This window comes from Mesoplodon bidens, assembly GCF_964165515.1.
Source record: "Mesoplodon bidens genome assembly, chromosome: X".
Taxonomy (NCBI): domain Eukaryota; kingdom Metazoa; phylum Chordata; class Mammalia; order Artiodactyla; family Ziphiidae; genus Mesoplodon; species Mesoplodon bidens.
This window is the reverse complement of record NC_138163.1, coordinates 98,517,265-98,572,300: the sequence shown is the minus strand read 5'-3', so window position 1 is coordinate 98,572,300 and position 55,036 is coordinate 98,517,265. Positions and strand designations below refer to the sequence as shown.

The window sequence follows — 55,036 nt, the reverse complement described above, 5'->3', positions numbered from 1 at the left end:
AAAATTCCTGGCTTATAATCTTCAAAAGTGTCAATGTCATGAAGGTCAAGGGAGCACTGAAGAACCATTCCAGATTGTAGGAGACATCCCATTTGAATGTTCAAATGTTACCTCCTGGCTACCCCATTTAAAGTTCCAAACTCTGCCCTGCCATACTCCCTATGCCCCTTTCCTTGCATTCTTTTTCTCCATGACATTTCTCAATTTCTAACATACTATAAGTTTTCTTACTTTTCTATAGTCTCCTTCACTAGAGTGAAAACATCACGAGGGAAGGGACTGTTGTCTGCCTTGCTCACCACTGTGTCCCCCATGCCTCGAACAGGGTTTGGCACATACCAGACCATGGAAGCATGAATAAATACACACACCACAACTGTTCAAATCATTCTCATCCTCAAGACTCCATTTTTTAAAACAAAATGGCTAATACGTAAAGAGTCCCTAGGGACCTCCCTGGTGGCACAGTGGTTAAGAACCCACCTGACAATGCAGGGGACATGGGTTCGAGGGAAGATCCCACATGCGGGAGAGCAACTAAGCCCGTGCGCCCCAACTACTGAAGCCTGCGGCGCCTAGAGCCCGTGCTCTGCAACAAGAGAAGCCACTGCAATTAGAAGCCCGCACACTGCAACGAAGAGTAGCCCCCAGAGAAAGCCCGCGCACAGCAACGAAGACCCAATGCAGCCAAAAATAAATAAATAAATACATTTATAAAAAAATAAAAATAACGAGTCCCTAAAAATCCATAAGAGGTACAACAACCCAATAGAAAATGGATAAAGGAAACAGAAAATTCCCAGAAAACAAGAACTGCAAATACCTTTAAATCTATGAAAAGATGCCCAAGTTCACGCCTAATAAGAGAAATACACATTATAATTACACCCGATTGGCAAACATCCAAAGGCTTGACAATCTGCTCAGTGAGGCTGTGAACCAGCTGCACTCTCATACGTGGCTGGGGGCAATGCGAATGGTACAAATCTCACCCCCACTTCCCCTTTCTCCCTGCTTTCTGACCTCCACAGGCCTTTGTTCAAGCTGTTCCCTCCGACTGGGATGCCCTTCCCTCTCACTTGGGAAAGTCCAAAGTCCAAATCCTGCCTCAATTACTCCTACTGATCCGTTTGAAGGCAGTCAATTCTTCAGAGAAGTCGGCCACACCCACGGCTTCAGTTGCCACCTCTGATGGCCCCCAAATCCATCCACAGAAACTCAGATCTAGTCCCCAAACTGTTCACTCAACCAACACATACCAGACCGTGGATATCTAACAGGCATCAAAAATGTAACACATCTGGGGACTTCCCTGGTGGCGCAGTGGTTAAGAATCCGCCTGCCAGGGCTCCCCTGTGGCGCAGTGGTCGAGAGTCCGCCTGCCGATGCAGGGGACACGGGTTCGTGCCTCGGTCCGGGAAGATCCCACGTGCCGCGGAGCGGCTGGGCCCGTGGGCCATGGCCGCTGAGCCTGCGCGTCCGGAGCCTGTGCTCCGCAGCGGGAGGGGCCCCAACAACGAGAGACCCGCGTACCGCAAAAAAAAAGAATCCGCCTGCCAGTGCAGGGCACACGGGTTCGATCCCTGGTCCGGGAAGATCCCACATGCCGCGGAGCAACTAAGCCCGTGCGCCACAACTACTGAGCCTGCGCTCTAGGGCCCGCGAGCCACAACTACTGAGCCCGCACACCTAGAGCCCCTGCTCCGCAACAAGAGAAGCCAGTGCAATGAGAAGCCCGTGCACCATAACAAAGAGTGGCCCCCGCTTGCACAAACTAGAGAAAGCCCACGCGCAGCAACGAAGACCCAACACAGCCATAAATAAATAAATAAATAAATAAATAAAGTAACGTCTGAAAACCAACCCCCGATTTTGCCCCATGCCTGCTCCTAATGGAGTATTTCCCCTGTCAGTGACAACTCCATCCTTCCAGCAGCTCAGGCTAGAAACCCAGGGGTGAGCCAGGACTCCTCTCTATTTTTCATGTGCTGTATCCAATTTCTCAGCAAATCCTGGTGTCTTTACCTTCAAAATCAATTCAGAATAGAACTCCACCCACTTCCTCTTTTACCACCTTGGTCTGACCCTATCTCATCACTACCTGGACCCTTGCTACTGCCTTTTCTGCTTCCTCTCCCCCACCCCCACCCCCCCCACACACACACAGTTTGTTCTCTCTCCACAGAGAGCAGCCGGATTCTAAAATATAATTTAAATAATGCGACTGCCCTACTTAAAATCCTTTTATGGCTCCCCATGGATCTTAGAATAAAAAGCAAACATCTCAGCCTGGCTTACAATGCCCTGCTTGATATGGCCTCGGATCTCATTCCCAGCGCTCTCCCTTCCTCACTCCTCTCCAACTACACAGACATCTGCGCTCTTCCCAAATGTTTCAAGAACTTCCAGCCTCAAGGCTTTGCCCCTGATGTTCCCTCTGTCTGATGCTTTCCCCCCCATGTTCCACATGGTTTGCTTTCTCACTTTTCACAGGCCACCTCCTCAGGGAGTCATTTCCTGACTACTTCACGCGGGGTATCAGGGGAGGTCTCTCTGAGGTGAGGCAAACAATAAATCAGAAGGAAAAGACCTGATGGAACAGTGTGCTTAACTACTGCAAGGGCAGTAGTCTCCTTGCTATGTTCTTTGCTATATTCCCCGTGCCCTGCACTTAGTAGGCATTCAATAAATCGTTTTCAAATGAGCAAATGTGGAGGATTTGAGGACAGGATATGTGATACAGAATTTGGGATAAAGGTGATAAAGGCATTTTGTGTTAAATACCTTTGCTGTCACATGACCTTCTCAGGGAGGCCTTCCTTGACCACACTATCGAAAAATGCAACCTGTCCCCCACAGATTTCCCTTTACCTTGTTCTATTTTTCTCCACAGCATTTAGCAGTTATCACATATATATGACAGATTTACATATATATTTAATTGTATATTCACATATGAATATAGACTATACACTATGTATTTAATATGACATTTATTATATACAGATGTAACTTTTTTTGTGTTTTTTTTTTGGCCACAGCCCATGGCTCGTGGGATCTTATTTCCCCGACCAGGGATTGAACCCCGGCCCTTGGCAGCGAAAGCGTGGAGTCCTAACCACTGGACCGCCAGGGAATTCCCTACAGATGTAAATTATTTACATATGGACACTGGCTATCATGTTATGTAAACTATGTAGTATTAACGTGTACATTTTATTAGACACAATTTATATTATATTCACATGTATCTAATATAATTTTTATTTATTTGGTACGTTTATGGTCTTGTCTCTCTCTAGTCTGTCAGCTCCGTGAGGGCAAGGAAGAATCCCTAGCACCTGGCCCACAGCTCGAGCTCCAAAATGTCAAATGAATGAACTCCTTTGGCCACCTGAGCCTCAGCTTTCCCCTCTGTAGGATGGGTGTACCTTTCCATCTGGAGGTACCCCCATGTTCTGATCCCTTTTCCTACACCTCCCCCACCCAGAGGGCTGCTCCCGGAACTCCACAGCCCAGGTTTACATTTTCCCATACCCTGGGCGTTCATGCCCACCACGTGCACTAGGCGCCGGCCCGACCGGACTACCACCCCCAGCATGCCTCGCGCGTTCGTGAAGTACCACAACCCATAGGGGTATCTGGGTCTGACAAGGGCCCTGACGGCGCAGGAGCAAGGGGGCGCGCCCCTCTAGCTAAGCATCTGTGGTACGTCCCAAACAGGGGGCCCTCCAAGGCCCCGCGCTTCCGAGCTCCGCGGAAACTCTGGCTCTTCTTGTACAACGGAGGTGGTTCGCTCTTCCGTTGCCCCGTGGTTTCGGCTCATCTCCAGCAGGAAGGCGAGGCTTCCGCCCGGCGCAGGGGGTGAGCTGGAGCACGGTACCCCCAATCCCCTGGACAGCATTTGAGGGAGGGGGCTCAATTTCGGGGATCCCCGAATGGGCATATTTAGAGGCTCTGAGCCCGGTGTGGCATTTAGAGGTGGCTGTTTTTGAGGCGACCCTTAGCAAGTGGCGTTTAGGGACTCCGGGGTGGGACTTGGGAGTCTGTTTTAAGGAGCGTCCCTCGGAGGCAGGGTTTATACCCCTTGGAGACAGGGTTTAGGGGGGATGTTTGGGGAGACCCTTAGGGTTCATGTATGAATAGTCTGTCCACGAGGCAGGATTTGGTGTGCTTCCCCACGGTAGAGGCAAAGTTTGAGGCTCCTGAACTCAAGGCGGAATTCTGGGGGGCTTGTTTCCAAGGAAAGGTCCTGGTGACGGTGGGAACGTTTGGGACCGACGTGGCATGTGGACGTATTGAATGGCCTTTGTGAACTCTGGTTTTATTATGATATCTCACCGCGCTTGGGTAAAAAAGGCGGAGAGACTAGACACATCTGGGCCCACAAGTTTTTTTTAGGAACAGGAACACCCAGCCCAGGCTGTGGAAGTAACACTGGAACCTAGTGTGCTAGGTTCTTCCCGAGGGGACAGTGTGCCATGGGGCCTTCATGGACCGTGGCTTTATTCGTCATTCATAAGGAGGTGGGCTGTTGTGGAAGACCTTTTTTTTTTTTTTTTTTTTTTTTTTTCTGTACGCGGGCCTCTCACCGCTGTGGCCTCTCCCGGACCGGGGCACGAACCCCCGTCCCCTGCACCGGCAGGCGGACTCCCAGCCACCGCGCCACCAGGGAAGCCCTGTGGAAGACCATTTTTGCCTTTTTCGCACCTGGTCGGTTGGAAGTGTCAGCATATGAATTATTCACGAGGGGGTGGATCAGCGTGCTGAAGGGGTGTGCTGAAAGGGGCGTTCTGCAGTCTGCTGGGCAAATTAGATCTCATTTATTAAGCGTAAAGGTGAGTAGCACCCCGAGCTTTCTGTGGCTTTTCTAGGGGCGTTGTGCATAATTCATGAGGGGCGTAGCTTTTACGGCTTCATCTGCATGATCCGCTGTTAGCTTTCCCTTAGAGGTTTCAGGATTTAAATTTTGCGTCTCAGAGAAGGGACGAGGCCTCGCTCATTGTTCATTCCCTATGGCCCAGTAATCCCAGATTATCAGCAAAGGCTCTAGATTCAAGTCCCATCGATCCTTGCCAGCTGTGTGATCTTTGGCAAATTTTTCTGTGAGCCTGAAAAAATGAGTAAGAGCATAATGATGATCAGATTAGTTTACACTCATTTAGCACTTTATTAGCCCGTTTAATCTCCACAACAATTCTAGGTGGTAGGTTATTATCGTCCCATCTTATAGATGAGGAAACTGGGACACCGGGAGACTTAAGTAATTTGCCTAAGGTTACTCAGTCATTGAGTCTGAGTCTACAGTCCAGAGTCTGTAGTCTTAATCAAATGTCATAATGTCTCTCTCCCATCCACCCAATTCAGTGGTACTACTACTACTGTTAGTCATGCAGCACCGCGTGCCAGGCACCGTTCTGAGACCTTTCTACATATTTATTCATTTAAACTTCATCACAAGGTAGGTTACTATTGTTCTCATTTTATGGGTGGGGAAACAGTGGCCCAGAGAAGTGAAGTGCCTGGTCCCAAGTAACACAGCTAGTCATCGGTGGATGGAAATGATTTTTGTGAGGGTTTAAGAACTCTCTAAGGAGGTCACCTTTGAGCTGAGACCTGAAGGACAAGAAGGAACCGATTTCCTGCTCTGCATTCCTGAGACCAGTGGCGCAGTGCATGGAAAGGACACACCACGGGAACCACCACATAGTGGGCGATCAGTTAATGTGATCTGTGATTATTATTTGACAGAATCGTACTGGGTGCTTATCGTGTGCCTGGGGCTTTGGTATCCAGTCGTATCTCTGGTGACCTGGTAGTCTGTCCTACCTACTTAATGGACATTGGTGGCCTTAGCACTCTGTTTTCCAGTGTAATTCTGGAAGGGTGTTTCAAGGCACTATTTTTTAGATAATGTCCCAAGTTGAGGGTTTCTCTAGTGGCTGGGTACACCCTCACCCATAAGTAATTTTACATTAATATAAAATATATTTACATATCACCTTTAAATTAACATATAATACTTAAAAAATTTAACATTGCCCTGTGCCAGCACTGCTCTGAGCTCATTCCGTAGTTCATATTCTCTGGTTTTCACAGTGACACATTTTGCCTTTACGATGTAGATGGGTTCTACTACTATCCCCATTTTACAGTTGTAGAAACTGAGGCACCTGCCAACGGTATGTGGTAAACCTGGATTTGGTTGGACCAAGGCAGCCCTGGTTCACGTGCAGTTAGTCAAGGGTGGGGAGGAGGCAGTTGCACTTCCCTTGGGTTTCCCCTGTGGTTCTGCAGCACCTTTCATTATTCATGAACGGGAAGGGGTGACCAAGTTGCCTCTCCTGGAGTACCATAATCCCTATTTGCTGGAGAGGGCTGTCTTGAGTGTATCTGTCCATGCAGTCTCATGCATAATTCATGAGTAACTGGGTGGGACCTTTTTTGGCCTCTGAGTTTCCAGGTTGGGCTGCTGCAGCATCAGTATTCATTATTCATGAGCTGGGGGAGTGTGTTTTCCCCGTGTTAGCCCTATTTCCCTGCTTAATGGGTATTAGATGCAGTAATGGGCGGAACTGTCTCTTTTGTTCTTGCCCACCGGGCCTCATGCATTACTCATGATAAGATGTGGCCTCGGTCTCCTTGGCTTCCAGGCTGCAGCAAGGTCATTCATTATTCATGAGCACTGGGGTGTGGCTTCCATGTTTTAACATTGGCTTTCTGGTTGCAGGGTGTTAGTCAGCCAGACACCCGGCCTCGTGCATAATTCACGATCAGGAAGTGTGGACTTGATTCCTTTTTTGGTTTCCAATGTAGCCTGGCTGTAACAATATTCATTATTCACCTTCCGTGGGAGTGCCCTCTAGGTCGTTTTACCTGTTTTCCTAGTTACTGCCACAGTAGCCACCAGGTGGAGCTATTCGCCTTCGAAGGAGTCACAGACAGGCAGGGACCATCATGCATGATTCATGAACGGGCGCGGCCTGCCTGCATCCGGGTTTCTGGGGGTGGGGCCCCCGGTTTTGTTCCGGCCTCGGGCTCAGCGGCCGCCATCTTGTGTCGGCGGCGGCTAAAGGGAAGGAGGTGCCAGGGACGAGCACAACCACTACGGCCTGAGGAGGAGAAGGCGGCGACGGCGATTCTAGGCGGCCCAGGCGGCAGGGAGGAGGAGGAGGAGGAGGAGAAGGAGGAGGGTGGCGGCCGGGCTTGGCTTCGGCTCCTAGAGGAGTTGGCGGCGTCGCGACCCGGGGAACCGGCATTGGTAACAAATGGCCTTTCTCAGCTCCTGGGCCGGGGCTAGGGGCTTCGGGAAGCATTGGAGGGTCTTGGGCCGGCGCAGGGCCAAGCTGACGTTGGGGCGGGCGGTGATGACTCGGACGCAGGGATCGTTGGAGAGAAGGGGGGGTAGATCTTGGGGCGGGGCCGACATTTCCCATCCGGGACCAGCCCAGTCCCTCGGGCTCCAAAATCTGACCTTAGGGTCAGACCCCCAGAATCTGCTTTTAGAGACTCAGGCCAACATTCCTAGTCAGTGACCTGACCCCATCCTGAGCCTTGCATCGCAGATCGGAACTTCCCCCAATCAGCAGTAGAGACTTACGGGATCAGCATTCCTGGTCAAAGCCTCCTACCAGTGTATGTCATTAAAGACCTTCCCCAGAATCTCTCTTCATTCACTCCTAGTTCCTCAGTATTTGCCCTCGCAGCTTTCAAGAGGGGCCAGACCTCAGGGAGGGTCCATTTGGCTTCATTTCTAAAAGAGTCTTTTCTAGCATCTTCCTTCAGAACCTACCCCCCCAACACACACACACACACACACACACACACACACACACACACACACACACACACACACACACACACACACACACACACACACACACACACTCCGCCCCCCCGCCCCCTGCCCTCAGAGCTTTGAAGGAGTCTAGACCCTGTGAAAGGTCATTTGCACTTGGCCTCCATGTCAGAGAGCACTCCCCCACATCTCAGAGGTCTCCCAACCCACCTTGGCCCAGCATCTTCCCTCCAAAACCTCTCCAGGCCAGCATTTCTATTCAGAGGTTTCCACATAGCACTCACCTTTAAAGACTCCTTTAATTCCTAGAATCTGCCCTTAGAGACTTCCTTTACTTTAAGAGAACGCACCCTTTTTTATGGTCCCAGTATTCTCTTCAGAGAGTACCTCTTGCAGGCCTCAGCATCTCCCCCATCAGACACTCATAACCCCCAGTATCTTCCCTCAGAGCCTCCCAGGGGACCAGACACCAGGGAGGAACTGTTTGGACATATAATCCTCCATCAGAGATCTCTCTGCCAGCATCTGTCCTTGCAGACCCTGTTGGCTCCTGGCCCCTTCCATCAGAGTCTTGCCTCTCACATCCCACGCTTCACTCAGCCTCTGCCTTCAAAAGCCAACCAGGGTTCCAGCTTCTCTCACAGATCCCTTAACCTCACATCAGGCCTAAGAATCTGCCCTCAGTGCCTTTCAGGATTCCAGCATCTTCAGTTAGGCTTTCAGCTTCGTAGGACCCCAACATCATTGTCAGTTGTCCCTTCCCACAACAGGTCCAATTCTCCATCAGAGTAGGAAACCCCTTTCTCTGCATCTACTCTCCGAGCCTCTATGGGGTCCCACATAATTGGTCAGAGAAACCCAACCCCACCTGAGGACCTAGCCAGTATCTGCTTACTGAAGTTTTTAGGGCCAGAACTGTCTGGGCTCAGCCTCCCCTTTGCACTCCTCAGAGCAGCTGCAGTACCTAGCACGTACCAATCAGAGATCAACACAAGACCTTTGTACTCCATTAGAAGTCCCTCCACGAGCCTACCCCGGGCGTCAGCATCCACCCTCATAGCCTCTTGGGACTCTGACATTAATGTCAGAGACACCTTTTCCCTGCAAGTCCCAGTTATTTTTGGTCAGAGATTTCCCTCTGCCACCAGTGAAGACCCCCCCAGGGCCCCAGCATCCTCCTGATGGAGAACACCCCCACCCCCAGACCCCAGCGTCTTCCCACAGCCTCCTTGGGCTGCAGCGTTCCCCACCCATTCCCTGTGCAGCCGCTGGGGCCTCCGGTGCAACTTCCTGGCCCTTTCGTAAAAGCTCCTTCTCCAAGGACCCAGATATGAGTCTTAACAGCCTTGCCCAGCACCACCCCTCCTGCTCCCCAGGGCTTCTAACATCCCCTTTCCCATCTCCCTCTGAGCCTCCAAGGGCTCAGACAACCGTCTCCTGACTCTTTTATATTCCCAGGGACTTCTCAGTTAATCCTTCCTAGGAGGCTTGACAGGCCCCAGCATCCTGTGCCCTAGCTTCTCTCCATCCTGATAACTTGACCCTGTGTCTACCCTCTCTCAAACCTGCTCCAGGACTCCTACCTCAAACCTTCTTCTCTGGTTTGGGTGGTAGACAACGCTCAGGCTTCAAAATCAGCAGATTGGAGACCTCAGGCAAGTTCTGAAACTCTCTAAGCCTCAGTTCAGCTTTGCTGAACAATTGATAGTATACGTGTTCTAATTGGGGCCTGAGCATGTGTTGAGAGAGAAAGGTTTCGAATTTATGCTGGGGGTGGAGGATCTTAGCTCCTCTCTGGGGTTTCTGCCCCAGACCCCTTCTGCTTGCCTTGAGACTGGCCTGATCCAAATCTCTGCGATTGAAATCCACTCTCAGACCATCAACCAAAACCTGCTTAGACCCTTGTTGCCAGCATTAGGGGTCCGGATGTCAAAGGTCCAGATAGCAGAGATATCTCTGGCCCTGGATCATCTCTGATTTCGGAAGTGGGAAGATGGTGTGTCCCAAACAACCAAACCAGTGACAAGGCAAGGCGATAACTAAGTAGTGGGGGCCTCTGCAGGTGCCCAGGGAGGAGCTTATGTCCTTAAGCCTCTGAGTTCTGACCACAGACCTTGACTTTTTTAACCTCCCTAGCAGCCCCTTGAGGATATTTCCGTTTGCCTCTGCTTTGGGGGAAAAAAAGGGGGGCTCAGAGGAAATGAGATACCTATCACGTGTCAGGAAGTCAGTAAATGGAAAAATATGATTTGCCTTGGTCTCCCTACTAACTCACCAAGCCTCTTCTACCCAAGTTGGTTCTTAGCGTTCCCAGCAGTTCAGCTAGATGACTTGGACCTAGCCAGCCCCCTGCCTGCTGGGTCCCCCTCCCTCACCCCTCATCTCTTAGCCCTGTGGGCTGGGCCCTGAGCTGGGTCCTGACTCTGTTCCCCCAGGAGGCATTGGCAAACAGTCCAGCACCAGCTGCGTGACTCTGGGCAAGTGACTGGAGTTCTCTTAGCCTTTGTTTTCTTATTTGTGACATGGACGTAAGGTTATCTGGTTCATGGGCATTGTTAGGATTATACAGAGCCCTTTACTCTGAGATTGACAGGCAGTAAGCTCTTGGTAGATGGTAGGGAGCTCCTGTCATCTTGCTTAGTGCTAGCATGTGACAAGGGCCAAGATGGAATCTTGGGTACAGTGGGGGTACTTGGTGTGATTGGGTGTCAGAAAAGGCTCAGTGTAGGAGAACAGAGGCTCAGAGGAGCATTGGGGGTGGGGGGGACTGATTGGGGGTCCTGTTGTCTCCAGCGTCTGGATCCAGTCACCCTCCCCCCACACACACACACGCCAGTTTCACTTCCACAGCAGCCTGCATTGTTCTGTCTCTGGGACCTAGTCCTCATGAGCTCAGGTTTTTCCATTTGTCTGGCAGGGACACTCGGCCCTGCCTTGCAGGGTCAGGACTGTTGAGGGGATGAAACGCCGTAACATCAGGAAGCAGCCTGGGCCTCAGGGTCAGCAGATCCCCGGGTGGTTCCAGCTTGGCCACTCTCTTTGTGAAACCTCGGTCAAGTCACCAAACTTCCCTGAGTGAATTTCTTTTCCTCCAGTGTGAGTTGGGAGTGTTACTGATACCAAACCCCACAGGGGTGCCCTGAGGACAGAGTGAGGCACAGACCATAAAGTGATCTGTGTTTGACATTTGGCCCAGGGAGGACTCCTAATAAATACTCGTTTATCATTATTGTTGATCTGTTTAAGGGACTCCACACGCAGACGAGGCTTGGGAAGTGTGTGTTTTCTCTCTCCCTGCGACCTCTGTTATTGGCCCTGGGTGTTTTCCCCTCCCAGAGCTGGGGGTGGTGGGAAGCGGATTGGACTTTGTGAAACTCTCCTCAGTGAGCCCCTCTGGGAACTGAGTTCTCAGCACGGTTTCTCCTGCCATCATGCCACCCTGATGGATGTCCAAGCTGCGTTTCCCTCTCGATTCCCTGTCACTGGGGATAAGGGAGAGGAGAAGGGCTGCATGCTATTGCCTACCTGCTCTGTACCAGGCTCTCTGGCCTGTGTTATATCTCATCACCTCAACAACTCCGTGGGGTAGGTAAGTGCTATTCTCACCCCTGTTTTACAGGCAAGGGAACCGAGCCCATAGGGGTTAAATGATGACTGTCAAGGAGTGCCAGGGTCTGACCTGAAGCTACATCCTTTCCCTGACTTCTCCACAAGTACATTCTTGTCAGTCCTTTCCCCCCACAGTATTGGAGTCTCTCCCTCATTATGCTGGGCTGGGGAGAAAGGCGAATGGCCTAGTGGTTAGCAGCATGGATTGCAAGCCACACCACCTGGGTTCAGATCTTAGCTCTGACAGCTTTGTGACCCTGGGCAAGTCACCACATCTCTCTGTACCTGTCTCCTCTTCTGTAAAATGGGGGTATTAGCCCTTACGTCTTCCCTTTCCCCACAATCACCACTAACCAACAGGAATACCCACGTGCCCTAGGCTCACCTCTGATCTCTTTTTTCCTTCCAGATGTCCGGCTCGCCGCTGTCCAAGAAACGTCGCGTGTCCGGGCCTGATCCAAAGCCGGGTTCTAACTGTTCCCCCACCCATTCCGTGTCGTCCGAAGTGCCCTCGGTGCCAACCAACGTGAGTGTCTTCTTCCTGGAGACTGGCAGGCGGGGTGGTGGGTGGGAAAGTCTTCTGTATCGCTGTCCCATCTGTCCCTCCCCTCCTCCTGCATGTCTCCCTGAACCCGTTCTTCCCCTCCATCTCTAGGGAATGGCGAACAACGGCAGTGAAGCAGACATAGATGAGGGACTTTACTCCCGGCAGCTGTAAGTGGGGCCGAGGTTGGACTGTGAGGTGGGAGGGGGCGCTGAGTGGATAGGGTCAGAAGGGCCTGGTCCTGACCTGAGACGCCCCCTAACCTGGCAGGTATGTGTTGGGCCATGAGGCAATGAAGCGGCTCCAGACGTCCAGCGTACTGGTATCAGGCCTGCGGGGCCTGGGCGTGGAGATTGCCAAGAACATCATCCTTGGTGGGGTCAAGGCTGTCACTCTGCATGACCAGGGCACTGCCCAGTGGGCCGACCTCTCCTCCCAGGTACCTCTTCCCATCGCCCTCCTCTGCCGAGACCCCATCCCCCAGGCTACACAGCCAGTTCATTTCTTTCCTCATTCCCCTTTGCAGTTCTACCTGCGGGAGGAGGACATTGGGAAAAACCGGGCTGAGGTTTCCCAGCCCCACCTGGCTGAGCTCAACAGCTACGTGCCTGTCAGCGCCTATACTGGACCCCTCGTAGAGGACTTCCTCAGTGGCTTCCAGGTACCTCGGGCCACCGCCCGACCTCCTGCCCGGTTCTCTCAGAGCCCATCTCTGGTTTATTCATTTGATCAATGTTTAATGGATTAGCCCGGGTGCCAGGTTTCATGCTGAGGCTGCAGCTAGGGGATGCGGGCAGGCTTTAGACGCTGGACCTGCCTCTTCAGGGGGAAGATGTGAGCCAGCAGACAGGACAGCATAGTGCACAGACTGGAGCCAAACCGCCTTGGCACAAGTCTCTCATTGTACTAGTGTGACCTTGGGCAGGTCACTGAGTCTCCTGTGCCTGCCTTTTGTCTGTTCGTAGACATGGGAATGGTAGTAATGCCGACTTCATAAAGATTTTGTGAGGGCTAAGCACTTAGAATAGCAGCTGGTTTTTGGTTAAATAAAAACCCTGGTCTGGAAAGAGGAGCTGTGGGAGCTGAGATTGTTTCCTGGGGTGTCCCAGCAAGCCAGGACACTGCTGCCGAACCCTGATGTAGCTATGGGAGCTCACCCTGATGGAATGGGTGGGCATTCAGGCAGAGAGCAAAGTCCCAAGGATCATGGCTGAGCAGGTGTTGTCCTGAGAATTGGGAGCAAGTGGGTGTGGTAGGAGTGAGCTCAGACTTTGGCTGAGGATGAAGTTTTACTTCTGTGTCTCGCAGGGCATGGCAGGGTTGTAGGCAGGCAGCAGTGGGCGTTGGCAAACGAAGGAGTCAGCTGTCGTCCAAACTCTGTCCTCCCAGCTGCCTCTTTACCTTGCCTGCCATAGTTTAGGGATTCACATTTCCCTTCACTGAGTTTCGCCTGGGCTGAATCTGATACGTGGTAGGTACTTTGTATTTGTGATAGAGAGCTGAACCAGCAAAGCCTTAAGGACTCCCTGAGGCCTCGCACCAGCCTTCCTCCACCATCTCCCCCTTTCCCCTTTCCCCTTTCCCCTTTCCCCTTTCCCGTTTCCCCTGGTGCTGGGCCCTCGCCTGAGCTGCCACCTCTCCACAGGTGGTGGTCCTCACCAACACCCCCCTGGAGGACCAGCTGCGGGTGGGTGAGTTCTGTCACAGCTGTGGCATCAAGCTGGTGGTGGCAGACACACGGGGCCTGTTTGGGTGAGTGCCCCCACCCTTTTCCCCTGACCCCTGCCATGCCCAGGAAAAGACCCCCAACCTCTGACTGCCCTCAGCCCCTTGGGTTTTGGATGTTGTGTCTTTACCTCACCCCATGTAGCATGAGTGCCATCTGATTCCCAGCAGTGATGGGCTGAATTTGCTCAGCAAGTATTTGCTGCATCTTGAGGGACACGTGGGGTCCCTGAGCGCATGGGACTCGAGCATCAGCCCTATTGCCTCCCTCTACAGGCAGCTCTTCTGTGACTTTGGAGAGAAAATGATCCTCACAGATTCCAATGGGGAGCAGCCGCTCAGTGCTATGGTTTCTATGGTCACCAAGGTGAGGAGGGCAGCCTCAGGGGTCCTGGCATGCAGATGGGCGGCAGGCCTTCCTGTCTGCTCCTGGTACCCTGGGCCTGCCTCTGAGGTACTCCTCCTTTAACCAGGACAACCCCGGTGTGGTTACCTGTCTGGATGAGGCCCGGCATGGCTTTGAGAGTGGCGACTTTGTCTCCTTTTCGGAAGTACAGGGGATGATTGAACTCAATGGAAGTCAGCCCATGGAAATCAAAGTCCTGGGTGAGCTAGGGCCCTGGGGAATCAGGGGAGATAGGAGGTGTTTCCCTGGACTCTGCGTGAGGGGAGACACATCCTGGGTGTCTGAGATGAACCAGAGACAGAGTCCCCTGGGGTCCACCCAGAGCTGGGGACGTGGGGGAGAAGTGCTGTCTCGTGTTTGAGCTGTTCCTAGAAGAGGCTCCTGGTATCTGCACTGAGGGGGAAAAGGTCTCTGGTGTTTGAACAAAGCAGATCGGAGGATCCACTCGTGTCTGACTGGATTCGGACAGGGAGCAGAGAATGTCTTCTAGCGTAGACTTGGGGTCAGGGACACGGGGTCCCATGGGCTCTTAAGCTGGGCTAGAGGGTAGATGGTTTCTGAAGTTCGAGTGGAATCGATTACTCCTGTTGTCTGGGTTGGGTCAGGGTTGGATTTTTCCTCATCTTGTGGGTGTTGTGGGTTTTAGGGAGGGTGGGTAGCCTGACAGTTTCCCTGTCTACCCTAGGTCCTTACACCTTTAGCATCTGTGACACCTCCAACTTTTCTGATTATATCCGTGGAGGCATCGTCAGCCAGGTCAAAGTACCCAAGAAGATCAGCTTTGTGAGTGTGGGGAGTAGTGGGCTCTGGGGGTGGTGCCAGGCAGTTCCAGGTTCTCCATTCTTCTCTTCTGGTTCTGATGCTCTGCCCCCCACAGAAATCCTTGTCGGCCTCCCTGGCAGAGCCTGACTTCGTGATGACGGACTTCGCCAAGTTTTCCCACCCCACCCAGCTGCACATTGGCTTCCAGGCCCTGCACCAGTTCTGTGCTCAGCATGGCCGGCCCCCTCGGCCCCGCAATGAGGTGGGTAGGTGGGTGAGCCAGCCAGGGCAGATGACCTTGGCATCGAAGGCCCACAGTGCCTCTCTACCTAGCCCCCCCACCCCCGACAGTGGCCTCACAGGCACGCTCTTGGTTCCTTCTGCCCCACCAGGAGGATGCCACAGAGCTGGTGACCTTGGCCCAGGCTGTAAATGCTCAAGCCCTGCCAGCAGTGCAGCAGCACAGCCTGGATGAGGACCTCATCCGAAAGCTAGCATATGTGGCTGCTGGGGATCTGGCACCGATAAATGCCTTCATCGGGGGTCTAGCTGCCCAGGAGGTCATGAAGGTCAGCAAAGATGGAGAAGGACAGGGTTGGGGTGGTCCAGACACCTCCCTGATTCCATCGCTTGTCCATCTGTGTCAGGCCCCAGCTAACCACTGACCACTTCCCCTGTCCTGCCCAATCCCCAGGCTTGCTCTGGGAAGTTTATGCCCATCATGCAGTGGCTGTACTTTGATGCACTGGAGTGCCTCCCCGAGGACCAGGAGGCCCTCACAGAGGACAAGTGCCTCCCGGTATGTGAGCGGGGCCCTGGGGGAGACGTCATTGGGGGCATTTCTGGTGAGGCCTCTCTCTGACACTTCTCCCTTTGCATTCCTCAGCGCCAGAACCGTTACGATGGGCAGGTAGCTGTATTTGGCTCATGCCTGCAAGAGAAGTTGGGCAAGCAGAAGTACTTCCTGGTGAGTGATCCACTGGGACAGCCACTTTCTTCATCTTCTGTGGCCTCTGGCTACCTCTTACGGGGTCTCCTTCTGCCTCCTGAGGGCGGGTCTTTTGGTTCTTATATCTCTACCGCATGACTTTTGCCATTTTCTTTTATCTTGAGGGAAAGCCTGACGTGTCCTTCTGTTTCCACCATCTTGCGCCTCCTCCCTCAGATGCCTGGGTTATTTCTCATAGCCCTGGCACTTGAGGATGTGGCACTAGACACACCTCTCCCCTCTCTTGCTGTCTTCAAGGGGAGTGAGAGTGAGGAGTGATGAGTGACTTCACACTGACCTGCATCACCCTGACTAGCCTCTTTCTCTCTTCTTGGCTGTCTTTTAGGTGGGCGCAGGGGCCATTGGCTGTGAACTGCTCAAGAACTTTGCCATGATTGGGCTGGGCTGTGGGGAGGGCGGAGAAATTGTCGTCACAGACATGGACACCATTGAGAAGTCAAATCTGAACAGACAGTTTCTGTTCCGGCCCTGGGACGTCACGGTGAGAGCGGTGGGGGTAGGAGGTGGGACTTAGTCATCTTGTTGTCCTCTTTTGTTCTCATTCTTCTTGGAAAAGGGGCTTTACCACCTTTTTCTTTCCTTCACCTTCTCTCTGTCACTCGTTCAACAAACATTGAGTACCCTTCCATCGAATCGACCGTTTTTTATTCTCTTTTTTTTTTTTTTCTTTTTCCTTGACTTCTTACGAGTGCTGGTTGGGACAGTGTGTTGGGGGTCCCAAGTTCAATGATTCACTAGCCCCCTGGGACTCAGCAGTACTCAGCATGTAGTTGTGCTCACAGTTAACGATTTCTTCTGGCAAAAGGATGCATAACAAAATCAGCAAAGGGAAGTGGCTCATGGGGCGGAGTCTTGGGGGAGACCAGGCACAAGTTTCCAAGACTCCTCTCCCAGTGGAGTCGCACAGGACATGCGTAATTCCGCTAGTAGCGAGTTGCAACAGCACGTGAAATGTTGCCAACCAGGGAAGCTCGTTAGAGACACAGTACCCAGGGTTTTTACTGTGGGCTGGTCACATAGGCACCCTCTGCTGGGAATGTCCTCAAATTCCAGACTCCCAGAAAGAGAGCAGGAGTTCAGCATAAACCACAGGGTTTGCATAAGCAGTCTAGGCACAGTGAGCAGCCCTTACCAGGTACTGGATGGCAAGAACCCTCCAGAAATCCAGGTTCCCAGACTCCAGCCAAGGGCCAACCTGGCCAGCAGGCCTCTTTCCTAGGAGAGCACTTGTGCTAGGTTCACTCTTCTCTGCACAGAGAGAAGCTGGGTTATATGGTGATCTAGTTAGGAAGCCTTCTGTAGGGGACAGTGTCATTGTTGCCTGGCCAGGATCGATTCCCCTTTTGTTCATTCATTTATTCACCAAGTAGTTATTGAGTAAGTTCTGTTCTAGGTACTTGCAGTACACCAAGGAAACAAAGATTTTAGTGGGCGGGGACAGACAGTAAACAGTAAGCACAGTACAATAGCGAAGTTTATAGTTAACATCCATAAGTGCTGTGCAGAGGAAACAACAAACACAAGATGAGGGAAGTGGGCAGGCCAGGGAGATAGGTTTGCAGTTTTGCTTACAGTGGTTAAGGAAGGGCTCGTTTCTGCCGACTTGGAGGGAGTGAGGGAGCAGAGTGGCTTCTGGGGAAGAGTGCTGAGGTGGGAGGGTAAGGGGAGATGAGCTAGAGGAGATGGGGGCCAGCGCGTTTGGCCTTCAGTGGACGTGGGAGCCAAGGGAGGGTTTTCAGCAGAGGAGGGACGAGACCTGATTTGGACTTTGAAAGGATCCTTCTTGTCTATGTGCTAAGGTTCTGTTTCGTTTGGGGGGAATGTTCCCCAGCCCTGGGTGCCGTTAACTGAAAGAACAATAGAAGTTGGGTAGGCAGAAGAACAAACGGCTGGCCTATTGTCTCCAGCCTGTGTCTGTGCACTGCTTCCCTTTTCACTGAGCCCCTGCCATATCCGTCAGAGCCCTAGCCATGTGGTACTGTCACGGACTGTCTCCTGCCAAACCAGGGAGCCTCCTGAACTCAGGGCTTGGTTCTTCCCAGCATTAAATAAGCCAGCCTTCAGGAGGACAGCTCTGTGGAGGTTCGCTGGTGCATGCATGAATAACTGAGTTCTGTTCCCCCATTCCTACCCTTGCCCCCCACCAGAAGTTAAAGTCTGACACAGCTGCTGCAGCTGTGCGCCAGATGAATCCGCACATCCAAGTGACAAGCCACCAGAACCGTGTAGGCCCTGACACCGAGCGCATCTATGATGACGATTTCTTCCAAAACCTGGATGGTGTGGCCAACGCCCTGGATAATGTGGATGCCCGTGAGTTTGGAGGCGGGTGAGGAGGTCAGGGGCCAAGTTGCGTGCGTGCGTGCGTGTGTGTGTGTGTGTGTGTGTGTGTATCTTGGAGGTGCCTGTCTTCCAGTCTCCTGATGTTCATTTCCTGGCACTCACATTTTGTTGTGACCCCCCGCCCCCCCAGGCATGTACATGGACCGCCGCTGCGTGTACTACCGTAAGCCACTGCTGGAGTCAGGCACACTGGGCACCAAGGGCAATGTGCAGGTGGTGATCCCCTTCCTGACAGAATCATATAGCTCCAGCCAGGACCCGCCTGAAAAGTCCATCCCCATCTGCACACTGAAGAACTTCCCCAATGCCATCGAGCACACCCTGCAGGTGATCAGCGTAGGGGGAGAGGGCGGGGGCAGGCACCCGGCCTCACGGCCACTGGCTCCTGTGCTTTTTCTTTAAACCTTCCTCTCTTACTTTCTATCTTGCAACCTTGGTTTCTAGAATGATTCATTCTTTTTTTTTTTTTAACTTTTCTTTTGAAAAGTTTTCAACGTTTAGACAGATACAGAGAATAGTGTGGGGAACACTCAAATACTCTTAGATTTAACATTTGTTAACGTTTTGCCACATTCCCTTCATAGATTCATGTGGCTTTTTCTTCTTTTGGTGAAGTATATCGTGGCCATCACAATGCTTCACTCCCTCTGCTTCTTCAAAGGGAGGATATATTCGCACATAACAGGGTCTCAAGCCCAGCACTGGTGACAGTTGGGGCCCGATATCTCTTTGTCATGGGGGCATCCTGAGCACTGTAAGATGTTTAGCAGAATCCCTGGCTTCTACCCACTAGATGCCAGTAGCACCCCCTTCTATTTGTAGCAACTAAAAATGTCTTCAGACATTGCTGGATGTCCCCTGGGGGCAAAATCCTCTCCCAGGTGAGAACTGCCCCAAGGTAAGAACTGCCGAGTCTAACCAAAACCCCACCTTCCTGCTGAACAAAGTTAACGGTAATTCTTACTGTCTTATTTGTCTTATTATTATCTTACTCCTTATTTGTCTCTAATACTCAGTCCATATTCAGGTTTCCCCTGCTGTTGCTCAAAATGGGTTTAACAGCTGGTTTCCCAGGTTGATTTTGTTTGCGTGACGCATATACATACAGAATACAGGGCAGCGCACATCTTATCTGGCTGAGTTTTTTACAAAGCGAACATATCTAGGTTGTCCAGCACCTAGGCCTACAGACCAGAACCTAAGGATAACCATTGTGTTATCAGATGATTCTTAGTACAGTCTTTGAGAGCAAACCGTTCAGAATGTTTAATAAAAGTATGGGGGGGGTGGGAACAAAATAGGGAGGGGGGGGGAAACAGTTCCCTCTATCACTTTCCCTTCTGCCCCTGCAGTTCCAGACTAGGTGTCTTTGTATTTGTGCACCCACCACAGACTCACTAGGCCGTGAGTGACCTTGGACTTAGCCTGTCCGGGCCTCTAACGAAATGAAGGTGACAGTAATACATACTTCCTGGGGTTGTAAAGCACTTAGCATTCACTGTGTATCTGGTGCTGTTTTAACTGAACCTTAAATACACACACTTGGCAACCCGTGAGGTGCATATTACTGTTACAGTATCTGTTTCGGAAAGGAGGGCACAGAGTTAAGTGTCACCGTGTGTCCCTGAAGTCGCAAAGCTAGATACTGTGTAGCAGAGCTGGTTTTGATCTCTGACATCTATATCCTCCAAACCCCCTCACCAGCGACAGCACTTACCGTTCCAGGAATTCTCAGAGGGCAGAGCCTCTGTCCAGTTTGCTGCTGAGTCCTCAGGGCCCGTATAGGACCATAATTTTAAGTACGTAATGTAATTTTAATATACACATAACTGAATTGTTTCTTTTTTATTGAGGCATGACGTACCTCACGTAAGGTACGCAGAACTAAAGATTTTTCACGCATCCACTAGTGTGACCGCTGTCCAGATCAAGTTCATTGGTTTTTCAAATTGAGGTGCTGGGGATGGTGGAGTGGGGAAGGTTGGGAACAGTGGTTGCGGGGCTTACCTTCCCCCAGAGCACCTTTGTTCATCCTGTTTGATTTGTTCACTGATGGTCTTTCTCATGCCTCCAGAAGCCCATTTTGTCAGCTATCGCCCCCTGTAACCTGTTTGCTCTGTCTGCAGTGGGCTAGAGACGAGTTCGAAGGCCTCTTCAAGCAGCCGGCAGAAAACGTCAACCAGTACCTCACGTAAGTAACCAAATGCCCCCTCACCCCACCCCCTGCCCCCCAGCCAGGGCATCCTGTCTGCTTTCCTCACCAGTGTGACACCCAGCCAGGCACACTTCTCCAATGAGTCAGTGAATGCTGGCCTCATTCCACTGGGGATCAGGAGTAGCTTTCCGTGGAGAAAGTCGGGTTTCCCTGGAGCCCACGCTTGGGGCCGCTGTGTAATCCTGCCCTTTTGACCCCTCCAATTCCTGATAGAGACCCCAAGTTTGTGGAGCGGACCCTGCGGCTGGCGGGCACCCAACCCATGGAGGTGCTGGAGGCTGTGCAGCGCAGCCTGGTGGTGCAGCGGCCACAGACCTGGGCCGACTGTGTGGCCTGGGCCTGCCACCATTGGCACATCCAGTACTCTAACAACATCCGGCAGCTGCTGCACAACTTCCCTCCCGACCAGGTAACGCCCACTTGCCAGGTCCATTTGGTGGGATGCGTATCCTAGAAACAGGAGCCTGCTGTGAGCTCTCCGTGTGGCTCCTCTCGGTCATTAGTCCAGCTGTGGCAGATGCCCCAAGGCATGGGGGTCTCACACGAATGATTAAACTTGACCTGTTTTTGCTGTCCCCTTTGCTTTGAGCAAGAGACTTCATTTCTGTTTCCCTTACCTGTGGTGTAGGCTGACTCACCCACCTCCCAGGACTGTAAGGATCATAGTGGAGAAATTTTGGAGTTAAGAGCTCAGGAATCAGTGGGGGTTCAAATCCCAGCTCCATTTTCATTTGGGCAAGTCACATACCTTCTCTCTGTACTTCAGTTTCCTCATCAGTAGAGATAACAGTAATCTATCTCATGAGGGTTTTTGTGAGGATTTATTGGTATTTATTAATATTAACTTAGTACAGTGCCTAGCAATTCATAAGAGTTTGTTAAATGGCTGTGTGGCTTGCACAGAGTGAGTGCCAGGAGTTTTTTTCAGTGAGGCGCCCCTGTTTCATTCAGCCTGGCATCAGCACTTCCATCTATAGGACCCTACAGTCTGGGTTGTTCATGATCGATTCTAGCCCCCTGCGCGTGCCCAGCCAGGAATAGTGAGTCAGGGCACATCCAGGACCAAGGTGAGAAGTTAGGATTGTTAGAGAGGACTCCAATCTCAGGTCCTGCTCCTCTCTCTACTTCCTTAGCTCACAAGCTCGGGAGCTCCATTCTGGTCTGGGCCCAAACGCTGTCCACACCCGCTCAGCTTTGATGTCAAGAATGTAAGTCTCCTCCTTGGGGTCTCCTAGGGTCAGGTGGAGGGTGCGTGGGTGGGAAGGAGGCCGAGACTCCCCAGGCGAGGGTGGACGTGCTCACCCTTCTGGGCCCTGCCTTCTCCCAGCCTCTGCATCTGGACTACGTGATGGCTGCTGCCAACCTGTTTGCCCAGACCTACGGGCTGACAGGCTCTCGGGACCGAGCTGCCGTGGCAACGCTCATACAGTATGTGCAGGTCCCCGAGTTTACCCCCAAGTCCGGCGTCAAGATCCATGTCTCTGACCAGGAGCTACAGAGCGCCAATGCCTCTGTTGGTGAGGATGTTTGGCCAGTCGGCCAGGAGTCACCAGCCCCACTTGTCCCCTGCCCAGTCCGGCCTTTTCTGCCCCTGGCACTGCTCTGCAACCCCTGGCCTAAGGCTTCCCCACACCTTCCTTTGGAGCCTCCCTTGCTCTGAAATGAGGGTCGGTTGGGTTAAATTCTATCCCTCCTGCCTCCTCCTCCCCACTCTCTGGCCCTCGGGAGAACTAGCTGTTTGTTTCTCTTGCTCTGTGTGTGTTTCCCTTGGAAAGAACAACTTTTCTCTGTTCCTTCTTGATCTGTTTATCTGGAGGGTGTGATTTCCACCAATGGTCTCGCTCCCTTGGTATCTGCCCCATCTTCCCACCGCCATGTTCCTCTGTGTGCATCTTTGCCATGGTATTGCTCTCCACAGTTTTCCTCATCTCCCTCTCCATATCTCTGCCCCAGTTCCCCATCTCTCTCCATCTCTTTCCCCCAGCTCATGCTGTATATCAGGGGTAAGGGCCAAACAGTGACTCTTCTAGGCTTTGCAGGCCATATAGTGTCTGCAGTTAATCACCTCTGCAGTTGAAGCACAAAAGCAGCCATACACAACGTACAAGTGAATGAATGTGGCTGTTTTTATTTTCTCCCATGTCCCCATCTTCCTCCCCAAATATATATCCGTCATGTTCCTCTCTGTGTATTTCCTCCATCTTGTTCCTCATATACATGCACATGTATGTATCTGTGTGTAATACATATAAAACATATGCAAGGTGTATGTAAAATGTATATAAACATTGTGTGTGTGTATACACACACACACACACACACACACATACATACACAGCATATATAGGGTATGTATAAGATGTATCTATCACGTGTATAAAATTTTTTCTCACCTATCTCATCCTCTGTATATGCCCCTATTTTCCACTCTTCATATATTCTGTCCCCCAGTATCTTAACCTCAATATCCACATCTGCATATTTCTCCCAACTTCCCCTCTATATATCTTCCCCTGCCTTTTTCCCCTGTATCCTCTTACGTCTCCCCACCTCTCTGCATTATTCTTCCTGAGATCTACAGCTCTCCCATCCTGATCTGTCCATCCCCACTTCCTCCTAATGTCTTCATTTTTAGTTCCTTAGAGTCTCTAGAGATACCTCTCTCTTGATATACCGGCCCCCCGCCCCCCGTCTTATTCAGGTTTGTACTCTGTTGTCCTGCTCTCTCCCCATTGCTCCTCCTCTCTCCCAGCATGTCTTTCCTTTTCAAATCCTTTATCTACCTAACGACCTTTTGCCCGACCTGGGCTCCTGTTTCTACCTCAGACCCTGGCCTGGGGTCTAAAGGGTTGACGGTGTCCCTCTCTCCCTGCAGATGACAGTCGTCTGGAGGAGCTCAAGGCCACACTGCCCAGTCCAGAAGAGCTCTCTGGGTTCAAGATGTACCCCATTGACTTCGAGAAGGTGCTGGGTGGGGGCCCTGGGCAGGCAGTGGGGATGGGCTAAGCACAGATGGGCTGGACAGAACAGGTTCTGGGGATCTAGAGGCAGCCCCAGGCCTTTGTGGGATTGGATCACAGGCTTGCTATGGGGCCCTGAACGAATAGATGTTCCCAGCCATGCCTCTGTGATCTGAGAGCCCAGCAGGTAATTTCAGTGGAGGATACTTGTGTCTCCGGAGGCCAGGAATCCTCCTCCTCCTCTGATCCTCTCCTTATTGTCTCCCCACCCTCCTCCCTTAACCTCTCACTCATAAAAGGATGATGACAGCAACTTCCACATGGATTTCATTGTGGCCGCATCCAACCTCCGGGCAGAGAACTATGACATTCCCCCTGCAGACCGGCACAAGGTGAGGCAAATCTAGACCTGACGTTTCACCCCCTCCCAGGCTGCAGCTGCCCACATTCTATCCCTTCTGTAGAATATGAGATTCTTCTACCCTTAACTTCCTTCCTTGATCCTTTCCTTCCTCACAGAGCAAGCTGATTGCAGGAAAGATCATCCCGGCCATTGCCACGACCACAGCAGCCGTGGTTGGCCTTGTGTGTCTAGAGCTGTACAAGGTGGTGCAGGGGCACCGACAGCGTGACTCCTATAAGAATGGTTTCCTCAATTTGGCCCTGCCTTTCTTTGGCTTCTCCGAACCCCTTGCAGCACCCCGTCATCAGGTGAGGGCCTGCATCAGGGGAGGTGGATTTGTGGGTGGGTGTTTCTCTGTAGAGCTGGGTCTAGTTTACTTCATAGCCTGTCACCAGGAGAGGGTTTCTGTCAGTGTGTACCTGTTCCTTTTGTGTACCCCCTTGTTCATTTATTCACTCATCATATATTTTTTTTTTTTTTTAGTATTTTCTATGTGCTAAGTACTGGTCTGATTCTGCTTGTGGAAGCCCTCAGAAAAGATATTTGAATATTAGATTATGATTAATAACTGCACAATAGTAGCACCCAAAATTTATTGGGTGCTTAGTATGTTAAGTGCTTTTGCTTGCTTCTTCATTCACTCAGATATTTACTGAGCACCTACTGCGTGCTAGGTACTCTTATAGGTGCTAAGGTTATATTCCTGAAATAGAGTAACACAATAAATGATTTTGGAACCCCAAAAAAAGAACAGGATAAGGAGAACTTGAGAGTACCAGGTGGTGAGGGGATGGGTTTGGGATTTTAGATGTGGGATAATCAGGAGTGGCCTTACAGAGAAGATGACATGTGAGTTCAGACTTGGAGGAGGTGAGGAGACAGGCCACAAAGGATTTGCGGGGAAGGCATTCCAGACGGAGGGGCCAGTCTCTGTGAGGGTATTGAGGTGGGAGTGTGCCTGGCATGTTTGAGGAAGAAGTCGTTAGAGCAGAGTGAGTGAGAGGATGAGGGGATAGGAAATGAGGAGAAGAGAATAGGATTCCAGTGACTTAAGGCCCTATCTCCATTATCATAAGGGTTTCAGTCTTTACTCAAGGCAAGATAAAAGCCACGAGAAAGTTTTGGACAGAAGAGGCTTGTGATCTGACTTAGCATGTCTGCATGAGTGGAGGGGGAGACTGATGGGGCTGCGCCCTCTGGTGGCCCCCATCCCATTGGCCTGCTCCTTGTCCCACAGTACTATAACCAAGAGTGGACATTGTGGGATCGCTTTGAGGTACAGGGGCTGCAGTCTAATGGTGAGGAGATGACCCTCAAACAGTTCCTTGACTACTTCAAGGTGAGACCCCTTTCCCTCTCTCACCCCACTGGGGTCGGAGTGTGCAGGTGACTGGCTGGCCTGTCCACCCCCGTGACACTGCTGTCCTCCCCCTTCTCCTCCAGACAGAGCATAAGCTGGAGATCACCATGCTGTCCCAGGGTGTGTCCATGCTCTACTCTTTCTTCATGCCGGCCGCCAAGCTCAAGGAGCGGTTGGATCAGCCGTGAGTTGGGTAGTGGGGGGCCTCAACTTGGAGCTGTCCCACTCCTGCTCCCTGCCCTTCACCTCCTCTGCCCTCAGCTACCTGCCCCTCTTCACTTACTTTTTGCCTCCCTGACCCTCTGCTCCCCCGCCCCCAGGATGACAGAGATCGTAAGCCGTGTGTCGAAGCGAAAGCTGGGCCGCCACGTGCGGGCCCTGGTGCTTGAGCTGTGCTGCAACGACGAGAGCGGTGAGGACGTTGAGGTTCCCTATGTACGATACACCATCCGCTGACCCCTGTCCTCTCCTGCAGACTGACCGCAGGCCCCCTCTCCAGACCCCTTCCAGCCCAGGGCTCCCATTTGGCCTGTGTCATCGGCCCAGCTATCCAAGCCTGGTGTTCCCTCCTTGTCCCTCTACCTGAACCCCTCTTGCCGCTGCTTCCTACCTTGTTTGGGACCTGAATCCTAATAAAGCGTTGTAAACCCAGATGTGACATAGCTGCTGGTTCCAGGGAAAGGGGGGACTTTCTGGAGCTGTCTGGTTCAGATAGGAACCAAAAGGGCTCAGCCTCACCCCAGCTGCCAGCTTCCTGGGCAGAGAAAATGTGGGAACTGTCATGTCTTCCTCCTGCCCTTTGTGCTTAGGAAGAAATGGAGGCGGTAGTGAAGCTGTGGAGAGCAGGTACCTAGGTCCTTGTGACTTCACGGGAGGTGGGTTCAGATTCACTTTCTCCATCTCTAGCTCCTAACTCCCTGCCATATTGATTTTGAGAGGTAGTTAAGAGTACTGTTTGAGCAAGTCCTTTAACTTCTCTAACCTTGTCCCCCCTCTGTGAAGGGAAAAGTTATGGCAACCAGTTGGCCAGGGCTTGGTCACTGTGGCTTATGTCCTTGGGGCACATCCCTTCCCAACCGGACCGAAGCACTCAGACCCTGGACAAGCCTTTAGCATCATGGTTCCCACTGCTAGGAATGCCTGTGCTGTCCTTAGTTCAACTTCCCTGCTGCAGAGGGGCCTCAGCAGCTCTGCTGGACTGAGGAATGCCAATGTTTGTGCACAGTTTGCAGTTCTGATGAAAATATTTGGCTGAGAACATCTGTAAAGGAAAAGCCTCTTTCCTGTCCCTCGGGACTGGTCTGCTTGTCCTGAGGCCTCCCACCTGTGAGATGAGAGCGGCTGTGGGTTGTTGATTGGTTGGAGCAGGCAGTAGGAGGCTCACCACAAGCCCCACCAGGACTGCAGAACTGCCCGCACTCCGTCTTTGTCCTCAGCTGAGCACTTCAGACAGTTGAAAGCACCAGTCGGACTGGCCACCTGGTGCCTGAGGATGCCACTCATACCTCTGTCCTTCACCCAGCCAGACTCCAACTTTTTCCATTTAGAAACAGACCCTTCATTCCTTCACTCTAACCCAAGTACTGGGAATCACACAAACTGGCCTGACCCTGACCTGTCACCCATCACAGCCTGTGCTGCCTCCTGGGCCAGCTCTAGACTCCAGGCACAGCATATGCCCTTGCCCCACATCCCTCTGGTTACTTTTTTTTTTTTTTTGGCCACGTTGGGTCTTCGTTGCTGCGTGCGGTCTAGTTGCGGCGAGCGGAGGCTTCTCTTGTTGTGGAGCACAGGCTCCAGGCACACAGGCTCCAGTAGTTGTGGCGCACAGGCTCAATAGTTGTGGCTCACAAGCTCTAGAGCGCAGGCTCAGTAGTTGTGGTGCACGGGCTTAGTTGCTCCGTGGCATGTGGGATCTTCCTGGACCAGGGCTCGAACCCGTGTCCCCTGCGTTGGCAGGTGGATTCTTAACCACTGAGCCACCAGGGAAGTCCCTTTCTGGTTACTTGTTTTTTTCTTGGCCTATTCTGTTTGGGTGACCTCATCCTTCCATACTTCCTTTCATTCTCCGCCAGGACATTAGGGACTGAAGTGCTTTATCTCTGGCATCCGTTTAGTGGTGATGCTAGCTATCTAGGTCAAGTGGAGAGGTTTTCCCACCACAGGTACTTTTTCCATTATTGCTGCTCTAGAGTACCCCCAAACTCTGCACCTGTGTCCACTGTTTCCACCATTTCCACCTCAGCATCTGAGGCTTGCACACAAACTTGATTTCTCGGCCTCTGCTATCCTGGGGCCTTCATGGGTACTCTAGACCTTGTTCACTGTATCCCCCTGCCCCCCACCATTACACCTCCTGACTCCAGACATTGCTGTCCCTTTCTTCACCACCACAGCTCCTGGATCCCCTTGCTACCTAATTTGCACAAGGTTTGAGAACAGCTTCTTCATCAAGAACCCATGTTTTCTGGTTGCATCTTAGTTCCCCACACATGCCATTTCACTTCTCTATCATTTTTGTCTACCATTATAACACCAGGGCTCAGTGGGCAAGGGTTGGGTCACTGCACTGAGCCCCCTGCACCCAGCAGGCACAAAGGACAGGGTGGGACAAGGTTGCTTCCTCTTGTCTCTGCCTAGAACTATTTACCATCAGGCATTCAACAAACATTTGTTGACTGCTTACTGTGTGTCAGGCTCTATTGTAGGTGTTGGAGACAGCAACAGATAAAAAAGATCCCTGTCCTGGGGTGGGTTGTGTGTGTGTGTGTGCATGCGTGTGTGCGCATACTTATGTTTTGCTGGGGCAAGACCCAGACTAGACAATAAACACAGTAAGTAAGTTGTATGTTAGAAGTTGATCAGTGCAGTTCAGAGGATCTGTAGAGCCAGGTCTGGGGAGTGATGGGGGTGGTGCAGGTAGGCAATTTTAAAAAGGGGAGTCAGGGAAGGCTTCATGAAGAAGGTGACATTGAAACAAGGACTTGGAAAAAGGTGAGGCAAGTGGATATCTGGGGAAAGAGCACTCCAGGCAAAGGGAACAGCAAGTGCAAAGTCCCTGAGGCTGGACTGTGCCTGCTTCATTCAGGAGCAGCTAGGATACTAGTACGACTGGAGCCGAGTGAGAAGGCTAAGAGATGAGGTCTGGGAAGTGATGGACGCGATCATCTATCCCGAGGTGGACTTTTGTTTTTGTCAAATATTTCCACTCCCGACATGCTCCGGTAAATCCTCGTTTATATGAACTGGTGTGACCAAGGGTACCATAAGGGGAAGCCCAGAAGAGGTGGGGAAGCTGGCTTTGGACTGGGGTGCCGTGTAAAGATGTTCCAGATGGCCTGCCGGACGGAGTCTGCTGCCATTTAAACTGGGCTTGGTGATAGTGTAGGAGTTTTGCAGGCAGAGAGGGGTGAGGGATTAGGTTGGTTTGTCAGTGCTTGACACACAACAGGCGCCCAATAAATAAAATGAAAAACCCGGAGAGCCCAGGAGGTGAGGCAGGGGGAACCACGGGCGGGGCTCCGGCGGGCCAGAAGAGGTAGTTGAGAGGTGTCAGTAAAACCCAATTTAGGGTGCAAATCCTCGCGTGAGGCGGAAAAGAGCCCCCCTTCCAACCCAAAGTCCCAAGCATGCGTAGTAATGCACTCGCCCCTGTAAAGGTCCGTCTTTCCCTTCAGCCTAGGCTCCACCCCGTGAGCTTAGCTGATGGAGATGGGAGGGGTCAAAGGCGGGACGAAATTCGATTGAAAGATCTTTTGACCAATCACCTTGCGAGGCATTCGACCCATGGTTGAGAACAAAAAGGAAGCCCTGCCCCCTCGACGGTGAAACCAATGAAAACCTGGCAGAGGCGTGGCCGGGGCAGCGAAATCACGCCTCTCCAGCCAGGCCACGCCCTTTATTCTTGCTCTGCTTCACCCCAGGGAGCAAATCCGATTGGATGGGCGACAATCTCAAAGGGCGGGGCCGCACACATTCACAGTGGGAATGAGCTCGCGTTTGGGGAGGATCAGCTGGGCGGGGCTAGACTCTGTCCTATCTAAGGTGGTAGAGGCCAGTGATTCTCCAGGCCGCTTCTCCTAGAAAAGTCATCTTCTCGCGAACCTTTAAAGTCCCTGCCTCCGGAGGCACCTCAAGGGACTAGGACTGACTGCCTCATCTTTTTCCTCCTTCCCAAAGTCCCGTTTGCTATCATGGGGATGTACCAAGTGAGACGGAGTAGGGGGACCGAGTGGTGACCGGCACGCTGGTCACTGGCTGCTGCCCACTTCAGCGTTAGCAAACTTCTAGCAAGATCGGAACTGAGTACTAAACAACCTCTACACTTCCCCCCTGGCGCCATTCCAGGGCCGGCGCCACATTCCCCCGTGGGCACGCAATGGCCGCGCCCCCTCCCGCTGCGGACGGGTCTTTTGGTACATGCAGTCCGAGGTGAGTCCCCTCCCTATCACTTCACCCGTTCCAGCGCGTGCGTGCGCATGCGCGGAGCGCGGCGCGCGCAGGGGTTGAGCCCTTGGCTGTTCGGCTCCGGGGTCCGCCGCGTCTCCTCGAGCAGTCGGCTCTGAACCGCGAACCGCCGTGAGCTCTCGGATTCTAGCCGGCGCCAGCGAGCCCAGGGGCATCGCCCGCAGCGGCCAAGCTCATGGCCGGCTGAGCGGGACGCCGCCTCCGCCTCAGCCACCGCCGCCGCCGCCGCCTCCTCCTCCTCAGCCGGCGGCGGCCCGGGCCCAGCAGCCATGGCCGAAGACTACTGGGACGGGCGCCTGCGGCGAACAGGAGGAGAAGGAGGTCGCGCGGCCTCAGCCCGGGCCGCCGCCCCAGGCGCCGCCGCGCCGGTCCCGCGGCGTTGAGGTTGCTCGCGCGCCCCCGCCGGTGAGCGCGTCCACGAGGCGTGGGGTGGGGGCTGCCTTTCCTCCTACAGAACCAACCCAGACCCCGGGCGTTGCCGGGCTGCACTGCTGGCATGTGCCCCCTCCCCCAGCGAGTTTCCCAGAATGCGCCGGGCCGGGGGTCATTTGGGGCCTTCCTGACCTTGGCCCCGCCCTGGGCCTGGTCTGGGAGCTGGGGATGGGAAGTACTGTGGGTGCTATTGGGGAGCAGGGTAATCGAAGGAACAGAGGGTGTGTAAATGGGTGGCAGAGTGGTGAAAGACTCGAGGTTTGCTAACGGGGGCCTGAGCTGTGGAGGGGTCGGAGCATGTGGTGATAAGTCTCACCGCTGTGTAAGGTTTTGAGGCCCAGTGTGTGCTAACGGAGGGGCGGTGCAGGGCGATGGAGGGACCTGAGGATGTATAACAAGGGAGAGGACGTCGGAGGAGTGCTGAGATATGCAAATGGGGTTATAGCTGTAGAAAGGCCCCGTGTGTGTTACTGGGGGATAAGGTGGTAGAGGTACCAGAATGTGTGCCAGTAGGATCGGGGTTCTGAGGCCCTGTGTGTGGTAAGGGGGGGGGGGTGTGTCAAGATGGTGTTAATAGTGTGTACTTGTCCACGACGGACTGCGGGGTGTGAGGGTGCAGAATGTGCTCATGGAGGACAGGGTAAGTGGAAGAACTCCAGTGTTGAGAGGGTACTAATGGAGGTCATAGCTCTCGAGGGTATGTGCATATGATAATAAAGATCTGGGTAGTATGAGGCCCAGTATGTGCTAATGGGGGCAGAGTAGTGGAAGACCTGAGCTTGTGCTAATGGGTATCAGAGTTGTGGATATATGTGTGTGGGGGTTGGGGGGTTGGTGGTGAGGGAAGTATCTAAGCACTGTAAGAGGTTCAGTGTATTAGGGATCAAGATGGTGTGAGATCAGTGTGTGTGGGTCCATGAGGTCAAGGGATGTGAGACTCTAGGACCCCCTAAGAAGGAGCAGGGTAATATGTGAAGTTCTGGTGATTACTAATGTGGATTTAGAGTCATGGAGGCGCTTAAATATTTGCCAGTGGGGGGAGAATCAGAGCAGTATGAGGTCTGGAATACGCTAACGAGCATCTGAACATTCTGAAGACAGTGTGTTCTTGGGGGACTGAGGTGCATTGAGGTTCCAGGGAGTGCTAATGGAGGGTAGAGCTGTGGAGGGGATCTTGTGTACAATAAGGAAGATCAGGGCTGTGAAGGGATCCAGTTGTCAACCGACAGGGGTTATAGCTGTGGAGGAGTTGAAACAAAGAGAAATAAAGGACAGGAGCGTGTGACGGTCCAGGTGTGCTAAAGTGGATTAGCGCCATGGAGGGCTGAAGTGTGTTAATGGGGTTCTGGGCTGAATGAAGATCTGTGTGCGCTAATGAGGGTCATGCCATTATAGAACAGCGTGTTTGTGTGTCCCTGGGGACTAGGGCTGAGTACAGGTTCAGGGTGTGGTAATGGGGAGGCACTGTGAGGCCCGGTGTGTGCTAATAGGGGTCAGGGTGAAGTGAAGGTCCAGCCTGTGCTGATGGGATATGGGGGGACAGGGTAGTGGGAGGACCAGAATATGTGTTAGTGGTGATCGTAGCTGTGGAGGGATCTGAGTGTGGGCAAAAACGGGTCAGGGATCGGCAGGGTTCACTTTGTGTTCATGGGATTCAGGGTAGTGTGAAGGTCCAGTGAGTGCTAATGTGGGTTACCCTCTACTGCTGTAGAGGGTCCCAAGTGCATGTTAATAGGGGTCAGAATCACGTTGGGGGAACAGTGAGTGCTGTGGAGAAGATAACAGGCAGCATGTGGTGCTAAGAGTTAAACGTAGAGGGGCCAGTGGTGTGCTAACAGAGCTTAGTGCTCTGCTGAGGCTTTGTGTGCTGACGGGGGTTAGAGATAAATAGGGAAATTGCGGTGCCGATGGCAGTTACCATGCAGAGAAGCCTTCTTGAGGGTCCAGTGTGCACTGAAGGAAGCAGGACACTGTGAGAGTCCAGTGTGTGCTTATGAGATGTGCCTGAACAGAATGAGGATGGTACGTTCCTATGGGAGTTAGTAAAGTGTGATGACTGTGTCCTCAGTGGTCGGTGTGACGTGAGGTGGTGAGTATCCTTGGGTGTGGAAGTATTCTGAGGATGGAAGCATCCCCTCAGGGGGTCAAGACGGACATGTGCCCTTTTCTGAGTGGGGTTGTGTATCCAGTTTCTTGCTCCTTCAGTATTCTAAAACCTAAAAATCTCAGAAAACTGAAATGATATTAAAAAGTTTTACTGCAGATTAACGTTCAAGTGTCTCTGTTCACAGGGCCCTGTCCAGGGGTCCCCCTGCTGGGGCGTTGCATGATACACAGATTTTGTACCCCATCTTCTTAAAATCCCCCCAAAGCTGAACTCTGGAATATGTCCAGCCCTTGGGGTTACCACTTAGAGGTCATGGACCCATGGCTCCTTCGGGTTCCTTCCTCATCCTCCGTCCAGCTCTACTTACAGTCCCCCCAGCTCCCCCATTCCCTGCCACGACAGGCAAAGCGGCTGGGTATCCATGCCATATGCACGTATGGAAAACGGTCTTTGCGGGCTAGCCATGCTTCACCTTCCTCAGCCTCAGGTCCAGTGTTCAGCCTCCTGGGTCAGGATTTATTTTGTTATCGTTATCTTGGGTTCTTTGGATGGACTTCATCCTCTTTACTGGATCTTTCTGCTAGGTTGGCCTCTCTACCCCTTCTGGGGGTGATGAGCTCAGGCAGGCAGAAGTGGGGTATGGGGATCGCTAGGGTAAGCACCTGATTTCAAGGTAACAGATGACCCACTTCTCTCTTTCGAATCCAGCCCCAGCCTCACCCTCAACCTCCTATCTAGCTCCACTTCCCTTGGGCCCAGGGCCATCTTAGGCCCTGCTGTGAGTCCAGATGGTTCCTGGGCAAGGTCTTTCCCCCTCCTTGCTGGCCCAGGGCCCGGGAGGAAGCAGAATAAGGCTGGCCTAAGCCTTTTGGTGGCCCCGTTCCCTCTAGCAGCCCCATCTTCTTGCTGATACCAGTGTCCCTGGGCCACCTTGTCTGGGGTTGTTCATGAGTAGCAGGGACTCACCCTGCTCACCGTGACAGATGTTGGTCCTATAGGCCCTTAGCCCCCTACTTCATTAATTTCTTCCATAAGCACTTTTTGAGCATCTACTCTGTGTCAGTCACTGTTCCAGGTCCTCAGGATACAGCCGTGACCTAAACAGACATAAATCTACCCCAGCGGAGCTGATTTTCTAGTTATGGTGGTGAGGAGACAGACAGTAAAGAATAAAGAAACCAATAACAAGATGGTGTCATTTCTGAGGAGGTGATAAGTGCTGGGGGGGGGGTGGTAATTGGCAAGGTGAGGGGGCTCAGAATGGTTGCGATTTTAAATAGGGTTATTCGTGGTTATCTGTGAAAAAGGTGATATTTGAGCAATGGCCTGAAGGGGATGAGGGAGTGAGCTATTTTGAAATCTAGGGGAAGGGTCTTCTAAGTACCAGGAACAGCCACTGTAAAGGCCCTGAGGTGGGACTTTTGGGTGCGGTTGCAGAACAGCAACTATAGCAACGAGGGGGCGGTGAGGCCAGAGAGGTAATGGTGTGAATGGGGGCCTTGTGGGCCACATTAAGGACTGAGACGTTTATTTGGGGTGATAAAGGACATGTGGTACGTTCTCAAGTAGAGGAGAAATGTGACCTGGCTTGTAAAAATCTGGTAAAATCTGGGTTCAACCTGATGGAACCTTTCCAGCAGCTCTCAGGACAGATGGTAGACTTAGATCCCCCCGCAACCCCACCCAGTGGCTGGGCCTGGGCAGGACTCTCCCTCCCTCTCCCTGCACCCCTCACCTGGGTAGCCCAGTGGGGTAATCCTCTAGCCACCTTGACCATGGCTGCTGGGGGAGGCGGGAGGGTCCTTGTGGTCGCGGGGAGTTCCGCCTTGGCAGTTGGGGTGATGTGGGCTGGTGCCAGCGGAACATGCCATTCTGTGGGTGTGCCCAGGGCCGGGTCAGTGGTTCCGGCGTCCTGGGCGAGGCCCGCGCCACACCAATGTCTGGGTCCATCAGTGCTGCTGCACCCGAGAATGCCTCTGCTCCCACAGTGAGGCTGCCCCCATAGAGGCCAACACGCCGCCAGTCGGGCCCTTTCCCTCAGCCAGCCACCCAAGCCTCAGTACCCAGGTGGGCTCCTTAGGAGCAGGGTGCCCTGGGGCTGGTCATCGTAGGTGGCAGGCACTGACAAGGGTCTCCATCCATGGCAGGTTTCCAGGAATCCTGAGTGGTCCCAGGACTCCACAGTGGTTGGGTGGGCACTGACACAGGTTCATGTCAGTGCACCTCACTGGGTTGTCATGGGTTTTAGGGGGCCCATGGGTGTCGGGCAGATGCTAATGTGGGACCCATTCGCATCCATACCCCCTGCGCAGGTCGCCATGGATCGGATGAAGAAGATCAAACGGCAGCTGTCAATGACACTCCGAGGGGGCCGAGGTGTAGATAAGACCAATGGTGCCCCTGAACAGATAGGCCTGGATGAGAGTGGCGGTGGCGGCGGCAGTGACCTTGGAGAGGGCCCCACACGTGCTGCCCCTGGTGAACCTCGCTCTGGACGGGGCCCACTCAGCTCTGCACCAGGTGGGTCCACTGACCATTCCCACTCCCAGACTGGTCCCAGGGGTGCTGCCTTCCAACTGAGTTCCTCTTAAATTTGCGTTATTTTCATTTTCCTTTCTCCATTTTCTCATCTCTGCCATCCTCTGTCAACACCCTCTCTCTATTGTCCATCTGTGTCCCTTTCCTTGGCTTTGTGCCCAGGCCTCAGCGGGGAGGAAGGGTGCCCCGCCGGCCACAGCTGCCCCAAGCCTCCCTCTGCCCTTCTCCTGCGCTCTGTGACAGCCCCCTCAGGCCTCCTGGCACCTGCCTGCCCTGGGCCTGCCTTCCCAGGGCATTTGGCTACTTCTGCTGCCAGCCCACTGGCTCTGGGCCAGCCGCAGTTTCAGCTCGCCGCTGACGCGGGGTGCTCCACTAGGTGACTATTGCCCTCCCGGTTCAACCTGTCTTGACCTGTGTGAACCTCCCTGGGCCTTCCCACCCTCTCCCTGAGGGACTCCAGGCTGCTCTGGGGGCCATGTGCATACCTGTGTGATGAGGGAATGTGTTACGGGAGGGTGGGGGGATTTGTCCTGGGGCTTCTGAGCCCACCCGGCCTGCCCTCCCCCTGTCCCCACTACCAGAGATTGTACACGAGGACTTGAAGATGGGGTCTGACGGGGAAAGTGACCAGGCTTCAGCCACGTCCTCGGATGAGGTGCAGTCACCAGTGAGGGTGCGCATGCGCAACCATCCTCCACGCAAGATCTCCACTGAGGTGCTGAACCCCCTGTCCGGGCAGTGGCGGGGCTGGAAAAGAGGGTCGGACCTGGGGAGTTGGAGCTCATGGTCCTGTTTCTCCCCCATCTTGCCTGCCAGGACATCAACAAGCGCCTATCACTACCAGCCGACATCCGGCTGCCCGAGGGCTACCTTGAGAAGCTGACCCTCAATAGCCCCATCTTCGACAAGCCCCTCAGCCGCCGCCTCCGCCGTGTCAGCCTGGTGAGCATCTTCTCTTCCTGTCTCCTCCTCTTCCTCCTCCCAGTCCCTTCCCCTGAGCTTACTTCAGCCTGCCTCCTTTGCCCCACAGTCTGAGATTGGCTTTGGGAAACTGGAGACCTACATCAAGCTGGACAAGCTGGGAGAGGTGAGAGACAGCCAGGAGGCCCATGGTAGGGCTGGGGGTCGGTGGGAACTCCCTGCAGCTTCATAGCTCGTCTCCTGTCACTCTTCCTCACATTCCAGGGTACCTATGCCACCGTCTACAAAGGCAAAAGCAAGCTCACAGACAACCTCGTGGCACTCAAGGAGATCAGACTGGAACACGAAGAGGGGGCGCCCTGCACCGCCATCCGGGAAGGTACAGGCCCCTTCTGATCTGCCCCAGGCTTGCCAGGCTCTCCCCATGGTGTGCGCGTGCACGCTCACACACGCACACACACACCCATAGTGAGGACAGGGACTAGGGGTCCTAGGACTTCCCTCCTGACGTTCTGGGCTTCATGAGAAAGTGCCCATCACCCACATATCCAGATAATAAATCAGGGTAACCAGGAATCTTCCTGTGTGGAGAAGAGGCAGGTGAATTGTAAAGCAGGGTGCTTGCTTTGGTTCTGAGAATATCCCTGAAAGTGCTCACCAGTTTTCTTGACACAATAGTTTCTAGTCAGAATTTCACATGGAATGAATCTGAATTGCATAGTAATTGAGTGTGCAAACTCATTTTCACACGAAGCTGCACGTCTGTGTACTGAGGATTGGAGCAAGGGCGCTTTCCAGAAACCAAAAACTGGTTGTGAAAATCTAGTGTCACATAAGCCTGGGGCTGCAATCCCAGGTTTTTGCTCTATACTCTTCTCTGAGCCTTAGTTTCCACATCTGGAACCTGGGGACACACCTTCTTCCTGGTATCAGGTGGGTTAGAGCCGGTGGCTGTGAGCCACCGCCCCAAGCCACCTGGGCTCGACCCGGTCTGGTCCTCCTCCTTGCCTCTGTTCTGAGGGTGGGCCCTGACTCTTCCCCTGTCCCACCCCCGTGCTTCCTGCAGTGTCCCTGCTCAAGGACCTCAAACACGCCAACATCGTCACGCTACACGACATTATTCACACGGAGAAGTCCCTCACCCTTGTCTTTGAGTACCTGGTAAGTTTGGGTGGCAGTGGGTCCCGGGGGGAGGTGGGGAGATGGCCAGGAGCCACAGGATGTGACCCTCTTTCCTCTACCTGCTCTTCTTTCCTCAGGACAAGGACCTGAAGCAGTACCTGGATGACTGTGGGAACGTCATCAACATGCACAATGTGAAAGTGGGTGTGGGGCAGGAAGCAGGGGCACAAGGGGGCCCCCCACTCACCCACTCCACCCCACAAATCTCCCAGAAACAGACTTCCCGTTTGGCTTTTTTGCTGGGAGCCCTTGGAGGGCATTGGGACCCTATCCTCTTTTGTGAGACAAGGCTCTGGGCTCAGTGCCTGTCTTTGGGAGGGGGAGCAGTGCCTGCTGGGGGTCAGGCTGCTGGATACTCTTTGACCTCTGCCTGCCGTTCCTGGGTCCCCAGCTGTTCCTGTTCCAGCTGCTCCGTGGCCTGGCCTACTGCCACCGGCAGAAGGTGCTACACCGAGACCTCAAGCCCCAGAACCTGCTCATCAATGAGAGAGGAGAGCTCAAGCTGGCCGACTTTGGTACCCCTGGCCTCTGCCTTCTTCCCAGTGATCCCCCAGCCTTACTCTCCCAGCCTCCCCCTTCCCCACAACCACCTAGTCTCAGTCCCTCCCCTTCAGCCCCTCCAGGCTTTGCTTAGGCTGCCCTCAGTCCTAACTGCATTCTCCCCAAGACTGCCCACAACCTCCTCAATCCCAGCTGCCCCTTCTCTCCACCTACCAGGCCTGGCCCGGGCCAAGTCAATTCCAACGAAGACCTACTCCAATGAGGTGGTAACACTGTGGTACCGGCCCCCCGACATCCTGCTTGGGTCCACGGACTACTCCACTCAGATTGACATGTGGTGAGTACAGGTCGAAGTGTGGCAGGGGCCACGCGGTGAAGGGGGGTGGCTTGGTCACAACAGCCAACCGGCCAACTACCTCCGTATTCACTGTGCCCTCCCTGCCCAGGGGTGTGGGCTGCATCTTCTATGAGATGGCCACAGGCCGGCCCCTCTTCCCGGGCTCCACGGTGGAGGAACAGCTGCACTTCATCTTCCGCATCTTGGGTGAGGAGGCATGAGCCCTAGGAGCTGTGGGGACATGCAGGGAGGCCCTGTGAGATGTTGAGGATAACTCCACTTCCCCGCCAGGAACCCCAACTGAGGAGACATGGCCGGGCATCCTGTCCAATGAAGAGTTCAAGACATACAACTACCCCAAGTACCGAGCCGAGGCCCTTTTGAGCCATGCACCCCGGTGAGGCTGGTGGGTGGGTGGGTGTTAGGGACCAGAGTACCCAAACTGAGTTTAAAGCAGGTCCCCTTGTCCTTGTGGTAGACTTGACAGCGACGGGGCTGACCTCCTCACCAAGCTGCTGCAGGTGAGACGATCTTCCTGGGCCAGCCTTGGGGCCTAGCGGATTCCAGGTGTGGGGAAACAGGGAGCTACAGGGGCAGGGTCTGGGGCGGGGAGGAAGAGAAGCCTACTTGTTGAAAGTGTCAATACTCTCCCATCCCAACACACACACTCAGTTTGAAGGTCGCAATCGGATCTCCGCAGAAGATGCCATGAAACATCCATTCTTCCTCAGTCTGGGGGAACGGATCCACAAACTTCCTGACAGTGAGTGGAGCTGGGGAATGGACCAGCTGGTGGGGGGGCTTTGGGGAACAGGACTGCTGCAGATAGCCGGGCAGGCTGTGTTGGGCTCTGGCTCTGCCACCTTGGGTGGGGGTGGGGGGTATGCCCTTGTTCACGTGTGTGATGTGTTGTTCATTACAGAAGAGTTTTTTAGTTTTCAGTTCCTGGAAATTTTCAAACGTACATAAAAACCGATGGAACATCACTTACCTTTTAACAAAAGTAAATGTTGTGAAATAGATACTGAGAAATGACAGATCATAAGCATATAGCACAATGAATTTTTACAAACTAAACACCCGGGTAACCGGCATACAGGTCGAGAAATAGGATGTGAGAAGCTCCCCTGAAGTGCCCTCTTTTCTCCTTCAGCTATTCCTGGCATCCCCTCTAAGAGTTGCCACTAGTTTGACTTCTAAAGCATAGATATGCTTTCCCCGTCCTTGTACCCTACAGAAATGGAGTCACATGGCGTGTTCCGTCATGTCTGACTTTTTAAAACTTTTTAATATGGACGTTTTAAAGTTAGATATATTTATATATTAGACCAAATAATATGATGAGTCCCCAGGTACTCCAACAAGTGATCAACTCATGGCCAGACTGGTTTTATCTATAATCACTCTGATTATTTTGAATCAAGTCCCAGATACATCATTCATCTATAAACAATTGCAGCATGTATCTCTAAAATATTTTCTTAAGCGTAACAATAATACCATTATCACGCTAAAATTTGATTGGATTAATCTCAATCAAATCCCAAACACCATCCATTGTCTAGATTTTACAGGTGGTAATCGCCTGTCACGCTTGACAAAGTTAATGATTTCTTGGTGTCATGTAATGGTCTATATTCCATTTTCCCTGGTTGTAGCTGGTTTGTGTGTGGGATTATTTGACGGATGAAAGTCAAGGCTCTCAAAGAAAAGGCAACTTTTTCTAATTTCCCTGATGGGGCCACATGGGAGGTGGTCCTGGGTGGCCTCATGGGTCATGCCCCACTCCTGTCTCTCCTCCACCCACAGCTACTTCCATATTTGCACTAAAGGAGATCCAGCTACAAAAGGAGGCCAGCATTCGGTCTTCGTCAATGCCTGACTCAGGTAAGTGTACTTGTGGCCCTCACCCTCTTCCCTGCCCCGTCCACCTACCTGCTTGCTCACCAACAGCCATCTGCTCTGCTTTCCCCTGCAGGCAGGCCAGCTTTCCGAGTGGTGGACACCGAGTTCTAAGCCACAGACCGAGGCCCCAGCAGGCAGCAGCTGGAGGGATGCCATACCCCTCACAGGGCAGCCCCCAACTGCATCATCCTCCCTGCTTGCTGCCTGCCTACCTGCCTGACTCATGCTCGCCTGCCCACGTCCCCTGCTGCCTGTCTGAACACCCGACCATTGGCCTGTCGGCCCACCCATTGGCCTGTCTGCTGGGTGCTAACAAAGTTCTCATCGTTCCTTCGCCTGATCTGTCTGTCTGTCTGTGTGTCTCTCTCTCTTTCTGTCTCGGTAGTTGCCGGCGGACAGCATGGCCGTGCCAGCCTCCCACACTGAGGCCAGGCCTATACCCCTCCCCATCATGCCCCGCCCCCGCAGGACCACTACCCCACGGCAAGCCAGGGGTCTGGAGCTAGCCCAGGCTGGGGATCTCAACTCAGACAAGACACAGTGATGCCTTGGATCTGAGGCTCCCCTGTCTGCTTTCCTGCCTGCCCCACCTGCCTCATGTTGTGTGGGCCTTTCTCTTTTTGTTTGTTTCATTCATTGTTGTTTTTTAATTATTTTAAATGAGGTTTTCATTTTTTAAATGCAATATCTCTGTATACAGGCTGGCTGGGCCCCACCCACTGTGTGGCCCTCCCACAGTATTTTGTGCAATGAAGCCCCGCTCCCAGCCTTTCCATGGCAGGGACACAACCCCTATTCAAAACCCTGACCATCACCAGACCCTGGGGTCAGCTAAGGGAAAGCATGCCTCGACCACTCGCCTTCCAACCCCCACCTGCCATCCCCAGCTGCAGGGGGACTTGGGGACTACTGGAGACTCTCTGGGAGATAGATGAGGTGGGGGGTCCCCACTCTTTCCCTCCTGCAGTCCCATAGCAGGGGCCTCCTTCTCAGGGTCTCCCTAGCCCAGCCCTCCTGCCCCCGTCCCACTCGGTGCTGTTGAGTAGGGGCCCTGCCAGGAACTGACCAACTCGGCAAGGAGCCATAGTGTGTGTATGTGCACAGGCAGGGACAGAGGGGCACATGGGGGGGGGGTGTGCCCAGGCGTTACCCCCTAACCCCTGGGGAAGATGAGGCAGGGCAGGGACAGTCTCTGGGGTCAGTCTCCAGATGGGTGGTTACCTCCCCTTCACTCTAAACCCTGGGGCCCTCAAATGGGGTGGGAGGGCAGGGGCCTTCCTAGGGGGTTTGGGAGGGGTGGGTTCCTGAATGCACCATAATCGCTGTATGAAATATTAAAAAGTCTAAAGTGAAAAACCTGATTGCAAATCCCTGTGGGGGTGGGCTCAACCCAGGGTGAGTACTGGGACCTTGGAGAATTCATACCTGGTCCCCATCGTCTAGAAGAGCACTGGGAGTGGGCCAGGGACGCGTCAGGACCATGAAAAAGGCGCCTGAGGGGTTGCACACAACGGTGGAACATCGAGTTGAAGCAGGCAGGGCAGGCTGTATAGAGCATAGGCTAAGGAGAGGAATCAGGTTTACCTGAGAATATGCGGGAGCCAGATAGAGGGTAGACTGGTGGGTGTAGAGAGGCTGTTTGAAAGACACTTGGAAGGCCCAATAAAACGAGTTGGGGAGATGAGGCAGAGAGGCCCAGTATGACCAAGACATGTCTGGCTGGGAGCATGAGAAAGGCCAGTTGGAGAGGGAATATGAGAGGAGGGTAGATTTTGAACCACTGAGTAGATAGGAGAATCCTTTTAATACATGGATCAAATTCAGGAGTAGGGCCATTGATGGAATTGGATGTTTAGATTACTGGTGTCTAGGAAGTAATGGAAACCATGGACATGTATGAGATGACCCTGGGAAGGATGCAGTGGTTTGTGAGAGGCTAGAGGTCAAGAGACACAGCCTGGGACTTGGTCTCAAGTCGAGGCTTCGATTTCCTCTGTCCTGGGAGTTCTAGCCCCTGCCCCCCATCTTGGGCAAAGCCTAGGAAAGACTTCCAGGCAGAAGCGGTGGGGTGGGCAGGGCCAGGCAAATGCTACAGGAGATGCAAGCTTAAGTGACTGGTTACTGAAGTCTAGCGGTGGCAGTGGCCGATGGACCTCTACTGTGTCCCTGTAAGCACTTTGGTGATAGCTTGCAGCCTTATAGTTCCATGATGGCTGCCATATCCCCAAAGATGGGAAAGCAAGCAGGGAAGACATCACCCTCCCTACTTGACCGCATCCTTGTAACAGGGCTAAAACTCCCACAAGCTCCTCAGCGGACTTCTTATGCCATCTTTTGGCTAGAATCAGTTGACATGGCCACCTCTGGCAGCAAGGGAGGTGGGGAAAACGAAGACCTTGCAAAAGGGGACAAGATTGCCAGGCCGGACTAGAATTCACCCAACTGCTCTGGGAAGTGGTAGGGTCCCTGGTATGGGCAGATGTTGGTTTCTGGAAAATGGAGAAATCGAGTTTAGGCCTAGGGAGGGAGGCCTCTTGTTGGATTGTAGGAAGGACGGGCTACCAATTAAATGGGGAGGGGGAGTTTGCAGAGGGGCAATAAGAGTCAATTCAGAGAATCTGACAAGCTTCAGTTGGGCCTGAAGGGCAGCTATCTGCCACGTACCAGACCGAACTCGAATGCCACTTCGGGGATCCCCAGGTGAAAGGGCTGCTCCCTTTCCTCCCTCAAAGTTTGCACAACTTGAGTTGTGACCCCCTCACCTGTGCCAGGTCTGAGCTGGAGGCTGGAATCACAGTAATATACAATCCCTGCCCTGCAGAAGTTAACCGAAAACAGGTAAATCATTAAGATATGTGTATGGGTGGTAGTGGGGTTTGAAATTGTGCAGCGAAAGGGTATTCTGGACCTGTGTGTGCCTGGGCCTAGAGGTGTGGAAAGGCAAGGTGTGTTTTCGCCTGTGGGTATGGGTGGTGATAGCGAAGGAAATCACTGAAACAGACCCAGAATCACGAGCCTGTCTTGGGGAGTTTGTGATATGGTCAAGTGGGGACAGCCAATAGGCAGGTAGATGTAGAGAGCCAAAGAGGGAAATTTTAGTTATCACCAACATGTAGGGCTGGGAGCCCTAGCAGAGAAAAGGCTGGCATATTCTAGTTCACTGGTTCTCAGCAGGAGATAATCTCCCCCACCCCCAGAGGACGTCTGGCAGCGTCTGTAGACACTTTTGGTTGTGCCAACTGGTGGGTGCTAGCGGGTAGAGGCCAGGGATGCAGCTAAACATCCTACAGTGCTTCCTACAACAGAGAAATGTCAATAGTGCCTAAGTTGAAAAAACCCTGGCGTGGTGGACTGGTTCTCAAACTTCTGGTCTCAGGATCCCTCTATATTCTTAAGAATTGAGGACATCCAAAGAGCTTTTGCTTATGTCATGCCGCCTCTGGAAAGTTCCACTGCACGTGCAAGAGAGAATGACCATGAAAAAGCATTGTTGTGAATAGTTTTCACTTTGTGAACCCCCTGAAAGGGTTTCCTGAACCGGTAGAAAGCCTAGGACCACAGTTTGAGAATCTCTGGCCTGGTGTTCTAAGGTGCCAACTCTGGAACTGGAATTCCTGAGTTCGAACCACAGCTCCACTACTTCCTAGGTGGGGCAAAGTGAATTAACGTTTCTGGTGCTCAGCGTCCCCATTGTTGCCCATAGGCAATCTGCTGCCTAAGACTACTATTTACGTGCAATAAAACACCTAAACAGGGCCAACTATTATTAGTACTGCAACTCCAACAAATATACCTGGCCTGGGGCTGACTTGCCTTCAACACGTTTATCAAGAGAATAAATCTAGTTCACGCAGGGAGGAGGCCCGAAGGGCTGGGTGGCGCCCTGGAAGTGGTGACCTCTTTTGCATTAGGCTTTGATGGAGGAGAAGGGAAGGGTAGTGCAATGAAATAAGGGTATTCTGGTCAGGCTAGCAAAAACGCCGCTCCCAGGATAGGGGCCCGCGGTCCCCAGCAGAGCATGGGACCGAGAAGACCTGAAACCTTTGTGTTCCCCTGAGCGCTCCCCAATACATGTCCTCGTCCACCTCGGGGACCTCTACTTGCACCTTCCACAGAACCGTTTGCCCCGACTCAACATGGCGTTAGAATCCAACAAGACACCTTTGTCTTTAGTTCCCAACTGGAGGCTTTACCCCGCCTATTCGTCGCAGAGATCACCGCCCAAGGTCCGATGCCCGCCTAGCCCATCGACGCGTCCGAGCGGGGGCTCCCTTTTCAAAATCGCAGTAGCCGGGCCTCCCTGGTGGCGCAGTGGTTGAGAGTCCGCCTGCCGATGCAGGGGATACGGGTTCGTGCCCCGGTCTGGGAGGATCCCACATGCCGCGGAGCGGCTGGGCCCGTGAGCCATGGCCTCTGGGCCTGCGCGTCCGGAGCCTGTGCTCCGCAACGGGAGAGGCCACAACAGTGAGAGGCCCGCATACCGCAAAAAGAAAAAAAAAAAAAAAAAAAAAAAAAAAAATCGCAGTAGCCCCCCGGCTGTTTGGGGGGCTCTGTTTCCGTTTCCGTTTCCGGGACCAGAAGCCGGAAGTGGCTTTTGAGGGGATTTCTCCCTATCCCCAGCTGCGGTGACTGTGAGAGGAGGGCGAACGGCCATGGCGGCGGTCGCACAGGGTCAGGCGGCTGCAGCTGCGGCCGAGGACCGAGAGCCACAGCGTGAAGCGGTGCCGGGCCTGGCGAGCCAGCGGCGCCAGATCGAGAATGGGCGAGGGTATCCGCTGCGGGCGGGCGAAAGCTGGTGAGGAGGAGCTGCGAACGGAGCCTCGGCTTGAGGGGACGATGGGGGCTTTGGGGACGGTGGGGGACGGCGCGGCGAAGGTCCGCAGAAGAGGTGCCTTGGGCGGAGGAGTGGCCTGTGAGACTGAGGACGAGGGAGGCGGGGAAGTGCCTTGTCTGGGAAAGAGGCGGGGCCGGGCCTGTGTGGTGGAACCTGCGGCCTGAGAACCGGAGGCGGTTTCTTGTGGCTAGGCAGGGGGGCGGACATTTTTGTTTGTTTGTTTTTTCGGTACGCGGGCCTCTCACTGTTGTGGCCTCTCCCGTTGCGGAGCACAGGCTCCGGACGCGCAGGCTCAGCGGCCATGGCTCACGGGCCCAGCCGCTCCGCGGCATGTGGTATCCTCCCGGACCGGGGCACGAACCCGCGTCCCGCGCATCGGCAGGCGGACTCTCAACCACTGCGCCACCAGGGAAGCCCGTGGATATATTTTTTTAACATCTTTATTGGAGTATAACTGCTTTACAGTGGTGTGTTAGTTTCTGCTGTATTACAAAGTGCATCACCTATACGTATACATACATCCCCATATCTCTTCCCTCTTGCGTCTCCCTCCCACGCTCCGCTCCCTATCCCACCCCTCTAGGTGGTCACAAAGCACCGAGCTGATCTCCCTGTGCCATGCGGCTGCTTCCCACTAGCTATCTATTTTACATTTGGTAGTGTATATATGTCCATGCCACTCTCTCACTTCGTCCCAGCTTACCCTTCCTCCTCCCCGTGTCCTCAAGTCCATTCTCTAGTAGGTCTGCGTCTTTATTCCCGTCTTGCCCCGTTCTTCATGACCCTTTTTTTTTTTTTTAGATTCCATATATATGTGTTAGCATACGGTATTTGTTTTTCTCTTTCTGACTTACTTCACTCTGTATGACAGTCTCTCGGTCCATCCACCTCACTACAAATAACTCAATTTCGTTTCTTTTTATGGCTAATATTCCATTGTATATATGTGCCACATCTTCTTTATCCATTCATCTGTCGATGGACACTTAGGTTGCTTCCATGTCCTGGCTATTGTAAGTAGAGCTGCAGTGAACATTGGGGTGCATGTGCTTTTTTGAATTATGGCTTTCTCTGGGTATATGCCCAGTAGTGGGATTGCTGGGTTGTATGGTAGTTCTATTTTTAGTTTTTTAAGGAACCTCCATAGTGTTCTCCATAGTGGCTGTATCAATTTACATTCAGGGAGGCGGAACTTGAGAAGAAAGGGCCACGGCGGCGGGGTCAGGCTCGCGTGGTGGAACTAAGAACCTGGGAAGGAGCTTTTCTCAGCAACAGAGCGGGGCAGCGTGTTCTGCGCGACGTAACGTAGCATTTGGGGGCGGCCCGCGGTGCTCCGCCGCGCCTGACAACGGAAGCGAGGCGGGTGATATCAGGCGGAAGAGCGAAATCCGAGCCGAAGGGCTGGTGGGGGAGGGGAGTCGGAGCCTGCGTGATGGAGGGAGCTGGAGCCTGGGAACGAGGCTTGTGATGTAGGCCGAGGGGCGTGTCCTGGGGCCGAGGAAAGACTGCAGAGGGGAGGTGGTGCCTTGTGAAGCAGAAAATGGCGCCTGCGAATGAGCAAAGTTTGTGACGCGGCGAGGTTTTTGCCTCTGGCCGAGCCCTTCTTCCCAGGACGGGAGAACGTGCAGGTGATTGGCACGGGAGGGGCCTTCGATGTTACATTTGTTTTCTGTTTTAGTACTGCTTTGTTTTTGTAATCAGGAACAAATAGCTTTTTAAAATGTCAATGCGTATCTTGATAAATCGGCTTGTTTAATTGATTTTTCTTTGCTAACCAGTGCTTGAAATGTACTGTTCCTGGGTTCGTTTTATTTCTCGCCGAGTTGTATCTCGTTTTTTAAGTTGTGAAATACGTAAGACCTGTAAAGATTATATGAAACGTTTACGTAGCCCAGGTTGATGGACATTCTATAAAAATAAACGGCCTGTGCTCTTCAAAAATTTCAAGGTCGTGAGAGACAAAGGATGAAGAACTGTTCCAGACTGAAGAAATTAACGGGATTTAACGAGTCATGATAACAAAATGCAAAGTGTGATCCTGGGTTGGATCCCGGAGCAGAAAAAATAAATTACTTAAAAATCAGTTTTTTCTCATAAAATGAATTTTCTCTCTTTTACTGTAAAAGATATGAATGGGGAAATTGGTAAAATTTTACTAAGGTCTGAAGATAGCTATTAGTACTGCTTATTCCTTGCTTTTGATAATTGTGAGTATGAAAGAGAGTATCTTTGTTTTTAGGAAATACATGCCGAAATATTTAAGGGTGAAGAACCATCGTGTAAGCAAGCTAACTCTGAAATCGTTGAAAGAATGGCATATATAAAAACGTATTTAAAGAAATAATCGAGCAAACGGGTAAAATTTTAAATTTGGAGACTCTGGATGAAGGGCACACGGGAATTCTTTGTATTATTTTTGCGATTTTTCTGAGTCTATTTCAAAGTAAAAAATTTAAAGAATAATAAAAAAATTTGTAAATTAACCACCTAGGTTAAGAGTCAGACCGTTACCTTAAGAAATCCTTCTGTGCCCCTCCCAGATGAAGATTCCCCCCCCTCCCTGCCACGGGAAGTTATTACCCTGAACTTTTAATTTCGTTAACGTTTCCCCACCATTGTATGCATCCCTAAATAGTATTTGTGGTCTAAGCTTTCATTTTATTGAGGATATATATGAAATCAGACTGGATGCACATGGTGTGCCCTTTGCATCATGTCAGGTGGGTACTCGGTATCCACATGACGTCATTGGTGATGTTAGCCTTGATCACTTGGTGAAGGTATCTGCTGTGTTTCTCCACTTAGCAGGTACTATTTTCCTCTTTCCGTACACAGTAATTCTTTTAAAAAATAATTTATGTCCATCCTTTCCTCAAAATGTTTTAACCGTCTTCCTATTTTATTCAATATAAATGCTAAAGTTCTTACAATGACTTGCAAGGCTTTAGGATTGTGAGGCTGGTCCCTACCTCTGATCTTCTCCCATGCTCTTCTGATTTCCCTCCCCCTCACTTTCCCCATCCGGCCATATTGGACTCTTGCTGTTCCTCGAACGCCTCAAACATGCTCTCACCTGAGAGCCTTTAGGAGTGAGGTTTGCTCATTTTACAGCTATTTAATCACAGTACTAGCGAAATATATATTCCTGTTACTGGAGAGACAAGTTGAGATTCCCCAAATCGGAAATATGGAACTGAGCAGTTTGTTTTACCATTACACTATAGCTCTCCAGCAAGGCAAAACCTCAGTCCATCCTGAGAATAAACAACAATAACAGGAACGTTTTTATAGCCCATTTGGAGGTGTTTTCAGAAGGGCGGGGGCGGGGGGACTTTGGTTTCTGCCCCATCCTACCTTTACAGCCTTGTGACAGTACCCTTTAAAATTATCCCACCAGTACCAGGTTTCCTCTTGGGGTGTTGACAATGTTTTGGAAGCAGATAGAGGTGGTGGTTGCCCAACGCTGAATGTACTAAATGCCATTGAATTGTTCACTTTTTAAGTGGTTAATTTTATGTCATGTGAATAAACAGTTATGCTCTGTCAATAAAAAAAAATTATCCCATCGACGTTGGTTCAGTATTGAAGCCAGTCCATCTCTGCTTTTGTGGATAATATCATGCAGCATTTTCCCTTAGCTCCATTTTTTAATGCTTGTCTAGAGCAGAGCACCTCAGGATTCTTTACTTTGCGTCTAGTTTACAGGGGTTTGCTGCAGTGGTCAGGAAACTGGTGCTTATAAAGCATTTCAAAGTCATGGACCAACCCCAAATCATATACCTAATATTCATATTAATATTTGCACCTTCTATCTTTTGTCAGCTGGGTGGGGGCATTTAATTAATTTGGCCACCTAAACTGATTTAATTTCTAGGAGAAGCTTAAATTTTAAGAGAAAATTCAAATCTGTGATAGTTTAGCCTCCTTGGCAAATTTTCGAGGATGAGCCATCTAAAACCATTAAATCTGGGATAGCTGAAGGAGTCTCTAGGTCTGTGCAGGGTGGGGATAGTTTCCTAACAGAGGTAAGCAAGCATGAGGTTCTCTTTGTTCAGGTGAAGGAAGGTGGGTGGCTGGGTTCGGTGTTGCAGAATCGACTGTGATGTGTGAAGGGGAAGCAACGTCTCACTGGAGCTTAAGAGACTAGCCTAGAAATGTTGAGGGTTTTCTGTCAATGGAGAGAGGTCTGCACAGCATGGGGAACCGTTACCTTTAATGAAAACCCTAGAACTAAACCGACTGAAATTTTCACACGTTTGGTTGGCGATTGCTGCTATAGCTCTTACACAAGGTAAATATGCTTTGGCCACTGGATCTAATGAAAGACTGAAATAAACAATAGGCCTCTGACAATTTCCCTGTAATTGAGTCGGCACCCCTAGTACCTGTTCAGACTTTTTGTGAACCAAAAAGGGCAAGGGGTTTGTTAGTCTAGCGTCCTGGAGGGGGGATCTTTTGGTAGACAGTTACTGTACTAGTCTTTGTTGCTTGAACATGAGTATGCTTTTTAGCTTGAAAAGTATGCAGTTATTGAAAGATACTTATATTTGTATATCTAATTATATATAATTAACAGTAACTAATCTAGGAAGATAAACTTTCTTTTTGGTTTGTCATTTTTAAAAATATCAAGTTTGAAAAATGAAAGCTTTTCTGAAATTTTCAAGTTAATTAAAATTGGGGGGGGCTCCCCTGGTGGTGCAGTGGTTGAGAGTCCACCTGCCGATGCAGGGGACACGGGTTCATGCCCCAGTCTGGGAAGATCCCACATGCCTCAGAGCAGCTGGGCCCGTGAGCCATGGCCACTGAGCCTGTGTGTCCAGAGCCTGTGCTCCGCAATGGGAGAGGCCACAACAGTGAGAGTCCCGCATACCACAAAAAAAAAAAAAAAATTGGGGGGAATTTTAGATAAACCTAATGATGCTATTGTCATTCCTTTTATAGGGCAAAGGAGCAGATCTTCGTGGTATCTCCCAGAGATAGTTTAGACAGAAAAGAACATCTTAACAGTGTTGTTATTCTGACTTTGGCCTGAATTTGTGAAAGACAAAGTAAGAATAGTTGTATTTTAACAAGATATAAATTGAAGTAAAGACAAGAAATATTTATAGTCAACCTCGTAAAACTGATAAATAACAAAGATTATTAGGAGCTTAACGTTTTTTTTAAGCAAGAATTCTTTTTAAAAAATGAGCTAAGGAGGGCTTCCCTGGTGGCGCAGTGGTTAAGAATCTGCCTGCCAATGCAGGGGACATGGGTTTGGGCCCCGGTCCGGGAAGATCCCACATGCTGCAGAGCGGCTGGGCCTGTGAGCCATGGCCTCTGAGCCTGCACATCCGGAACCTGTGCTCCGCAACGGGAGAGGCCACAGCAGTGAGAGGCCCACATACCACAAAAAAAAAAAAAAAAAAGAGCTAAGGAGATGTCAGAAGGTACCAAGAGTTAACAGTAACTTGGTGACAGAAAATGGAACTTCCAGTCTGGGCATAAATTAATGTAGTCACTTTACAGAAAAAGGCCCAAATTCTAATTTTTCTCCTTTGGTACATTATTCATGTAACAATTTACAGAAAGGATTTATTTATATGCCTGCCTTCTTATTTATGTATGTAGGCTTATACAGATATATAAATAATAAATTTAGAACAACGTAATAGCACATTTACCATCTGAATAAGCTAACAAACTTTTAATAAAACAAGTAGGAAACCATCTCTTAGTTTATATCCATATTTCTATTTCTCTGTAGTTATTATACTTAGAGTAATGATTAACCAGAATAACCTGTATTTTCTCCAGATACAAGAGAAATCTAGAGGACAGACGATATTTTTAGTAATTTCTTTCCATAAGCACATATTTCATATCATTTTAACAAATTTGAGGAAACACAAGCATAAGTGACTTTAGGAAGATCCATTTTATTTCTGTATACTAGCAACAAGAAATTAGAAAGTTAAAATTTAAAAGATACCATTTACAGTAGCAACCAAAAAAAAATTGAAGTGTAGGATTAAATAACAATGTGGGTGCTTTTTCTTTAGACAATGACAACTCTGTCATGACTGCCACCTGAGCTGACAGATTATGAGCCATCCCACTTCAGAGATGTTAAAAAAGTTATTGTGCCTTTGAACTGAAAAAACATGGTAGTGATACTGTGTGAAAATTTATGTAAAACTTCAGTCTTCTATGATGGCTTTAGAAATCCAGGTTGTAGCCAGGTCTGGAGGTTTTGCTTGCCACTCTAAAAAGTGATTTTAATGTTAATCTTCCTTAAAAATCTGCTTTTAAAAAAACCCATTGAGGGCTTCCCTGGTGGCGCAGTGGTTGAGAGTCTGCCTGCCGATGCAGGGGACACAGGTTCGTGCCCCAGTCTGGGAAGATCCCACATGCCGCGGAGCGGCTGGGCCCGTGAGCCATGGCCGCTGAGCCTGCGCGTCCGGAGCCTGTGCGCCGCAACGGGAGGGGCTGCAGCAGTGAGAGGCCCGCGTACCGCAAAAAAAAAAAAACAACAACAAAAAAAACCATTGAGCTGTGGCTCCTTTTGCTTCGAAGGTCCCATTAACAATAAACTAGCTTTACTGAGTAAATTAACCTCATAGACCATCAATGGAGGCAATTAAAACCTTGAAGGGGAGGTGAAGGTGCAAGTGGCAGAGGGTAAGGTCCGTGATGGGGTTTTCTAGATGAGTGATGGGAAGTGTCTGTGGCTTGAGCCACCGGGGTGGGGAGGGTGTGTTTCCCTGTCATGAATGAAGTACGGGGTCTGGGGGGGTCACTGCAACCCCCAAAATAAATAAATGAATAAAAAACAACCCACAGAAAAGTTTGCCTATTTGGGCAACATGTGACTATTCCAGGGTTTTTCTATCTCTCCATCCCCCTACCTTTCTGATCCTTTTTTAAACAAAGAAAAGTTGCCATTTTAAGGAATCCAATTTATAGAGTTAAATCGCTTGGAAAACTGTTAATGTATTTTTTTTTATCAGTTTTGTGATTTTTTAAAAAAGTGTTTATTTGAGGCTGTTAAATACTTGGGACAGCCTTTTATGTGTCAAAAATTCCATAGCAGGGACTTCCCTGGCGGTCCAGTGATTAAGACTCCGCACTTCCACTGCAGCGGGCAAGGTTCGATCCCTGGTCTGGGAACTAAGATCTTGCATGGGTGGGCGCAGCCAAAAAAAAAAGAAAAAAAAATTCCATAGCAGAGCAGGTTTGTGTTGGGGTTGGAGGGGGGAACGAGGATTACGTGTACATGAACTTTTTTGTCTGAGCCCTGGGATCGGATCAGTAACAGCTAATGTTCATTTAGCACTTATTATATGTCAAGTATTTTGCAGACGTCAGAATTTCTCATGACATTTTACAAAGGCAGATTTCAACAGTCCTAAATGTTTATCCTAGTAGTGCATATAAAAGTCCCCTTTAAAAGAGAACAGGTCAAACTGCACTTAAAGGTGGTTCAGGTGGTAAATTTTATATGTCTTTCACCACAGTTTTACATAAAGAGTGAGCTAGTCCCCCCATACACTTAGAAATTTACTCTAAAGCCAAAATAAATCCTAAATAAAAAATGATTTTAAAGATGGCAGTATACAGTTTTTGAAGAAAAACTTTATGATTCTTTTAGCAGTTGAAATTCTTCTTGATTTCTGAGCGGGTTTTCAGAATTTAACGACCCATTTCTTAGCTGAAGATTTTTGTATCCTTTACAAACACTGCACATTTAACAAACGGCTAAGTCTTACAACATTAGCTGCAAATAACGGTTATTTTGAACCTAATTTGACTGTGTTACCCCCCAGACTAATACAAGTGAATTATTGTTTATTCCATAATAAAATCTCCTGTTTTCTGGCACCATGGGTATGGGTATGGGTTGTTTTTTTTTTTTTTTTTTTTTTTTGTTTTTGCCATTATTGAGCACACTTTCTGTTTTTAATCAAATCTCTTTTAGTATCCTAAGAAGCTAAGCATTCTATCCAAATCTGGATTTCACTGAATATATTTTGCTTCTAATTTATTTTTATATGATGCTGAAAAAAAATTTTTTAATGTTGAATTCTGGGAAGAATTTCTTTTTTTAATTGGAAATACAGTTGGCGTATAGCGCTGTATTAGTTTCACGTGTTCATGAAACTTATCTTGACTTGTAACGTGTTGATACTTTTAGTCTAATAACCGTGTGAAGTGGTCCCACTAACCCCCAGATAGCCGTGTGACACCCCTGTCACCTGTCTGGTCCAGGTTCCTCGTGGAGCAGCGCTGGTACAAGCAGTGGAAAGTATACGTGCAGGGAGGAGACCAGGACTCCAGCGCCTTCCCTGGCTGCATCAACAATGCCGAGCTCTTTGAAGGTACCAGGCTTCTGCCTCCCCACATCAGCCAAGCCTGGACTTCTTGTCATCTTTGTCCCAGCAAATGATCATGAGCCCCTTTTCTGTGCTAGGTCATTGGTGAGATGGCCAGAGTGACTCATCACTTTCCTTTCCTGATTGTTCCTCTGCCACCTCCCCCCGCCCTCCTGCAGACCAGGTAAACTGGCGCCTCAAGAAGGGACTGGTGGAAGGTGAGGACTATGTGCTGCTCCCAGCGGCTGCTTGGCATTACCTGGTCAACTGGTATGGTCTAGAGCATGGCCAGCCTCCCATTGAACGCAAGGTATAATGGGTGGGGAGGGTGCTGGGGGGGTGGCTTTTATGGGGGCGGGGGAGCATAGGAGGAAGGCCTCCATAGGCCCAGGATGGGTCCAGACCTGTGTGTTCACGTATGCTGTATCCATACACCTGGGTCTGCCCTCTCCTCCTCTCCCAGGTCATTAGACGGTATCTTGCTGTGTCTCCTGCATTTGCTCGCCTGTGTGTGCTCCCCTCACAGAGCCTCGTACATGTGTCTATGCCATGTGTGTTTGTCTGTGTGGGTGTTCCTCTGATCTCAAAGGTCGTCGTTCCTGTGTCCATGTGTGTGTTGGGTGGGTATACCTTTGTGTGCATCCTTCCCTCCTTCCAGGTCGTGGAGCTGTCCAGCATCCAGAAGGTTGAAGTGTACCCAGTAGAACTGCTGCTCATCCAGCACAGTGATATGGACACAGCTCACACTGCTCAATTCAGCTGCACAGATTCTATTGGTGAGTCTAAGGGTCGCGGAATGAGTTGGCATTCCCAGCCACGGTCACAGTTCGGTGACCTAAGGAATCTGATGCCAAGATGGGTGGATCCTCCAGGGTCCCAGGAAGACCTTGAATGTGCTCCATCACCCTCCACAGACCTAGTTCTGCGCACCGCTCAAGAGCAGTTTCTGGTGAGCCCCCAGGAAGAGACACGGCTGTGGATCCAGAACGCGGAGGGCTCTTTTGAGAGGTTGTGCAACACACGTGTCACAGTGCTTGACGCCGCTCTCAAGACTGGGCAGGTAAGGGTGGGGAGGGCTTCTTGGCCCACCACCCGTGCTCAGGTTGGGGGAAGTGAGGGCTAGGTGTCCGTGGGCCCTCCATGAATGCCTTTCCTGATCTTTACTCCTCTTCCTCCAACCCAGGTGGTCATCATGGAGACCCGAAACAAGGATGGCACTTGGCCCAGCGCACAGCTGCCCGCCATGTGAGCCCTTGGGGTTTCCAGTCCAGAGTGGGATCCCACAGTAGGCAGAACAACTGAGCCCAAGAGCACATTCCACCCACAAGTAGTAGGTCCTCAGCTGATCAGAGTTTCTCATCCGTTCCAGGAGCAGCGCGTCGGAGGAGGATGAGGACTTCCAGGTCCAGCCGGGCGTCTGTGGTCTCACCAATCTGGGCAACACGTGCTTCATGAACTCGGCCCTGCAGGTTGAGCCATTAGGTCTAGGTCTGGCCCTGCGCAGGGATGGATTTGAGCGTTGGAGATTGGGGACGGCTAGGGGGGTACTGCAGGGCAAGGGGTCAGGTTGGAGGCTGGGGCCCCACAGTCTGGTTTAACATGCCCACGTTACTTTCTGAAATGTTAATGCCTCTTCCTTTCACTTGCTCCCTGCTTTCCCTTGTCTCCTCTCCTTCATCACCTCATTCTTCCTTCTCCTGAAATTCTTCTCTCCCCTACTCCCCTGCCCCTTCTCTTTCTTTCCCCTTCCTCCTTCCTCCTGTCTCCCTTTCCTCTGTCCCCACCTTGGTTACCTCTCTCTCGCCTCTTCATGCACCTGGCCCCTGCCTTCTGCAGTGCCTCAGCAACGTGCCACAGCTCACCAACTACTTCCTCAAAAACCGCTACCTGGAGGAGCTCAACTTCTGCAACCCGCTGGGCATGAAGGGGGAGATCGCAGAGGCCTATGCAGACCTGGTGAAGCAGGCGTGGTCCGGCCACCACCGCTCCATCGTGCCCCACGTGTTCAAGGTGTGGCTCAGCCCTGGCCGGCTCCTCTGCGCCCCCATCCCCCAACTCCCTCACGCTCTTAACGGCCCTGCCCATCTTCTCAGACCAAGGTCGGCCACTTTGCGTCCCAGTTTCTGGGCTACCAGCAGCATGACTCACAGGAGCTGCTGTCGTTCCTCCTGGATGGACTGCACGAGGACCTCAATCGTGTTAAGAAGAAGGAATATGTGGAACTGTGCGATGCTGCTGGGAGGCCAGATCAGGTGGGTGCTCCTGGAGGACCCCCATCCTGAGAGCCTCATTAAAGCCACTAGGGCCTCTGCCTCAGGAATTTT

General features: G+C 51.6%; 3 protein-coding genes across 9 annotated transcripts in view; all 3 read left to right on the top strand.

Annotated features, from left to right (window-relative positions):
- Window positions 1-7,040: 7,040 nt before the first annotated feature.
- Window positions 7,041-25,785, top strand: UBA1 (ubiquitin like modifier activating enzyme 1). Of its 2 annotated transcripts, XM_081221507.1 has the most exons (26): window positions 7,042-7,261; window positions 11,817-11,933; window positions 12,063-12,121; window positions 12,222-12,390; window positions 12,478-12,612; window positions 13,597-13,703; window positions 13,953-14,043; window positions 14,150-14,282; window positions 14,768-14,865; window positions 14,960-15,106; window positions 15,237-15,413; window positions 15,539-15,643; window positions 15,731-15,811; window positions 16,179-16,334; window positions 18,001-18,166; window positions 18,327-18,523; window positions 20,323-20,387; window positions 20,625-20,820; window positions 21,545-21,619; window positions 21,739-21,928; window positions 23,287-23,375; window positions 23,671-23,763; window positions 23,891-24,082; window positions 25,012-25,113; window positions 25,218-25,318; window positions 25,455-25,785. In XM_081221507.1, exons 2-26 carry the CDS (start codon window positions 11,817-11,819, stop codon window positions 25,588-25,590), a joined length of 3,177 nt encoding a protein of 1,058 aa, XP_081077633.1. In that variant the 5' UTR covers window positions 7,042-7,261; the 3' UTR covers window positions 25,591-25,785. The 2 variants fall into 2 exon arrangements, with proteins under 2 accessions (XP_081077634.1, XP_081077633.1); XM_081221508.1 differs by lacking the exon at window positions 25,012-25,113 and having other exon boundaries at window positions 7,041-7,261.
- Window positions 25,786-29,174: 3,389 nt separating this feature from the next.
- Window positions 29,175-40,804, top strand: CDK16 (cyclin dependent kinase 16). 4 transcript variants are annotated; one of them, XM_081222931.1, is made up of 16 exons: window positions 29,175-29,565; window positions 34,453-34,660; window positions 35,260-35,393; window positions 35,495-35,620; window positions 35,709-35,765; window positions 35,864-35,978; window positions 36,666-36,760; window positions 36,859-36,921; window positions 37,173-37,296; window positions 37,499-37,619; window positions 37,729-37,826; window positions 37,911-38,016; window positions 38,077-38,140; window positions 38,292-38,382; window positions 39,429-39,506; window positions 39,910-40,804. In XM_081222931.1, the coding sequence occupies exons 1-16, from the start codon at window positions 29,554-29,556 to the stop codon at window positions 39,948-39,950; spliced, it is 1,533 nt and encodes a 510-aa protein (XP_081079057.1). In that variant the 5' UTR covers window positions 29,175-29,553; the 3' UTR covers window positions 39,951-40,804. The 4 variants fall into 4 exon arrangements, with proteins under 4 accessions (XP_081079057.1, XP_081079059.1, XP_081079058.1 ...); XM_081222933.1 differs by having other exon boundaries at window positions 29,176-29,565; window positions 38,098-38,140; window positions 39,910-40,803; XM_081222932.1 differs by lacking the exon at window positions 39,910-40,804 and adding an exon at window positions 39,598-39,864 and having other exon boundaries at window positions 29,176-29,565.
- A 3,330-nt stretch (window positions 40,805-44,134) lies between these two features.
- The window catches only part of USP11 (ubiquitin specific peptidase 11), a 16,662-nt gene continuing 5,760 nt past the window's right edge, over window positions 44,135-55,036 (top strand). The window contains exons 1-9 of one of the 3 annotated variants that reach the window (XM_081221759.1): window positions 44,135-44,319; window positions 52,609-52,718; window positions 52,892-53,022; window positions 53,371-53,488; window positions 53,627-53,772; window positions 53,896-53,957; window positions 54,082-54,181; window positions 54,549-54,722; window positions 54,806-54,964. In XM_081221759.1, coding sequence (XP_081077885.1) covers window positions 44,177-44,319; window positions 52,609-52,718; window positions 52,892-53,022; window positions 53,371-53,488; window positions 53,627-53,772; window positions 53,896-53,957; window positions 54,082-54,181; window positions 54,549-54,722; window positions 54,806-54,964 — 1,143 coding nt within the window. In that variant the 5' untranslated portion in view covers window positions 44,135-44,176. The remainder of the gene's footprint in view (window positions 44,320-52,608; window positions 52,719-52,891; window positions 53,023-53,370; window positions 53,489-53,626; window positions 53,773-53,895; window positions 53,958-54,081; window positions 54,182-54,548; window positions 54,723-54,805; window positions 54,965-55,036) is intronic. The other 2 variants (XM_081221758.1, XM_081221760.1) reach the window with 2 other exon arrangements.

What these genes read in the sequence shown, in the direction of transcription:
- UBA1 (XM_081221507.1), top strand. Translation starts at nt 11,817, where the DNA reads ATGTCCGGCTCGCCGCTGTCCAAGAAACGTCGCGTGTCCGGGCCTGAT. An exon ending in CATGGAAATCAAAGTCCTGG is followed by an intron (nt 14,283 to 14,767) that starts GTGAGCTAGGGC and finishes TGTCTACCCTAG; the next exon opens with GTCCTTACACCTTTAGCATC. An exon ending in AACGTCAACCAGTACCTCAC is followed by an intron (nt 20,388 to 20,624) that starts GTAAGTAACCAA and finishes AATTCCTGATAG; the next exon opens with AGACCCCAAGTTTGTGGAGC.
- CDK16 (XM_081222931.1), top strand. An exon ending in AGCTGGACAAGCTGGGAGAG is followed by an intron (nt 35,766 to 35,863) that starts GTGAGAGACAGC and finishes CTCACATTCCAG; the next exon opens with GGTACCTATGCCACCGTCTA. An exon ending in GATCCACAAACTTCCTGACA is followed by an intron (nt 38,383 to 39,428) that starts GTGAGTGGAGCT and finishes CTCCACCCACAG; the next exon opens with CTACTTCCATATTTGCACTA.